The 72089-nt window shown below is 32.9% G+C and overlaps 4 protein-coding genes across 6 annotated transcripts in view; all 4 read left to right on the plus strand.

The window, feature by feature from the left end:
- The first annotated feature begins 17941 nt into the window (after positions 1-17941).
- On the plus strand, positions 17942-19296 carry LOC146720636 (uncharacterized). Its single transcript, XM_085488196.1, has one exon. The coding sequence runs from the start codon at positions 17949-17951 to the stop codon at positions 19254-19256; it is 1308 nt and encodes a 435-aa protein (XP_085344322.1). The 5' UTR covers positions 17942-17948; the 3' UTR covers positions 19257-19296.
- An 8981-nt stretch (positions 19297-28277) lies between these two features.
- On the plus strand, positions 28278-33513 carry LOC114930048 (uncharacterized). Of its 3 annotated transcripts, none has more exons than XM_085488189.1 (7): positions 28278-28400; positions 31085-31299; positions 31776-31847; positions 32061-32275; positions 32531-32690; positions 32840-32945; positions 33290-33513. In XM_085488189.1, exons 2-7 carry the CDS (start codon positions 31089-31091, stop codon positions 33309-33311), a joined length of 786 nt encoding a protein of 261 aa, XP_085344315.1. In that variant the 5' UTR covers positions 28278-28400; positions 31085-31088; the 3' UTR covers positions 33312-33513. The 3 variants fall into 3 exon arrangements, with proteins under 3 accessions (XP_085344315.1, XP_085344314.1, XP_085344313.1); XM_085488188.1 differs by lacking the exon at positions 28278-28400 and adding an exon at positions 31413-31708 and having other exon boundaries at positions 31237-31299; XM_085488187.1 differs by lacking the exons at positions 28278-28400; positions 31085-31299 and adding an exon at positions 31349-31708.
- Positions 28801-30646, plus strand: LOC146720637 (uncharacterized). Its single transcript, XM_085488200.1, has one exon. It carries the CDS (start codon positions 28922-28924, stop codon positions 30644-30646), a length of 1725 nt encoding a protein of 574 aa, XP_085344326.1. The 5' UTR covers positions 28801-28921.
- Positions 33514-67913: 34400 nt separating the features above from the next.
- The window catches only part of LOC114942521 (uncharacterized), a 4542-nt gene continuing 366 nt past the window's right edge, over positions 67914-72089 (plus strand). Inside the window, exon 1 of the mRNA XM_029317890.2 lies at positions 67914-72089. This exon is cut by the window's right edge and continues 366 nt beyond it. Within this exon, the coding sequence (XP_029173723.2) occupies positions 67914-72089 (4176 nt within the window).

The raw sequence follows: 72089 nt of genomic DNA on the forward strand, positions 1-72089 counted from the left end.
TTTATTTTCATGTTATTTGTTCATTGCCTTATTTTATTGATTCTAAGTTTTATTATTTTTATGGCCCAATAAACATTAAGTTCATGGGAACGAAGGGCCACAAGTATTTTGAGTTCGTAATTAATTTGGTTCACTTCAAAGATTAATTTTGAGTTTACATTACGAAAGGAAAAAATAGATTCTATTGATTGTATTTAATGATGAGTTGGTATATGAGATATACCTATAACTGAAAATACAATTAAATATTAGTAAAATTGTTTATTTTATGTTTGATTAAATAATAATCTAAAATATGTTAATGATTATTTATTTTAATGTATTAGCGTGTCGAGATATAAGGAAAATACACCTCTATCTCGAAAACTAATTTTCTATAAAGTTTTATTAAATAGGAACTCGTGTTGAATCGACCGCATCAAATTAAAATAGAAATAGGAACTCGCGGCGAGCTCGTTTTACACCAAGGCGCGCGGATTCACTGGGGCCTCCGCGGCGAGGCGTTGAGCGTCCATTGGCCAGCGGGTCAGCAGTGGGGCTTCAGCGACGACTGAGTATAAAAGCCGGTGGAAAATCGGACTCGAGGCTTTTTCGCATAAGTCTCCTTACAAGCGCGGACACGCGAATCAGTCAGACAGTCGGATGCATAGTCTAAAGTGACCTGTGCTGGGTCATATCGCGATTCCTTTATCGTGAGCGTTCGGCCCGTCAAAGACAATCGACCGCAGTTAATAATAAGTGTGACGCATGTGTCACATACGATTCGCATATTGTAGCGATTGATTTGTCATATCCGTTCGTGTGAAATCGCGAATCGACAAAAGACTGACAAGACTAATTTTCGCGACAGCGTGCGTTTTCCGTTCGTGTTGTAATCCGTGCGATAAAACTGTTTGTGAAAAGAGCGTGCGAACAAAGGTGTACAGTGACACGAGATCTGTTAAAAGAAAATAAACATTTCTTAATCTCCCTAAAAAGTGTTGAGATATACTTACCCACGTCTCCGTCTCCCACGTCGATCCTCCTGCGGGTGTTCGACAGCTTCTGGAAATCCCACGGCGACTTGCAAAAGAAAGGAGAGTACATCAATAAGTCGTAATCCGAAAAACGACGCATTCATTGCGTCAGACAATCAGGTTACATCCTGCGTAGCAGCGGCCATCTTTGATGTGTGGCGTGGCATGCCGACAAAAAGCGACGACGGACCCGAGCCGACGGCAACAAAAGGATTAGATACGACGACTACCCACCTTCTTGTTTGATTAGGTAAAAACAAGTGGCAACCACTTAAAGGTGAAAGCGGGGCATTCTGTGTCGGTAAGTCGTTAACAAGGGGATCTCCCCTACACGTTCGGTCATAAGCCAAGCGTACTTCCAAGTTCCGTTGGCCAAGGAAAGTCGCAAGATCACCGCGTTTAGCGTACCGAAAAAGGGGTTATATCACTTTACGCGCATGCCGTATGGATTGACTGGCGCTCCGGCTTCATTCCAGCGACTCCTTGATAGACTAATAGGGCCCGAGATGGAACCGCACGCGTTTGCCTATCTCGATGACATCGTGATAGTTACGCCGACTTTCAAAGAGCACCTTGAATAGCTAGATCGTGTTTTTCAGAAAATCTCCGGAGCGGGACTCACTATCAATACCGAAAAATGCGAATTCTGTAGGTCCCAAGTGAGATACATCGGCTTCATAGTACAACGGGATGGTCTAACGGTGGACCCCGAAAAAACACGTCCTATTTTAGAGTATCCCGATCCACGTAATTTAAAATAGTTACGCCGCTTCCTCGAAATGTCATCGTGGTATCGTCGGTTTCTACCACAATTCGCTACGATAAGCAAACCATTAACGCAATTACTGAAGAACGCTCGGTAGACCTGGGAGTCGGATCAGCAGGACGCGTTCGAGCAGATACGCGCTCGCTTAGTTACCGCGCCCACCTTGTCGTGTCCCGACTTTAGGGTTCCGTTCGTCTTGCATACAGACGCCAGTTCAGTAGGTTTAGGGGCCGTGTTGACTCAAACAGTCGACGGCGAGGAACGCGTCGTGGCGTTCGCGAGTCGCGCGCTGTCCGGTCCAGAAACACGGTATTCGGTCACCGAACAAAAGTGTTTGGCGGTAGTATAGGCCATCAAGAAGTTCCGCGCGTACTTAGAAGGGTATTGTTTCACAGTCGTCACAGACCATAGCAGCTTGAGATGGCTGCACAACTTGAAAGATCCGACGGGGCGACTCGCGAGATGGGCCCTCGAACTTCTTGAATATGACTTTGAGATCATGCATCAAAAAGGCGCATTGCATCACGTTCCGGATGCATTGTCCCGCATGTACGAAGTAGACACGGAAGCGAACGTTGTTATGATTGCGGACGCGGATTTCCCGGACGACATAGCAGATCCGTGGTATCAAAAACGCTTTGCGGAGGTGCGTGACAGGCAGAAACGTTTTACAGATTGGCGTATTGTGGACGGTCAGCTGTACTATTATCGCCCGCGAGCGATTGTATCAGACATCGTCGAGGACTTAGATCGGTGGAAATTAGTTTTGCCGACCAAATTGCGCGGAGAAGCCCTTCGAGATGCGCACAATGTTCCGCAATCCGGTCACCTCGGGATGGAGAAGACGTTCCATAGATTAGCGGTTTTTTATTACTGGCCGTCTATGTTCCGCGACGTCGTGAAATATGTTAGACAGTGCGACACGTGCCAGCGAACGAAAGTAGAGCAGGCAAGCCCACCCGATCTCATGGGGCATCGCGTAATAGAAGGCCCCTGGAACGTGGTGGCAGCAGATATCATGGGACCGTTTCCCAAGAGTAAAGCGGGATTCACGTACCTATTAGTGGTACAAGATCTCTTTACTAAGTGGGTAGAATGCTTCGCATTGAGAGCAGCGAACGGTCGGAAAATTAGCGAATCTTTAGCGGAGGTAGTCTCGCGATGGGGCACCCCAAAATTCTTTCTTTCAAATAACGGAACGGAGTTCGCGAACCAGACTATACGGGCTTTCGCGGAGGATCACGGGATCACGTGCACCACGGTACCCCCTTATTATCTCCAGGCGAACCCCGTTGATCTCTTCGCGCAATATTGATGCGGTTAAAATATTCTAAAATGCCGAGAGGACTCCGAGCCATATCAACCCCGGGGCCGATCCTGAAGAGAGACGACGGAGGGCCCGGCCAGCCTACCGCCTGTTCCCCCAGGAGAAATGCCAAAGGAGCAAACTCGGAGAAACATCCTCTCGCGCAGCTTTAAGATACCGGCGAGAAATTACCCCAGCTAGGGAGAGAGTCAGGGAGACCCTAGGACCCCCGCCATTGCCTGTCCGGCCTTAGGTGTCCGCTTTGCGTGGACTTCCGACGGCCGGCCAGGCACCGACTCGGGGGACCGGGGTGCCTTACGGCGCCTCCGGTGGGGTCGAAAGGAGGGGGCGTGCCGTCCCGCCCTCCTCCGTCGCTGGCTGTCGCGCCCACGGGTGCGGCTGGTTGCGGCGGTGGAAGTGGGGGGGCCCGCCACATACCGGCGTCAATAGTTGACGCCGGATGAGGGTGTCGGGGGGGACATGGGAGCGCTTAGGCGCTCTCCTCCCCCCCCCACACCCTCTGTGAAGGAGGGGCCCCACCGGTCGCGGGTGAACTCTGACCCCTAACGGGGCGGAGGAAGGTCGCGATCGTGGGGGCCAAGAATGAGGGGGGGCACGTGTTCTTGACGGGCGGGCATTGCCCTCCCGTCCGGGGCGCCTGGGCCCCTCTCAAGGACGGAGACGTGACGTGTGGGGCCCTCTCACCGGGAGCCATAAGGCACCGGTGGGAGGGCAACACCATCCACGGAAGGGGGTCCTTCTGAAAGGAACCTCCTGATGAGGGCCCCCTCAGTGAACCGCCGAACCGGACTACCTTTTTGGGAGTCCGGGGATTGCGACACTGGGGGGGGGGGCGAGGGGCGATGGCTCGAGCGGGAGTTCTCGAGCTATGGCTCCACCCCTCAAATTCTTTGAGAGGGCGCGGCGTGGGGTCGATGTCGCCCTGCGCCGCAACCGCGAGGAACCCTTACAATAACAGGGGGAGGATGTCGCCTTCCGCGGCATCCTCCCAAGGAGGGATATGACGGGGGGCGGCCAGTCGGCATGGGATACCAGCATCCTGGCCGTCCCCTGTATAACGCCCATGAAGGACATCCTCTGGGGTTTTAGTGCGGTAGGTTCTGTCCCGGCTCTCCGGCTCGCCGATCCCGACTCTCCGGTCCGCTACGGCGAACCGGCCAGGCGGAGGCGCGGGCCGGCCAGGCGGGGCAGGGAGTCCCACATAACCCTCACCTCTACCCGGAGGTGAATGGTACCATGAGGTTTCCCCAGAGTCAAAAAAAAAAAAAAAAAAGGACCCCCGCCATCGACCCTATCATCGATCAGAGAGGGTGCCTCCAGATCTCAAGTTGTGCGACCAGAGGACCAGCCTTCACGTCAAAAACTGTAAGCCGCCTCTCGGGTAGCCGTACGTAATTGTTGGTTGGTGCCGTGGGTATCGAGAACATAGAGTAATTACCGTGAGTACCGTGTCCTCTCGTATCGTATCGTTTTGTGTTAGAGAGAGCGGTCTTTCTCTCTGAGCATCGTACCGCGGGGCCAGCCGACTTCGAGTTTCGCGAGCCGAGCCCTCTCCGAGAAAAAGTGCCGCCGACAATCAATCGTTCTGTTTTTGATCGATTAGTAGTAATAATTAAACTCAGGATTTAATTATAGCTGGGATTTACTTGAATACCAAGCTTTATTTAAGTGACAAAATATACAGAAAATAAAGGAACTCAGAAAATTTACATTCGATTTCGGAGCACGTCTTAACGGTACGACGTTCGAAATTATACTGAATCTGAGATAATATAGCGTATTGGAAACGAAGTAAACAGATATAAGTCACCTCGTATTGTTCGCTTTATTCTCTATGTGTTTTGACGAGCAAGCTTCCAACACGCTATATCATCGTGATTTAAGTACGAAAGAAGAAAAAATAATATGTGTTATACAATTTTCACAACTCTTATTTCAATTATTTATTCTATCCATCGAAAGTTTTTTGAGAGCAGGCCGCCATGTTATTTTTCTGAGTCATTAACAAATTGGTACTCTGGAATTACGAGCAATTATTTTTTATTGTACGGGCTAGTATAAATTCAAATCAAATTTCTATAAACGACTAATATATTTTGTGCACTAAGAATAACGTATCGCACTTATTTTCAAGAATCAAATTGTAATCAGTTTTACTTATATGTATGTATGTTCAATGTGAACTTGCACCTTGAATAAAATATCACAGTTACTTTTCATAGTAATATATTATTACTAAATTTAGATAATATACACTTTACGTATGTTCACTTTGAACTGGCACCTTGAATAACATATCAGTTACTTTTCGTGATAATTTATTATTAGATCATTTAAATTTTGAAAGGTTTAAATTTTTGAGTACTTTCTTTTGAACATGGCCTGACCTTTTCATTTTTATGATTTTTTTAGAATATCAGTTACTTTTGAAAGTACAGATATATAGAGCAGCTTTCTAGTAATTCAAGTATCACAAATATATGTATTTTCGATTCTTATCACATAACTTTGTATAAGTAACAATTTATGCAATACAGTTCAGGATAATTGAAATATATGGTATATATGTACATATATAAAATATATAATTATATTATAGTATACATATATATTTTATTTAATCATATATGTAAATGTTTGTATAATTGTAATAACTTTTAACAATACATTGCACATTTATTTCAATTGCAACAGAATGAATTTATATTCTTGTATGAATATTGAAAATAAAGAATGGGCCCCTCCATCGCCCATTCTTGTGAGAATGCAACCATATATTTTTCTTCGTCTCTCCGATTTTAACACGACATACATATTTCTGTCTGATAATTTTTTTCTGGATGATACTTTTTGAAATGTCATGAAGCCTAGGTCAAATTAGAAACTTATTGCACTCGTTTTAACGCAGCGCTTACAGCAGCTTTTATAAAGCGCCAGAGCAGCCGATATTTTATTTTGGCACTTACGGCAACTTTTATACAGCGCTAGAACAGTTGATGTTTTAATGTAGCGTTTACGGCAGCCTTTATACAGCGCCAGAGCAGCCGATGTTTTATTTCGGCGCTTACGGCAGTCTTTATACAACGCCAGAACAGCCGATGTTTCATTTCGGCGCTTACGGCAGCCTTTATACAGCGCCATTATTTAATCTGTTCTAAGAACAATATGTATGCCCCTTGTACTCCTTTGGGCCATTTTTTCTTGAACACTTCCATATCATTAGAGTAATACCATTCCGATTTTGTGTCAGCTCTCAACATACACGTGTAGTGACCTACGATTCATTTCTTCACTTTCGTGAAATATAGCGCTTATTACCTTTTACTTTATTTCATTAATCGTGATATTACTCGTTGGCACGGCGTTAATCCGATTGTTGATAATTTTTTTAGAAGCACAGTTTACAAAAGTATATAAATTGAGCTGTATTACTACGACGGATAAAGTTGATTCGATTACGGTTTTCCTTTTCAACACGGTGCCCTTACATTCGTTACAATTGCCGTTTATCGTTTCCCATTTAGAAAATTCTACATTAATCAAACTTTGTAGAGTGACACCTTTTTTCCTTTTTAATGTCGAATGTATAGGTAATATTAGCAAACTACTGCTTTCCAGCTTAGTTACATTGTAATTACATTTGACATTCGAGCAACATGTTACGTGCTTTAATTCGAGTTCCAATACATCATTGATGTCGGAATACGTCGACATTAGAGCCGTGAAAAATTCCGAAACATCTTGTTGTGTTCGTTCTTCGAAGCGTTTTCCGACAGATCTTCTAACCGCTTGAATGTTACAATATTTACGTTCACCATACGCGCAGATAGCATCAGTCAATGCATTCGATGCTTTATTTTTCAGTATTTGTTGCCTAATACGTACGCAATGAAACGCACATTGTAATATTACATTAGCGTAACACGAAACAGCATCGTTATTGCAAAGGCCATATATTTTCCACGTAACTATACTTTCTGGTTCCTCACAATCATAATTCTGCACATCATCAATGATATTAGGGATAGCCCATCGACGATCGTACATTTTCACAACCTTTTTCTCGGACGGATTGATTTGTGGCAGTTCAGATTTGAATATAGATCTCAGTCGATTATATTCTACAATGGCTCTCGAGTTTGCTTTAACTGATGCTGGATTGAAATTTATCAAATGTAGACCTTCCAATTTACTTACTCGTGACAAATCTACATAGGCTTGACCATCACTGAATACAGTCGTACCTAAATCCATCATTGCATTGTTACATTTAATTTCTTGACTTTTGTGTATAGTTATTCCATAACTGAGAGACAATGGAAATTGTTTCCGATGTACCACTAATTTGTGGAATATTTCAAATTTAATATCTACTTTCGTTATTGCGATTTCTTTGTTATCCGAAATAACTATTTTGATGGAATCAATACAATTGCCGTCAGCAGAGCGATTAACTGCAACTACATTGCCTATCGTTCCATTGACATGTCTCAAAGTTACGTCAATGTTTCGTCGAATCATCACTTTAGCGCCAATTTTAATCGCTATTACTCTTTCAATGCCAGCTGTTTCAGACACTTTATCATCTTTGTCTTCCAAAATTTTATGCACCTTTTTTTTCATTGCTGGAGCACAGTCGACATCATCTTCTGCTATCAGTAGAATTTCATCGCTGTCGATTTTATCGAGGCATTGCTGTGTTCAAAACCTTGCACAAATAACACGTGGGCAATAAACAAATTGTATCAATCGGTAATTGATTCATATAAGTGCAAAGTTCATTCAATCTTTCGTCGCAACTACTTTCTTTAAAATTGATTTTTCTAGACTGAAGAACATTGATGTCAGAATCCGTTACTAAACCTATTCGTATTCTAGAAAGTATATCACGATATGTATTGTCGCATCTTTGTCGCATATTAATCAAAAGTTCGTCGTACTCGAACAATCTCCACAAATCATATCCACCCATGGTACCTAAATACTTCTGAATCTCTGATCGAGATATTTTAACAAACGAAAATTGTCCTTTTACAGGAGGAAGCTGCAACAAGTCCCCAAACAGGAGAATGTGTTTTCTGCCAAAGAAACCATCATCTGTATCTGTCGTATCAAAGATTTCACATAATCGTAGATTAATAAACATAAGTGTCACATTTGAAATCATGGATACCTCATCGATTATAAATAATTCGACATTCTTTAATTTGTCTCTCAAAGTTTTCAAGACCATGTCTGACAATTGCGTATATTTTGGTGTAGATTCATGACTAACGGGTAGTTGAAACATTCTATGGATTGTCAAGCCATCGATATTGAATGCTGCGATACCCGTGGGAGCAGATGTGGCAGTCGTTTTTTCCAAATTTATTCTGATCCAATGTTTAATCGTTTCAATTAGAAAACTTTTCTTTGTACCACCCTCGCCACGTACAGTCGCAGAATCTGATTCTTATCTTGTAAAACTTGGCATACTCCATCAAAGACTCTTTTCTGGTCTTTGTTCAATTGCGACATCATTTGCGATAAATCAATCGGGTCGTCAATCTTACCAAAATCTTCCAGATCTTTCATCGCGTCGTCAGCTTCTATCGAATTACAATCCAGTTCATCGTCATCGGATTTGTCTCTGTCTGCTGTTTTCAGATAATTTTCGCGCTTCTCGATTAATTCAGCAACGTTCTCGAAAGCTTTCTGTATTTCTTCGAGCTTTTCGTGATATTTCATTACCTTCGTTAAAACAGACTCTGAATTCTTAAAGGCCGTCCCACATAACGTACATTATTCGATATTAACAAATTGGAACTCTGGAATTACGAGTAATTATTTTTCATTGTACAGACTAGGTTTAAATTTTTGAGGACCTTCTTTTGAACATGGCTTGACCTTTTCATTTTTATGATTTTTTGGAGATAGGGTGAGAGAGGACGAATGAGGGTAAGAGAAGACGAGATAGGCGAAAGAGGGTGAAAGAGGACGAAATTGGGTGAAAGAGGGCGAAAGAGGACGAAAGAGGGTAAAAGAGGGCGAAAGAGGGTGAAAGAGGACGAAAGAGAATGAAAGAGGACGAAAGGGGGTGAGAGGGAATGAAAGAGGGTGAGAGAGAATGAAAGAGGGTGAGAGAGGACGAAAGAGGGTGAAAGAGGCGAAAGATGGTGAAAGAGAACGAAAGAGGGTTGAAAGAGGACGAAAGAGGACGAAAGAGGCAAAAGATGGTGAAAGAGGACAAAAGAGGGTAAAGAGGGTGAAAGAGGACAACAGAGGGTGAGAAAGAACGAAAAAACTGAAAAAATAGAACGAAAGAGGGTGAGTTAGGGCGAAAGAGGGGTGGGAGTGGGGGTAGGGGGTGGGGGGACGGGATGTGGGAGGGAAAGGGGTGGGTGGAAGTTGAGGGAGGTGAGTGAAAGGTGAGAAGAGATTTATATATATATTATATATTATATATAATCCTGATGACGTCAGTGGACGCGGACAGAGAAGAAGAAGAAGAAGACGACGTTACTTCATTTTTCATAAAAAACGTCACTTTTTGACCGCTTGTATCTCCAGAACGGCTTGACCGATTTTATTCCTTCTTGGCTCAAATTACTTGTGGCGATGCCGCCTTTCAGGTTATATTACGTGCAATTCAAAATTTTTTATATTTTAGTAGTTCTACACCCCCAAAAGATGGACTTTGATGGTGCAGGATAAGAGACTTGTAGTGTCTTTTTTAAGGTCTTTTAGGGTTTGAACATGGCCGGAGACACTACCGCGTCTCCTGATATTGTCCATTTATATTAATCATATGTAAAATTGTTAGTCCTAAGTGTTCGAAATATATATATATATATATATATATGTCTATTTATATCAACTTGTCTATGTCTCTCTAACTACCTCTCTCTCAACCATAGACCAAAAATTCTATAGACCCGCGACTCACTATCAAATTTTGAGAAGTTACCTTAAGTACCGTTTTTATTAGTATCGTGGCGCATTTATATGCGCCTGGCGCCCAACTTTACCGTAAGTTACCGAAAGTACTGAAGTACGAGTAATTAAATCTCTTGTTACCGATTTTTAACGTTTTATTGTTTGAACTTGTAGAATATTTAAATTGAACGCTCTCCTGTCCAAACTTGGCGTTTTGGAGCAGGAAAAGACGTTGCAATATATACGTGTGTTTTATACCATATTATATGTATATTTAAAAACTCAGAAATAAATATTTTTATCAGCTCTCAATATAAAGAATATAAATATGATGTTTTCTAAATCGGCCAACAGAGCCAAAGCACGAAAAATTAATTACTCGGAACTATACCTCTTGGTTTGAGATCACAAAGTTCCATATATAAATTAATCTCGAAACTTACATATGGAGAAATAGGCGCGAAAAACATAGGTCCAAAAAGTCGTTGAAGCGGGAATCGAACCCGCATCTTTCATTTTCCGGGCGACTGCTCTTACCACTAAGCTATTCAGACCCTTTCGATCCTATATTTTTCATTTGCCTTTTTAGTAGATGTTAGTAAATAACGCCGTGATTAGGCCAAGGCCAATTAATTTTTCGTGCTTTGGCTCTGTTGGCCGATTTAGAAAACATCATATTTATATTTAAAAACGTTATATGTGCAAACATATTTTTACTTGTACATATAACCATGTGAATTAATAAAAACAATCTTATTTAAGCTCACTTATCTTCATTTTTAATTATATATACAAGGTGTCTTGTAATTCGCGCCCACGGAGTACAAGACGTGATAGCTTATGCAAAAAGAAACAACTTTTTCCTTTAGCAAAATTGCGTCAGATGAATAGTTTTTGAATGAGAGCAAGTTGAAGTTAACGAATGAGCGCTCTGTCCTATGTGTCGCTCAAGGTCGGCGCGCGGCCGGCTCGCGGCGGGCGCGCGGTCGGCTCTCGGCGGGCGCGCGGTTCTGAACGCCGCATAGGACAGAGCGCTTCTTCGTTTACTAAAAATTCGTTTATCTAAAAATATTAATATGTTTGAAAACTCTTATGTTATTTTCACAGCAATACAAGAAATCAGTTCTCTAAAATTTTTATATTAAAATATTTGAATTTTAAAGCGCCAATTCTTTAGTTTACATTGAGATAATAACATAGGACTTTTCAAATATGTTTATTTTTTTAAATATTATACATACATGATTTAATCAACGCAGAATTGTGTTCGATGCGTAACATCTTAAAAAGTTATACTGACATCGATTAAAAATTCTTTACTTATTTTTAAAACAATTACAAGTACAAAGCATCAAAAGCATAATTTCAAAAAACTTATTTATTTCTAAGAGTATAAATGTTCTTTTTTCTTATACCGAAACAATATTTATCTTTCTACAATTCTTTTAAATTCTTCTGTTCTTATGCGTGCGTGCGTGCGTGTGTGTGCGTGTGTGTGTGTGTATGCGCGCGCGCGCGTCGTGTGCAGATAACTGTTTTAAAAATGTCTGCTAAATGTCGAGATATCAGTACAACTGAGATTTTATGCAAAATTATGTAATTATTATAATATTTTAACAGTTAATAATTTTGGACAAATCTTTTCTATTTATTTATTGTGACAAAAATGGAGAGAGAAAATTAGTTTTTATAATAACTTAACTCAAATATTTTACTTTATCCTTATAATCACTATTACAAAATAAATTAAATTAATATTATGATTAATTTTTCGGCATTTAAGAATTACGCGCTTATTTAATTAGTAAACTATTCTTGAAGTTTAGGAATACCTTTTAACTATCATACACAAAATTGTGCAAAAATTTAGTTTATGTCGTTAAAATGTGTTTTACAAAAATATTAATTATTGTGCCGCCGGCATTAGCATAACCCAAGGTACACCACGAGGAGGTTGCACGGTCGGACTTTGTACCTCGCGTGTGTGTGTGTGTGTGTGTGTGTGTGTGTGTGTGTGTGTGTGTGTGCGTGCGTGCGTGCGTGCGTGCGTGCGTGCGTGCGTGCGTGCATGCGTGTGTGCGTGCGTGTGCGTGTGCGTGTGTGTGTGTGTGTGTGTGTGTGTGTGTGTGTGTGTGTGTGTGTAGCCCTGAAAAGGGCTGATTTATGCCTCGAAAATTTTGTAGATGTAATTTAAAATTATAAGATATGTTCGAAATGCAAGCCTCCCATTTGTATACAAGCATTGGCTCTGTGGATCAAACTTTGTTGTGTTGTTTAATGCCTGAATATAGGTAAAACAATGTAGCGTCTAAAAATAGTTGCTTGAATATAACGTATTGCATTTTAACGCTATCTTCATAAATGTTTGTTACTGTTTATATTGATATATTCAGGCATTAAAATAACCATTAAAATGGAGTACACAAACGACGAATATTGCGATATGTTAATGGTTCTTGGTCAATGCAACAATCAAGCTGCCGTTGCTGCTAGACGATATTCTGAAATTTATCCACATAGACGTCACCCAGATGTAAAAGTAATTAGAAGAGTCGAGACTCGATTACGCGAAACAGGCAGCGTAATCATTCATCGCCCAGATGCTGGACGTGGCCAAAATAGGCGAATGATTCGCATTGAAGAAGAAGTTATACGAAGAATCGAAGAAGATCCGAGAAGAAGCGTTCGTTCGATTTCACGGCAAATGAATGTTTCAAGATACACGGTCCATCGCGTTTTAAAAAACGAAAATATGCATCCGTACCATTTTTCGTTGGTGCAAAATCTTCGAGAAGGTGACGCTGAACGTCGTCTCGAATTTTGTTGGTGGTTGTTATTCGAGAACAACAGGGATGATACATTCTGTACCCGAATTTTATTTTCCGACGAATCTCTATTTACTCGAGAGAGATTGTTCAACGCACACAATATGCATTACTGGACAGAAGAAAATCCTTTCTTAATCAGAGAAAGAAGTTTCCAAGTTCGATGGAAATTAAATATTTGGGCCGGAATTATGGGAAACGAAATATTTGGACCCTGTATTCTTCCAAACAGAGTAAGAGGCAACGATTACGCAGATTTTTTAAGAGATAATTTGCCAGATCTCTTGGAGGAGTTGCCGTTACATATACGTCAAAATATGTGGTTTCAACACGATGGAGCACCACCTCACTAGACGTGTGAGACAATATTTGGATGCACACTTTCAAAATTCTTGGATTGGAAGAGGTGGAGCTGTTGCATGGCCAGCAAGATCCCCTGATCTAAACCCATTAGATTTCTTTCTATGGGGTTACGTAAAAAGTTTTATTTACCAAGATCCTGTGGAAACATTGGAAGAATTAGAAGAAAAACTTCATTGTGCAGTAGGCAGCATTATACCGGAAATGCTTCAACTTACACAACAAAGTTTGATCCACAGAGCCAATGCTTGTATACAAATGGGAGGCTTGCATTTCGAACATATCTTATAATTTTAAATTACATCTACAAAATTTTCGAGGCATAAATCAGCCCTTTTCAGAGCTACACACACACACACACACACACACACACACACACACGTACACGCACGCACACACGCATGCACGCACGCACGCACGCACGCACGCACGCACGCACGCACGCACGCACGCACGCACGCACACACACACACACACACACACACACACACGCGAGGTACAAAGTCCGACCGTGCAACCTCCTCGTGGTGTACCTTGGGTTATGCTAATGCCGGCGGCACAATAATTAATATTGTTGTAAAACACATTTTAACGACATAAACTAAATTTTTGCACAATTTTGTGTATGATAGTTAAAAGGTATTCCTAAACTTCAAGAATAGTTTACTAATTAAATATGCGCGTAATTCTTAAATGCCGAAAAATTAATCATAATATTAATTTAATTTATTTTGTAATAGTGATTATAAGGATAAAGTAAAATATTTGAGTTAAGTTATTATAAAAACTAATTTTCTCTCTCCATTTTTGTCACAATAAATAGATAGAAAAGATTTGTCCAAAATTATTAACTGTTAAAATATTATAATAATTAAAAATAAAATCTCAACGGCAATCGGAGCCTGTGCGGACGACATGCACAAAATTAATAAATTAAAATGAGATCTCAAATCAAACTCATTTATTAAATTCTAAACGTTTCGACCCACTTCGGGTCTTCTTCAGTAGCTGCAAAATACAAAGAAACAAAAATAAAAGATAATCAGTACAAACAGAAAATTATAAAACTCATATACATACAATCCGCAAATAAATTAAATATCATTCCCCTCCCTATTAAAACCGTCGGAGCGTCTCCCTAACGGTGACCATCGTCAGGAAGGAAGCAGAGCAGTGACTCCCTTACCAACACTAATCAACATAGTATAGATTAAACGTAGAAAAATCCACAAAAATTAAAAATTAAAAACCGGGAAGTACACTCACCCCGACAGTAAAAACAGAGAGAAGACGATGCTACACGTGACACATCACTCTAACGACTGTGCGGTATTCTACCTCGACACAGTCGATACATATATACGCAAAAAACAAATATAAAAATATAAAAATAAAATATGAAAATAAAAATAAAAACAACTAAAACTTATCGGCACTCATGTCAAAGGTCTAATAAAAAAACCCGGCTATGTATAATCACAAAGCTAGATTTTGGTAAATTTTTCTATTAACAGATCAAAATTCTCGTTTAATTTATCAGTGTCGCTATGTAAATTTAAACTATTCCTCTGCCGTTTTATGTGGATCATTTCGGATATCAAACGTTTACCTAAAAAAGGCTCCTCGTCTAAGACTTTTACATCCTCCCAATTAAATTCATGGTTCAATAATCTATGTTCCGATATGACTGATAATTGTGACGCGTTTCTTTTTATGTTGTTGCGATGTTCTTTCATCCTAGTTTTCAACAATCTACCCGTCTGCCCTACGTACGACGCATCACAATCCATACAATCAATTTTATAAACTACATTGTTATGGAGTTCCCTTGGTAACTTATCCTTGTGTACTTTAATAATTTACGGAGACTGTTAATTGCTGTATAGGATGGAATGACATCCAAATCACGTGTAATGTCCTCAATTCTCTTCGATACATTATTAATATACGGAATATTAAAGTACGAAACTTTTTTCTGCGTAAGGATCTTGTCATTGCATATATTTGCTCTATTGTTATGCAACTTATTATTGCAGCGGAAGAACAACTTTTTTAACCGCGCTTGTAATGTTTGAAATATCAAATTGAGAGGATAATTGTTAGACAAAAGAACTCCAATCATATTATACATAGCCGGGTTTTTTTATTAGACCTTTGACATGAGTGCCGATAAGTTTTAGTTGTTTTTATTTTTATTTTCATATTTTATTTTTATATTTTTATATTTGTTTTTTGCGTATATATGTATCGACTGTGTCGAGGTAGAATACCGCACAGTCGTTAGAGTGATGTGTCACGTGTAGCATCGTCTTCTCTCTGTTTTTACTGTCGGGGTGAGTGTACTTCCCGGTTTTTAATTTTTAATTTTTGTGGATTTTTCTACGTTTAATCTATACTATGTTGATTAGTGTTGGTAAGGGAGTCACTGCTCTGCTTCCTTCCTGACGATGGTCACCGTTAGGGAGACGCTCCGACGGCCGGACGGTTTGAATAGGGAAGAGAATGATATTTAATTTATTTGCGGATTGTATGTATATGAGTTTTATAATTTTTTGTTTGTACCGATTATCTTTTATTTTTGTTTCTTTGTATTTTGCAGCTACTGAAGAAGACCCGAAGTGGGTCGAAACGTTTAGAATTTAATAAATGAGTTTGATTTGAGATCTCATTTTAATTTATTAATTTTGTGCATGTCGTCCGCACAGGCTCTGATTGCCGTTGAGATTTTATTTTTATTGTAACACAATAATTCGAGCCGAGATTAACTGTTTTTATATTATAATAATTACATAATTTTGTATAAAATCTCAGTTGTATTGATATCTCGACATTTAGCAGACCTTTTTAAAACAGTTATCTGCACACGACGCGCGCGCGCGCATACACACACACACACGCACGCACACACACACGCACGCACGCACGCATAAGAACAGAAGAATTTAAAAGAATTGTAGAAAGATAAATATTGTTTCGGTATAAGAAAAAAGAACATTTATACTCTTAGAAATAAATAAGTTTTTTGAAATTATGCTTTTGATGCTTTGTACTTGTAATTGTTTTAAAAATAAGTAAAGAATTTTTAATCGATGTCAGTAAAACTTTTTAAGATGTTACGCATCGAACACAATTCTGCGTTGATTAAATCATGTATGTATAATATTAAAAAAAATAAACATATTTGAAAAGTCCTATGTTATTATCTCAATGTAAACTAAAGAATTGGCGCTTTAAAATTCAAATATTTTAATATAAAAATTTTAGAGAACTGATTTCTTGTATTGCTGTGAAAATAACATAAGAGTTTTCAAACATATTAATATTTTTAGATAAACGAATTTTTAGTAAACGAAGAAGCGCTCTGTCCTATGCGGCGTTCAGAACCGCGCGCCCGCCGAGAGCCGACCGCGCGCCCGCCGCGAGCCGGCCGCGCGCCGACCTTGAGCGACACATAGGACAGAGCGCTCATTCGTTAACTTCAACTTGCTCTTATTCAAAAACTATTCATCTGACGCAATTTTGCTAAAGGAAAAAGTTGTTTCTTTTTGCATAAGCTATCACGTCTTGTACTCCGTGGGCGCGAATTACATGACACCCTGTATATATATATATATATATATATATATATACAATATATATATATATATATATATACAATATATATATAATTTCGAATATATACATATATTTATTTATGTAAAAAAATTTTATAAAAATTGAACCCCATAAATGTTGAATAAGAATGAGGGGGGTATCATTAGAATATCGCAAAAAATTTATAGATGAAAAAAATTTTTTAAATTTCAAAATCATGTTTATTTTTAGAATGATCTCAAGAATACAAATAAGTTTCACTGTAGACATCAGTTGCAGGACACCCTATACATACATACATATATACATACATACATTTATATATACATATATACAATATATATCAGGAGACGCGGTAGCGTCTCGCTAACAATAAGTTATATCTTTCATTCGTCAAATTAAAATACAATCTACAAAAAAACAAAAAAAAGTATCGAAAGATATCGAAAAGATAGCGAAAATATCGAAACAATAGCGAAAATTATCCGTAGGACGCTACTGTGTATCCTTTACCGGACGTAACACGATTTTCGTAATTTTAAAAACAAAAATTTTAAATATTTCATTTACGGGAACATATTTTTCAAAAGATGACCATATCAATCAAAAGCGCGATTTTTTCCGAGTAAAATGAGACATTAACGAACTTGATAACTCTATTGGTTGCGGAGATATGAATTTTTTAAGTTATTTTTTGGTCGAAAATGTGTCACTTTTTTGTCCGACTACGGCGTCGTACTTGTCCCGGTCACCCATCCCGACAAAGTGATTTTGTCCGCAGCTGCTTTACCTTATCTGCGGGCACCCATCCTAGTATAGTGACATTTTCCTCAGCTGCTTAACCTTTTAAGCAACCAAACGAAAAATAAATTCTCGCTCGCTCTCTCTCACTCTCTCTCTCTCTCTCTCTCTCTCTCCCCTCTCTCTTCCCCCTTTCTCCTTTTTTCTCTTGCTTTCTCACGTCTTCTTTCGCTCTCTCTCGCTCTCTCTCTCGTTCTCTCTCGCTCTGTTCCGCTCTCTCTTGCTCTCTCCCGCTATCTATCGCTCTCTCTTTTGCATTATACGTGGTCATTAGTGCTGACGTGTGTAAGTGGATCACAGGTCTGCGAACGCTTAGATAGCGATCTCGGCCGGCAATTATCGACATGGACGATGAATATGCAGAGTATAGATGCTCGGCCTGTAAAAAGGCAATAAAGAGTAAAGTTGTTAAATGTAATACTTGTTCAAAGCTTTTTTACCATCCAGGATGTGTAAATAAGCATAAAATTCTAGATAAAAATCAAGAATACGTGCTGTGTAAAGGACCATTTGTGGAGTTTTTGACCGATAGTGAGAAAGAAACAATCATGAAGAAAACACCGGCGGCGGGAGGAAAAGATAAAACATCATCTACAGGATCTACAGGATCTACAGGACCGTCCACAAGCGGTGGTATTCAAGGGTTAGGCATTGATGTAAAAGTAGACTGGATCATTAAAGCTGTAAAAGAAATAAAAAATGAAACGACCTGTAAAAATGAAATTAAAAGTATGATTAAAGAAGCACTTCATGAAGAACTAGGAAGTATTAGACAAGAAATAGAAAATTTGAAGAAGATGATGCAAGAAGTAGCAGGTGGCTCAAAGGAAGGATTACAGAGGAACTACAGTGAAGCGGTAAAAAATAAGAAGAAAGAAAACATTATAATTGTGCAACCGAAGAGGGAGCAGGAAAGTGAAACTACCAAAAAATTGGTGAAAGAGAAGATAGATATAAAGAAGCTGGAAGTGGGAATATCAAAGTTGAAGAAAGGAAATAAAGGATCGATTATCCTTGGATGTGAGAGCGAGGGAGAAATGGAAAAGCTGAGGGTTACAGTACGTGAGAAGCTAGGTGACGATTTCAAGGTCACAGAACCGAAAGGAGTAAAACCAAAAATAAAGGCTGTAAATGTTGGAGAAGAAGAAATGCAACTGGATGATGAAGTCTTAATTGACTCAATCAAAAAACAAAATAAAATTGACGAAGAACTCCACATAAAAATAGTAAAGAGAATGGCCAAAGGTAACGAAAATTCTCGTGGAAGTGGAAAAAAAGAAGACGGTTCCTTAATAATGGAGGTAGATGAAATTGCCCATGAGCTGATGCTGAAAAAAGAAAAAATAAATATCGGATGGAGGAAATGTCCTGTGTTTGAACATTACAGTGTTAAGAGATGCTTTAAATGTTGGGGTTACTATCATATTGCTAAAAATTGTAAGCGAGAAGAAACATGTCATAAATGTGCTGGAAATCATAAAGCAAGTGACTGTAGTGTAACGAAGATGAGGTGTGTAAATTGTATGTACAAAATTAAAACGTACAACTTAAAGATAAATGACGAACATGATGCGTTAAGCAGAAAATGTCCGACTTTCACCAGAGCACTGGAGGAGGAGAAAAAAAGAGCGGGCTGGGAGTCCACTAAGTAGCAATCATGGATGGAATCAATTGTATACACGAACTCGCAGAGTGTGATGGCGCACAAAGATAAAATTCAAGACTATATGAAGAGGATGAATCTTGCAGTCGTGGCGTTGTCGGAGACTAGGCTCATTGCAGAAATTGAAGACAGTGAAGTGAATGCGCCGGGATATAGTTTAGTTAGATGCGATGGGGAAAATAGAAACACAGGAGGCGTAATGATTTACATAAGAAATGATATCAAATATGAGGTAATAGTTAAAGAAAAAATAGTATCTAACTGTTGGTGTGTAGCGATAGAAATGCGAGATAAAATATATAAAGGAGTAATTACAGTAGTGTACCATTTACCGAGCGCGTCGGATGGTGATTTCTTAAGATTTATAGAGGAGATTTATAGAGAGATGTAGTGGACCGTTTAGTAGCGAAAGGGCAATGCGTCATGTTGGGTGATTTTAATATAAACTTAATGACGGAAGTGTTTTATGCTAAAAAGCTAGTAAATGAGATGTTGTGTTTGGGCATGAAACAATACGTAGACAAACCAACTAGGATTACAGAAAATAGTCAATCTTTGATAGATTTAGTTTTTGCAAATACTAAGGTAAACTGTATCGTATATGATAAGCCGAGGATAACAGATCATTTATGGATAAGCGTTGAACTTAATAGAAGTAATATTGAAGAAAAATATAGAGAATTCATTAGTAGAGATTACAGCAAATTTCAAATAGATGATTTTTTATATGCAATAGAGGAAGGATTAGAAAGTAGAATTAATTTAGGGGTAAATGAAAGAGCAGAGAAATTTGTGCAGAATATGGTAGTGGCGTTAGATAGGGTAGCACCAAAGAAAAAATTTAAAATTCCAAAGATATGGGAAGGAAAAAAATGGTATACGGATGATATAAGATTAGCTACAAATGCAAGGGATGAGGCGTATGCAAGAGCGGTATATGCGGGTGAAGAACAAGATTGGTTACAGTTTAAAACTGAGAGAAATACGGCAGTCAAAATAATTAAAAAGAAAAAGAAAGAATATTATGAGAACATGATAGATGATAATAAAAATGATCCTGTATTAATGTGGAAAACTCTAAAGGAAGTCATAAGAGGAGAGACTAGGGGTTCGAAAGAAATTAATAACATAGACTTCGAAATATTAAAGAATGTAGAAGAATGTACGTTAGTGAATAATTTTAATATATTTTATATACAGAGCATTAACGATATAATAGAATCTATAGAAAAAAGAGACAGTAAAAATACAAAAACCATTTATGTTATAAATAGTAGAGATAAAATGGAATATTTTAAGTTGATAAATTTAAAGAAACTTGAACAAATTGTTATGGCTTTGCCAAAGAAAAAAGGAACAGATGAGGGAATATCTAGTGATATATTAAAAATGAGCTTTCACGTAATAAAAAATGAACTATTGAAGATAATAAATGATTCATTATTAAAAGGAGTGTGTCCGGAGGGATGGAAAACATCTACTATTGTACCAATTCCTAAGGTAGAGAAACCAAAGAAAGCAAGTGAATTTAGACCAATTAATATATTACCAATTTATGAGAAAGTCTTAGAATTAGTCGTAAAGGAACAAATAGATGAATACTTACATAATAATGATATTATATCAGAGCATCAATCAGGATTTAGAAAATACCATTCGTGCGAAACAGCGATACAAAGCGTCATTGATGATTGGAAGTTAACAATTAGTGAAGGAGAAATAGTAGGAGTAATATTCATAGACTTAAAACGGGCATTTGAAACGGTGGATAGGACAAGATTGTTAGAAAAATTAGAGCAATATGGAATGAAAGGAATAGTGCTAGAATGGTTTAGAACATATCTAAACAACAGAACGCAACAAGTCAAATTTAACAATCAGTGGTCAGAACGTCTTAGAACGGAATACGGAGTGCCACAAGGTTCGGTACTAGGACCTCTACTATTTATAATATATATAAATGATATAATCGAAGTATGTCCGGAGGGATGCAATATAAAAATGTTTGCAGACGATACGCTTATATATGTAAGTGGAGAAAGTAGCGCAGATATAGAGATAAAAATGAATATGGTTTTTAATATAATTGAACGCTGGATGAATATAAATAAATTAAAAATGAATGCGGATAAAACGAAATATATGGTAGTTAGAAGTATTCGAAAAGAATTGAGAGGCAATACTATTTTGAAATGTTTGGATGGAACTAAAATAGAACGTGTTGAAACTATAAAATATTTAGGTATAATTATTGATGACAGACTACGATTTCAAGATCATTGCGATTATATGCTTAAGAAAATAGGGAAAAAGACTAGTTTTTTAAACAGAATAGGTAACTTCGTGTCAGCCTACACTAGATGTATTGTATATAAGTCCATAATAGCGCCTCATTTCGAGTATTGTGCCACTCTATTAGTCGGGATGGGAGAAACGCAGTTGAATAAACTGCAGGTAGCTCAAAACCGTGCCATGAGAATCATATTGCAATGTAATAGATATACCAAAGTTGAGGACATGCTGCAGGCGCTGCAGTTTATGTCCGTAAGGCAACGATTATATTATAATGTAGGTGTATTTATTTTTAAAATACTAAATAACATGGCATCGGTGGCGTTAAGTAATAAAATAGAAATAGTGGGAAAAGAATGTGATAGACAAACGAGGCAGGCCGGAAACATAGTACTAACATTGCGTAAAACGAGAAGTGCGCAAAAAAGCCTGTTTTACGAAGGAATAAAAATGTATAATGCGTTACCCACCGAGATAAAACAATGTGAAGAATTAATATTATATAAGAGACTGTTAAAAGAATATGTGTTAAATAATGTATAGTAATTATGTATATGTAATAGCTGTGAAAGCTAATAAAGATCAATCAATCAATCTCTCGCTCTCTCTCTCTCGCGTTCTTTCGCTCTCTCCCGCTCTCTTTAGCCCTCTCTCGCTCTTTCTCGCTCCCTCTCGCTCTTTCCCGTTCTCTCTCTCGGGTCCTCTCGCTCTCTCTCGGTTTTTTTCGCTCTCTCTCTCGCTTTCTTTCGCTGTTTCTCACTTTCTCTTGTCCTTTCCCGCTCTCTCTCGCTCTCTCTCTCGCCCTCTCTCGCTCTTTCTTGCTCTCCCTTGCTCCCTTCCGCTCTCTTTCGCTCTCTCTCGCCCTTTCTCGCTCTCTCTCGCTCTTTCTATCGGGTCCTCTCGCTCTCTCTCCGTTTTTTGCTCTTTCTCGTTCTCTTTCGCTCTCTCTCGTTCTCTCTCGCTCTTTCTTGTTCTCTCTCGCTCTCTCTATCGGGTCCTTTTGCTCTCTCTCGTCATCTCTCGCTCTCTCTCGGTTTTTTTTGCTCTCTCTCGCTTTCTCTCGCTGTTTCTCGCCTTCTCTCGTTCTCACCCGCTCTCTCTCTCGTTCTCTCTCGTTCTCTCTCGCTCTCTTCCGCTCTCTCTTGCTTTCTCCCGTTCTCTATTGCTCTCTCTCGCTCTCTCTCGCTCTTTCTATCGGGTCCTCTCGCTCTCTCTCGGTTTTTTTCGCTCTCTCTTGTTCTCTCTTGCTCTCTTCCGCTCTCTCTCTCTCTCTCTCGGATACGGAGTGCCACAAGGCTCGGTACTAGGACCTTTACTATTTATAATATATATAAATGATATAATCGAAGGCTGTCCAGAAGGGTGCAATATAAAAATGTTTGCAGACGACACGCTTATATACGTAAGTGGAGAAAGTAGCACGGATATAGAGATAAAATTGAACACGGCTTTTAATATAATCGAACGTTGGATGAATATAAATAAGTTAAAAATGAATGCAAGTAAAACGAAGTATATGATAGTTAGAAGTATTCGAAAAGAATTGAGAGGTAATACTATTTTGAAATGTCTGGACGGAATTGAAATAGAGCGTGTAGAGACTATGAAATATCTAGGTATAATTATCGATGACAGACTTCGATTTCAAGATCACTGTGATTATATGTTAAAGAAAATAGGTAAAAAAACGAGTTTCTTAAATAGAGTAGGTAATTACATATCAGTGTATACTAGATGCATTATATATAAGACAATCATAGCTCCTCATTTTGAGTATTGCGCGACGATATTAATAGGCATGGGGGAGACGCAGATAACCCAACTGCAGAAGGTACAAAACAGAGCTATAAGGATAATACTTCAATGTGATAGATACACCAAAGTGGAAGACATGCTAGAGGCGTTGCAATTTATGTCAGTAAGACAAAGATTACAATATAATATATGTATATTTATTTTCAAGATATTGAATAACCTGTTACCAATTCAGTTAAGAGATAAGTTACAAATAGTAGGGAACAAATGCGATAGGGAAACAAGACAAGCGGGTAATATCGAAATTCAATTTCGAAAAACAAGGAGTGCACAGAAAAGTTTGTTTTATGAAGGAAGTATATTGTATAACGTCCTGCCAGTAGAAATTAAAACTTGCGATAGGCTCGAATTATTTAAAAGAAGATTAAAAGCGCATATCTTACATATGTAAATGTTAAATATAAATGTTAAACTGTATAAGAAAATAGCTGAGAAAGCTAAATAAAAGCTCATCAATCTCGCTCTCTCCCGCTCTCTATCGCTCTCTTTCGCTTTCTCTCGCTTTCTCTCGCTCTCTCCCGCTCTCTCTCTCTCTCGCGTTCTCTCGCTCTCTCTCGTCTTCTCTCGCTCTCTCTCGATTTTTTTCGCTCTCTCTCTCGCTTTTCTCTCGCTGTTTCTCGCCTTCTCTCGTTTTCTTACGCTCTCTCTCTCGCTCTCTCCCGCTCTCTATCGCTCTCTTTCGCTCTCTATCGCCCTCTCTCGCTCTCTCTCGCTTTTTCTCGCTCTCTTTCGTTCTTTCTTGGCTTTTCTCGTTCTCTCTCGGCATCTCTCGTTCTCTCACGTTCTTTCTCGCCTTCTTTCGTCCATTCTCGCTTTTTCTTGGCTTCTCTCGCTCTCTCTCTCTCTCTTTCTCTCTATCTCGCTCTTTCGCTGTCTCACACCTTCTTTCGCTCTCTCACGCTCTTTTACGTTCTCTCTCGCTTTCTTTCAATCTCTCTTGACTTCTCTCGCCTTCTCTGGCTCTCTCTCGCCTTCTCTGGCTCTCTCACGCTCCCTTACGCTCTTTCTCGGTTTCTCTCGCTTTCTCTTACTCTCTCACGCTCTCTCTCGTCTTTTCTTACTCTCTCTCGCTTTCTCTCGCCTTCTTTTGCTTTTACTCGTTTTTTCACGCTCTCTCTCAGTTTATCTCGCTCTCTCTCATTCTCTCACGCTCTTTTACGTTCTCTCTCGCTTTCTCTCATCCACTCTCGTTTTCTCTCATCCACTCTTGCTTTCTCTCGGCTTCTCTCGCTTTCTTTCGTTTTTTCTTCTTCTCTCATGCTCTCTCTCGCCCTCACTCGCTCTCTTTCCCTCTTCCTCGCCTTCTCGCATCCTCTCGCTCTCTCTCTCTTTCTCTTGCTCTCTCTCGCACTCTCACGCTCTTTTACGCCCTTTCTTTTGCCCCCCTCTCGTTCGCGCTCTTTCACGCTTTTTCACGCTCTCTATCGTTTTCTTTCGCTTTTTTTCGTTTTTTTATGCTCTCTTTCGTCTTTACTCGCTCGCTCTCGCTCTTCCTCGCGTCCTCTCGCTACCTCTCATACTCTCACGCTCTCTTTTGCTTTCTCTCTCCCTTTCTTTCTTTCACCTTTTCTCGCTATCTCTCACGCTCTCTCTCTTTCTTTTTCTCTCTCTCTCTCTCATGCTCTCTCTCGTCTTCTCTCACTCTCTTTTGCCTTTTTTTTGCTTTTTCTCGCTTTTTTTCGCTCTCTCTCGTTTTCTCTTGCCTTTCCTCGCTCTCTCTTATCTTTTCTCGCTTTCTCTCATTCTCTTACGCTCTTTCACGTTCTCTCTCGCTTTCTCTCATCCTCTCTCGCCTTCTTTCGTTTTTTCTTGTCTTCTATTGCTTTCTCTCGTTTTTTCTCGTGTCCTCTTGTTCTCTCTCTCTTTCTCTCTCTCTCTCTCGCCTTTCCTTGCTCTCTCTCGCTCTCTTTCGCTTTCTGTCGCTTTTTCTCGTTCTCTCTTGCTCTCTCGTGTGTGAAGACGAGAAAGAGCAAGAAGGATAGAAAAAAGCGAGAGAAGACGAGACAGAGAGTGGGAAGGAGAAATAGCGAGAGAGAGCGAAAGAGAGCAAAATGGGACAAGAAAGAACGAGAAAAGGCGAGAAAGGAGGAGAGCAAGAGAGAGAGAGAGAGCAAGAGAGAGAGGGAGCGTAAGAGGGCAAGAGAAAGCGTAAGAGAGCGTGAGAGTAGACGATAGAATGCGAGAGAAAACGTGAAAGAGCGAGAGAGAGCAAGGGAGAGCAAAAAAAACCGAGAGAGAACGAGAGAGAGCGAGAGAAAAGCGATAGAAGGCGAGAGAGAGTGAGAGAAAACGAGAGAAGGCGTGAGAAAGCGAGAGAAAGCGAAAGAGAGCGAGAGAAAGCGATAGAAGGCGAGAGAGAGAGAGAGAGTGAGAGAAAACGAGAAAAAGCGAGAGAAGGCAAAAGAGATTGAGAGAAGACGAGAGAGAGCGAGAGATGGCGAGGGAGAGCAAAAGGAAGAGAGAGAGGAAAAGAGAGGGAGAGAGAGAGAGAGAGAGAAGGGAGAGGAGGGTGAGAAAAGGCGTGGAGTGCGTGAGAGAGCAAGAGAAGACCAAAGTGAGTGAAAGAGAGCGAATGAAGGCGAGAAAGAGCGAGAGAGAACGACAGAAAGCGAGAGAGAGCAAGAGATGGCAAGGGAGAGCGAGAAAGAGAGAGTGGGAGAGGAAGAGGGGGAGAGAGAGAGCGAGAGAGAGCGTGAGAGGACGAAAGAAAACGAGAGAGAGCGTAAGAGGACGATAGAAAACAAGAGAAATCGTGAGAGAGCGATAGAGAGCAAGAGAAAGAAAAAGAGTAGGTTTGAAAAAATTTTACATATGTAAACTTCGATATATATTATATACATATATGTATTATTTATGTATTTCGTGTGTATACACACACATATACGTATGTAATATAGACACACATACATATTTTCACGGGTACACAATGCATTTTATATACAATATATATGCTTTGTTGTACTAAACAATCAAAAACAAAAAGATTTTTATATGTATAAACGTGCGTATGTACAATGCATTCCATACATGTTGTACTAAACAGTACAAAAACGTAAAGAGTTTATGTTTGTATATACGCATATACAACGCATTCCATACATGTTATATGTACTCACTAATCAAAACAAAAACATAAAGAATTTAAGAACAAGAGAAATAGTTTTATCATTTTTACACAGATTGTGCGATAACAGTGTGACTCATCTCCACAGTTTCTGTGTTTGTTAATGATAGTGAAGTATTGGAGCTATAAATATTGGTGAAGTGGCAATATTTAAAGGTAATTTTTATCTCTGTATTATTTTTTAAATTTCATATATGCATATACGTAAAATATAATTTAATAATTTTAAAGATTATTTAATAGGGAGTATAGGAATATATATATACAGGGTGTCCCATAATTCGCGAACCACCGCGAATGGGCAGATAGAGCGTGTTAAACTGAATAGAAAAGTCCTGTATCATTTTGCGATATTCACAATAATTATTGAGTTATTTATTAAAATATCTAAACAAATAAGCAGGTAGAAAGCATTATTTGATCGAGAGGTGGCGTCATGCAGCGAGCGGCGACCAATGTAGTGGCGCCGAAAAGTAAGATGATACTTTTGATACTAAGCGGTACATGCATACCGAGTCCGGCCTACCGCTTTCTACCCGCTCATTCGTTTAGATATTTTAGTTAATAACTCAATAATTATTGCGAATATCGCAAAATGATACAGGACTTTTCTATTCAGTTTAACACGCTCGTTTAGATATTTTAGTTAATAACTCAATAATTATTGCGAATATCGCAAAATGATACAGGACTTTTCTATTCAGTTTAACACTCTCTATCTGCCCATTCGCGGTGGTTCGCGAATTATGGGACACCCTGTATATATAAATATATATACAATATATATATATATATATACTTTGACACAAATTTGTATGTATATCGAGACATATTTAATTTAATATATGTTTAGATTTATTCAAAAAATCAATAATTTAAAAGAATATCCGGGAAAAAATATTTTATATATAAGCATATATAAATATATATGTATATAAAACGGCAGTTTTCGGTCTATTTTCAATGATAAATTGGCAGTTTCCAGGACTTTTGGCAGTTTTCGGTTCAGTTCTGAAAGTTTTGTCCTCGTAATGACAGTTTTCAAGACGGTCTTGAATAATGCCTATCAACCTGTTTCATATAGAAGGTCCTTGATATAACCTTTATGTTGAATAGTTTTATTTACTATTTATATAAATACTTTAATTTAATAATAAATGTATAGATATAAATGAAACATGTATAGATATCTTTGGAAATATTTTCTTAATGTATGTACCTACATGTAGTTACTATGTATACAGTAGCACAGGACCTTGCAGCAATATTGCAGCAATATTGCAATCTTGCATATTGCAATGTAATATTGCAGCAATATTGCAATCTGAAATATTGCAATGCAATACTTTAGCAACATTGCTGAAATATGAATATAAAACATTGCTGTAATAATGTGGTAATAATGTTGCAGCAATATATATTGAAAATATACTGTTATAATTTTATAAATAGTAAAAATAATATAATATATTAATTTAATTGGTGTACGCATTTGCATATTTTTTTATTATAATTTAGCAATCTTAAAATTGTTATCATTATTATGTAAAACACGAATGAGTTTATAATATTAATTATTATAATTATAATATAAAAATTATTAATAATATTATTAATTATTAATAATTATATTTATATTTAAATATTTTGTTGCTTTCGCGAGCTGAGACTGAAACGTTTATCCTATAGACATATCATATATATGTATATATATGTGTGTGTGGGTGTGTGTGTGCTATGGTTCAGCTGTTTTGAGATTTTGCACCGGGCGCCGGGTGTAGTTCGGAAAGTGAGAAGTGCGAGGTTCGTTCACGGGTGATATAAGTGATTATTAGCGACAAGTGCAATAAACATAATCAATCAATTAATTTTATTTTAAGTGCACAACGAAGCAAGGAACACGTATGTAAAATGGCATTATTATACATTTCCAGCAGAATATGGTTGTTTAATAATTACAATTTAATTTAACTTAACCTAACCTAAATTGAAACTTATTGTTTTAGTGAGAAATAAAATCCATCGAGCTGAGTTTTTACTTTAAATTCTTTCGACCGGCGTAATCGAAAAATTATCGCCAATCTTTTTGAAATCCGTATCTAGTTAATAAAATATTTGGCTGCTTGTTATTCACTTACATTTCCTTCTATATATATTTCTATATTTTTCTATATACATATTCTTTTATACATTTTATTTCTTATATTTATTCTATAATTGTATATATTTTTATATATTTTTACAAATATATACTTATTATAATTATATATATTTTAATTTCATTAGTTTATATTTCAGATACGTTTACATGTACATATATAAATACGTATATTTGTTTTATTTTCTTGTAATTATTTTCTAAATGTTTTCTTCTTAAATTTTTTGCAATACAATTTGTATAGTTTACTTATTGTAGAAGAAATATGAACACACGTAAAAGAAAACTTATTTCAAAACGCCACAGTAGACGGATTGTTGCAAATCAAACAACTATAGATATTGCAGGATCTTCTAGAGAAATTTTGGAATGGCATACTATCAATACTTCTTCTAAACAGACTTCAAATGTAAAATTGTGTAAAGTCACTGATGAAGAAGTTTCTTTATGTAATACAAACAGTGTTAATGATATGATTAATAATGTGCATGTCAAAATTACATCTTCAGATGTTAATAATGATAATAATAATAATAATAATGATAACTTTGTTATAAATGATGAAATACATAAACCTAATAATGATGATGAATTAAATAAAGCATTAGCTACATGGGCTGTATCACACAATATTTCTCGCACTGCTTGTAATGAATTGTTGAAAATTTTTAAGCAATATACTTCGCATAATCTACCTACAGATGCACGAACACTATTAAAAACTCCAAGAAAAACTCAGCATATTTCAAAAATATGTGAAGGAGAATATTTATATTTTGGTTTGAATGATATTATTCAGAAAATGCTATTAAAAGATAATAATACATATGTTAATTTACTAATTAATATTGATGGTTTGCCATTATCAAAATCTTCTCAAGCGTCATTATGGACCATTTTATGTTCAAATACTGTCAATAAGACAGTATATCTCGTTGGTGCATATTTTGGTTATAAGAAACCTACAGATTCTAATATTTTTCTAGAAGCCTTAGTCGATGATTTAATTAATTTCACTAATAATGGTTATATTTATAATGAAAGCATAATCAAAATTAGATTGTTTGGTTTAATTTGTGACGCACCTGCCAAATCTTTTGTGTTATGTGTAAAAGGCCATACCGGATTTTACAGTTGTACGAAATGTGTGATTAAGGGGAAATATATTAATGGTAGAGTTTGCTTTCCATATAAAAAAACATTTCCTTCTAGAAAAGATGAATTATTTTCCGCTAATACTTATCAAGATTTTCAGATTGGATTTTCTATTTTAAATAATATTCCTGGATTTTTGCCTATAAGTAACACACCACTAGATTATATGCATCTTATATGTTTAGGCGTCGTCAAAAAAATTATCCTTCTTTGGATAAAGGGTCCACGTAATGTACGCTTAAGTATCAGATCTATTAATAAAATATCACACTTGTTAATTTTGCTGAAAAATTCAACACCAAACGATTTTGTTAGAAAACCCAGATCATTAAAAGATGTTAAACAATGGAAAGCAATAGAGTTTAGAAATTTTTTATTATACACAGGACCCATTGTATTAAGACATATATTAAAGCCAGACATATATCTTCATTTTCTCACTCTACATATAGCTGTCACAATTCTTATACGTTCAAATTTAAATGAAGAACTAATAAATTTTGCGGAATCTTTACTAAATCATTTTGTCATATCATTTGAAATTTTATATGGTAAACAATACATGTCGCATAATATACATAATATATTACATATATGTTCCGATGTAAGAACATATGGTCCATTAGACAATTTTAGTGCTTTTCGTTTTGAAAATTATATGGCATCGATCAAAAAACGATTACGTAAAAATAAAAAACCGCTTCAACAATTATATAAAAGATATAATGAAATTGAAAATTGTAATTCTTTTCTGTCAAGTATTAATAATGAAACATTAAATTCATATAAATATTTACATAACAATGGTCCAGTACTAGATAATTATGTCTTTTGAAAAGCGGTCAATATGTTTTAATTTTGAATATAGTGCAAAAAAATAAAGATTTTTTGCTTATTGGTAAGAAACTTAAGTACATAAAAGATGTATATGAATTACCATACAAATCCAATAATTTTAATATAAAAGTAATGACAGTAAATAATGATAGCATATTTTCATGGCCAATTACAGATTTATTAGGTAAAGCATGGAAAATTCCTTTCGGAAATTATGCAAATACATTCGCAATATTTCCTCTTAATCATACAATATAATTATATATATTAATTTTTATGTGTTGTAGATAATAATTTTTATGTGTGTTATATAATAATTTTTGTGTGTGTTATATAATAATTTTTTTTTCAATAATGTATTTTTGTGTTAATTAATATCTTTTTTTAATAATGTAAACTACACATGTGATGTTATACGGAATATTTCACATCACAGAAAAATGGATAAGTACCAATTTCTCATTGCGGAATTTCATGACGGGTTACAAGTTATACCCTCAGAATGGTGCAATGCCGATAAATTATCATGTATATGGCCTAATCATATGAAAACTAAATATCGCATTAACAAGGCCATATTGGCAAGAGAGATGCCTCGAGAAAAATCTGATTGGGAAGAGTTACCAATAAAAAGAATTTTTGGTGGAGCAAGTAAGAGAACTTTTTTTATATAAATTATCATTTAATATATATAAATATTGTATACATTTTTCTTTTGTTTTTAATAATTTATATACTTATGAAGAAAGTTTACAAAAATTAAGTCTAGCACAAGACACGTCAAATATAGATGACACTGGGATGTCTTCAAATGATTTAAAAGAACAAAATAAAAAGCAAAGACGTATGAAAGCAAAGAAAAAAATATTATCATCTTCTTCTTCAGAAGAAGAAGATATCTATTTAAAAAATAAAGAAAATAAAATAAATGTAATACAACATAAAATCTTGCCTCCTTTTCCTGACAGAGGCAATTTTGTTAATAAAGTCATTGAGCCTATACAAAACATTACAAATATTTTACGTGAAAAAAATATTATTAATCCTATAAACAGTAATGGTAAGTTATAATTAAAATTTATAAATACATGATTTATAACAAAAATCATTAATTTTTTATTTTTTAGATAAAAATAATAAGGAAATTGCTACGAATAATATAAAGATTCTTCAAGATTCTTCTGAAAATACTGAGAAAGGTTTGTCTGCTTATGATATTTATTATAAAAGTTAATTATTGTTATATTTATTACTTTTTTTTACTAAAAGGCCCTGTAGTTAAAAATAAAGTATATATGTATAATTATTGTATGATATTTAGCAGCAAATAATAGCATTAATTAAATTATATATATATATATATATATATATATATATATATGTATATGTGTGTGTATATATATTTGTTCCAGAGTTCAAGAAACAGATTATAGGAAAATTGAACAAAATATTATATAAATTAGACGGTATAGAAATCAAAATTAATATGCTAGAGGAGAAAATGCAATTTTCCTGCCATTCTTATGATAGTCAAGATGAATGTGATATTCATTTCCCGATTTCTACACTTACTGAATTAATATCCTTTGAAGATCAATTACAGGAAATCGAATTTAAAGACAAAGTTGTATGTGATAAAGATTTCTTATTTTTATATTATAGATGTTAATTTTTTTCTATAGAGTTAGTTATATCACAATTTAATGTTTAATAATTTTTGATTACATTTCTTATCACTAATTCCATGAATGACATATTTTTTGTTACTAATTGTAAAATAAAGAAAGCTCAATTTATATTAACGTATTTACAAGTCATTTAATTATTTATTAAACAAAAGTATTTAATATAATATTATTTTTAACATTGTTTATTTTTTTAGCTTAATGTTTTAAAACTTGTTGGTGGAGTTGATGCACATGCCATGATACGAAATATTATGAAAAAAGTAATAACAGACACTTTAGCTCAAAATTTCAATTGGACAGGAAAAAAAAATAAGCGTAGCTTCAAAGATTTAAATCTTTCTAAAATAATTATACGTAAGTTCTCTTTAATATAATTTTTGATTAACTTGCTTGATTCATGTATCTATTTAGAAATTCCTTTAAAATTTGTCTAAAATATACACATGTTTATAAGAAAATATTTACAATTTATATTAAAAAATATTTATGTATGTGCATTACAGAAGCTGTTCGTGTAAAACATAATAATCTGACAGATAATGACATTGCAGAATACACATCTAAATGGCTGTCTCAAGCTACTGTAAGAGTTCAAAGAGATGAAAAAAAGTATGTACATTTTATTTGTTAGGAACGTCATAATTGCTTACAGATTAATGAGATTATTTGATTTAATTAGTTTTTTTTATTTTTATTTTTAATCAGTTTATTTTAATCGATAACTAAGCTTGAACAAATAGATATGTTATTTTTTCTGTTTAATATGTTGAGAAAATGCTGTATATTATCTGAATATTATTTTCTTATAAAATTTTTAGGCTTTATAGTTATAATTTCGTATTACACTTTGACAAAAAAATGTAAAACATGTTGAATTAAAATATAAATATTTGATATAATTATATAATTTGAAATTAAGTTATAATTTTTAAGTTTTCTATTAAATGTTTTAGACATATTCAGGAAGAAAAATAAAAACTAGAAGAACAGGAAGAACTAAAAAACAGGAAGAAAAAAATTAGAAGAGAACGACATTACCAAAAAATAATACTAAAATTTTATTATAAATATTATGTAATAGCAATATATTACATAGCTAAGATATTATATAATTTTATATATCATATAGTTTATATCATAGTTTATAGAATATATTAAAGATATATAGAATTTAAGACGATTAAATATTTTATTATTTTTATATTTTTATGTATATCTTTATATTTTTATTATTCAAAACTATAACCGATTATTAATTACATACATGTAATGTTTGTTTCATATAAAACTGCTTATTACATTTTCGCAAATGTATTTTTTGTTCTTACATGATTAATATATAATAAGAATAAATTTAAATGTTGCGTATATTTTATTTCATGTAACTCATATATATACATAAATATTAATTTCTGAAATATTCTCTTTTATACTGCATGTAATATATATTTACAAACACGCACATTCTAACAATCTATGAGAAATATATATCTCAGATTTAATTAGAATGTAAAAATACCACTTATTCTGTCTGTTCGCGTTGACTGAACTCGCTGCATTAGTTCAGAAGTTGTCTTTTTTGCTCGACATTGTTCGAAGGAAAAAGATAACTTCTGAACTAGTGCAGCAAGTTCAGTCAACGCGATCTTACGTCAATACAAAGCATTATAATACATATATATACATATATTATATTGCAATATTGTTGCACTATTGCATTGTAATATTGCTGCAGTATTGTATTGTAATATTGCTACAAGCGGACATTTTACCGTTGCTGCAATATTGCTGCAATGTTGCAGCAACATTTTGCAACATTGCTGCAATGTTGCAATTTTGCAAATAAATATTGCTGCAATGTTGCTGCAATATTTCTGTGCCGTATGGGTATATATATATAATATGTATATATATATGTATATATATGTATATATATGTATATATATGTATATATATGTATATATATAACGGTAAAAAAAGCAATACAAATAAAAAATAAAAATAAATTGTAAAATTTAAAATAATGCAGCTGATATTTATAATATTAAAGTGTTTCAAACACAAAAATAAATCTTGAAGTTTGTAGTTTGAAAAATGTATAGTGTTGATTGCATGGAATGATTAGACTTGCAATGGCGGATGACAGTGAGAACCAGTACCTGATTAATAAAAGTCCACTTTTTTGAATTGCGCGAAATAAATTAGTCAATCGGATAAAAAGTGTGTAAAATATAGAACTTTTCTTTTTAAAATGCGCTTTGGCAAAACTTGATACAATAATTTTTCATTTAGTTAATTATGTCAATCTGAAAAAAGTTAGTTTTTAGCAATAAATTGTGTGATTTAAAATGTGTGTCCGTCATCTTTCATCAATTTAAGCTGCTATAATTCTGTTCAAGAATGTCGCATTGATGTTTGAAACCACATATATATGTGTGTGCGCGCGCGGGTGTGTGTGTGTCGCGCGTGCGCACACACGCGTGCGTCGTGCGTCTATAGGACAGGAGTGAGACCCCTACGGTTCGTCACGTCTGTAGTATTTATTGACCCCAAACCTTCCCTACCATGTGTTTATAAGAATGTTGATGATAATATGTTAATGAATGTAACTTCTGTATATCCGAACGAGTCATAAGATCCTTATCCTTGTCCCGTATACATCTACGTTATATGCATATGTAAAGCGTAAAATGTGTAGCTGTTATAGTTGCAATTTATTTTGCTTGAAAACAATTCTATGTATTTTTAGAATTGGTTTTCGGATTTGAACCGCGTAGATTTATTATTTGATTTCAACGTTTCGTTAACATTTCAGCTCATTTTATCAGGGAAGAACAATCTGATACCAATTTTCAAATACCAGCTAGGTGTTTTCTTTATATCCATTGATTTCTTTCATTAATTTGTACATTAAAGTATTGAGGTAAGATCGGAAAATAAATATTTCATGAAATATTTCATGGTTTATATAAAATTATGTCAAACAAAAGTATAAAATATTTTGTAAACTATTTATTTTTTGGACATCTTACTCTTATGACTTATTGTATCGAATATTACGAGGAATTCACTTAAGAACGAAGTAGTTTTGTTTAAAAAAATTGTACTGATCTCTAAATGACTTTGAGAAACGCTACTCAGAGATACTGTAGATCACGATCTTATATTCCCCTCGAAACTCTATAAAATATTTTAGAATTGGTTTTCGGATTTGAACCGCGTAGATTTATTATTTGATTTCAACGTTTCGTGAACATTTCAGCTCATTTTATCAGGGAAGAACAATCTAATACCAATTTTCAAATGCCAGCTAGGTGTTTTCTTTATATCCATTGAATATTATTTACGTAATATTTTATGTAAATAATACAATATTATATAAAATTAAAGTATAAATATCTCGTAAACTATCACTTTCTAGAATCATCTTATCCTGATAACTTTATATACCAAATATTATCTTTCTTAAATTTTATTAATATTTGAAAGAAAAGTGTGAAATCTTGTAATTTTAATAAATAAGACAATAAGATTAAATTACTTATATTTTTGTCATAATGTTTATTCTATTTTTATCTTATTTTTCAAATTTCTTAAAACAACAAATGTATTCACAAAGGCCAACTTATCGAGCAATATTCAAGATGTATCCAATCAAATTCATTTCATAAACAATATATTGAAATCACAAAAAACCTTCCATATAAACAATATATTGAAATTACAAAAAACCTTCCATATATAAACGTGTCAACCGCACGCGGTCTTCCTCAGTATAACAGTGTTACGTAATTTATAATTCTTACAAAAAAATCATCCTATTCTTAAAATTTACTAATAGTCCGTTAATTCGAGTCGAGAATATATTAGAACTTTATGCGTGTTACAATTTGTCATGTTTTAAAAGTATTCGCCGTAATAAAATCTTATGATGTTGGATCTCGTAAGTTATTTCGTTTTTAAGCGAGAAATTTTTAATATCCATAGGCGCTGTGATTGATAAATGAATAACGTTAACGTATATCTACTAATATATAAAAGGCCTTACATAAATTTATTATGCTTACTTTGTGTTGCTTCTTCTCACAGTTTAACACAATTTTTTTAACAAAATTTTTTAAATTATTATAAATAGATGAAACCAACCGTCTAACAAGACACCTCATTTTGAACTATATTTAGTCGCAAATTATGTGTGTTTATATACTATCGGAAAGATGTGCCTAAACTGTTGATGTCCTATTTGTCTTATTATTGTTTAATTTTTGCTAATTTGTCTAAAATATTATAATAGGACTCGCTAAGAAGCTCAGTGTCTTTATTTAAATTTAATCCATTTTTTTGTTCTTTAATGTGTAACATCTCTAAGATGAGTCTTTTATGGTAATTGATTTCCTTATCCATAATCAATACATTATCCCAATTAAACGTATGGTGTTCATCTTTAATATGTTCAGAAATTACCGAGTCTCTCATCGAATCCAACTTGATATTATTTTTGTGTTCTTTCAATCTCGTCTGTAACTGTCTCTTCGTTTGGCCCACATAAGATGCATTACAAAAAAAAAAAATTTTAATTGATATTTCAAATTTCTATTTAAATTGCATTTTTGTATTTATAAACATTATATATTTCCATTTTTTTAAGATGTAAAAATTTAGAAAAAGAGAAAATTTAGAAAGTAATTAATTAATTCTCACATAAGTACTTTCTCTATTTCTTAAAACTAAAATAAGCATTGTTTAATATTTTAACATTAATATACATATATTAAACTAAATAATTAAGTTTAAATAAAGTAATCGATAAGGTACTCAAGTTTTTTTGAAAATAAGAAATTATTTAATTCTTATTAAATAATCTTTTCATTAAATTATTTAATCTTTAATAAATAATTATTTAATTTTTTATTTTGATAAAAGTTTAAGAGCTTTTGTAATTAATTTTCCTATTTAATAATTTTTAGATATATTTATTTAAAATCTATATGTAGATAATGCTTATTTTGATTTTAAAAAGAATAAAAAAGTTTAAGTATATAAAGACTAATTTATTATCATTATTTTCTAAATCCTTACATCATAAAAATAAAACTGGTTCAAGTTAATTAATAACTAAACTAATATGAATAAATGTGTAATGTTAATAAAAAGCAATAGAATTTTTAAAAAGTGCATTTTAAATAAAATTGGGAATCATCAAACAATAAAAATTAAAGTAAATAGAAGTAATTCTACTTAATTTTAAAACAATTTTTTTAGCATTACTCATTACTTTAAAAAAAAAAAATTATTTGTTAAAAATAAAATTGCAAACAAGTGTTAAATGTGATAATTTGAGTTTTACTGAACATTAATTTTACAATGTTTATTTGCATGTTTAATATCAAATAAAATGTAGATTCAGATTTCTATATATGCAATATTGCCATGTGTACAATGTGTATGTGCGCAAAGATGTCATGAACATGTGTGTAATGCGTTTTAATTATTATATGTGTGCAATATATAATGCTTGTAGGCAATCGTGCTGTAGGCAATCGGGAATGTTGGCAAACGAAGGCTATCGGCAAAATGTTGTGCGCAAAGGAAGCTGTTGACAATTGAGAAAGCAAGTAATCAAAGTGCCTTCAAATATGACTGTCAACATAATAAGTGTTTTATTTATTATAACATTATCTTGAGATAATTATATAAAATTATTTGTACTTTATAACAAAAATATAATTATTTTTGTATATTATATATTGTGTTTTACATATTTAATAAAATATCTGGTCACATTTATAATCGTTTTTTATTGATAACCATAACATTATTTTTAAGTATTATAGCAGTATCAAATTATTATATTTTCCATTTTTAATTGACTTTATAGAGTTTTTATTGATGCATACATATAGTCTTATTAAATTTTTACAAATTATTTAAAAATATATCTTGAAATCTGTATAATATATTGTTTACAATATTTTGTTTTAAATATCGCAATTTTCAATATCATATAATAATCAATATCAAAAAGACTGGTATAAACAACAAACAATAAAGTAACATTTTTTATAACACATTTTGTGACAAACAAATGCATTTCTTCTTAGTTTTTTATAAAAATATAATTTTTTATATAATGTAAAATTCGGTGAAATAGTTTCTCCTAAATCAATAATTTCACAGATATTAAATTATAAAAGTAATTCTATAAATAATTATAGAATTATAACATACATAATTGTTACAATAAAAGCAAGTTTGTGTTATACTATTGAGATTTTGTAACAACTTACTATACTCTATCTTCACATATTAATACAATGCATTTAATGTACGAGAATTCTCATTTACGCACTCCGTTACAATTGTACTAATTAGTTGCAGAATATTGCAAAATCCAAAATTCAATTTGCGATAGTCAAACTCACTATGATATAAAATGATTAATATTTTATGCAATATTTAATCGTAAAAGTTAAATTGTATGTTGCAATTATCTATGGAATGAAAATTGATGCGTTTAGAAATGGATATCTAAAACTATATTTAATAAACTATTAAATACATTATGCATGTGCCTATTTTTATCTTATTATCTTTAATTTTATTATTATTTAATCTTATTTTTAGCTTAATTTTAATAGTATCAATAAATAAAAAACGTATTATATTCTTTTTTAAATACCATTTATGATCCATTTATTTTCATCATAAAAAAGCCTTGTTTAATTTTACAGACCTTCTTTTATGAATTTTAACATTTCTTTGCCTCTTTGTAGTATTCTTACCTGTTGTTAACTGTATTATTTTCTTTAGTCAAATCTTGAAGTATATCTTCAAACAAAATTGGCAATTCTGTGTAAACTTCTTTGTTTATGATTTATAAATGCAGTAAAATACATCCATTACATAAACCTATAAATTCATAATTTATTGACAGCCAAAGCCTTCATCAGCCTTATTGAAGTCATACGTATAACTGGCGAAAATATTTAATAAAAAAATCGGGTTTTTTGAGGAAAATGTCGAGCAACTAAATGTGCTTTCTTTTTTTCAAGTAATCTTTAAGACCAAGTCTATTTTTTAGGACAATTCTGCAACCTATGATGTTTCAACTATCTCAAGTATTGTTTATTATCTGTACTCTATATTTCTTCCATGTACCATCTTTTTATATAACATTTATATAGATATATTTACCGTTATATTTACTGCAATCTTTGCCAAATTAGCATCCTTACAATTATCATCACTGTCTCACAATCAGTGATCATTCTCATTTTCTATTTGTTCTATATTTTCAGAATTTTGTCGAGCTAGCTGATACATTTTTCTAGGTCTTTCTCTTAAACCAATCTTCTGTATTTTCGGTCTGGTATTCTCATGATCAAATCTGCTTTTTACTCTTGTTTTTCACGAGGCTCTGTTATTTCTTCATGAGTTTCTATCATAAAATCCTTCTTAATTAAAATATCAACATATTTCTTAGAACAAGTTTCTTTATGTATATTTACATTCTTATCTGATACTACTTCTTTAGCTAACTTAAATTCATTAAGGAAATGCAAATCTCAAGTTATATCTCAATCTATTCTTTAGAAATTCATCCTCGATATGCTTTATTAGTTTCAGAATAGCCAATAAATATATTTTTCTTTGATCCCTGAATTCAAATTTCAAATGTTCCTTTCGTGAGAGACAACATATACTTTTCGTTACAAATATCAGGTCTGTCTTTAGATCAAAAACATGCAATATGTTCTTCGATAGTTATGTGTCTTTCTTATCAATTAAAGTCATAAGTTTGACTGTATCGTTTGCTTCAATTTTTGTAGTAGCATTATTCATATTTAAAAATCGACCCTCAATAGAGCTAGTATTTAAACTTTTTATTATCAAAACACAAATATAATATATGTATAGTGTCTATTTAAACACTATACTTTGTAAAAATCATGTCTCTAAAATTAAATTGTTTATTATCAACGGATAAAAATAAATGATCAGTTTGTGAGTTAATCTTTACTTTTAATGAGTTGTTAATATTTACTTTTTCTACTGCAATCTGCAATTTTAAGACCAATCTTCTTTTAGTGGTAACATTAAATTTTATTTTTCTTTTGATCATCGCTCCTATTATCTTTTCTATTATCATATTTATAATTAGATTAATAACTTTTTTCACTGGCATTACACTACTATTTGATTCTTATCTCACTTAATCATTTTCTTCCATTATTTTCGTTTTTAAATATTTCAGGATTTGGAAAATCATTTCTTATCTCAATTACTGCCTATATATTAAAATAGGATGGTAAACTAACAGAAGCAAAATTGAGATTAATTCTTTATTAATACCTACTCCCATCTGACGCAATTTATCAACTGCGTCAGAAAACCAGATGTGCTTGCCCACTTTTTTATCTTCTGTCATATTAGGAAGGATAAAATATTTAAACAAGTGTTGTCTTTCTGATCAGTTCTTTCAATTAATAAATCGCTTCTAATTTTTGTTACATTTTATGCGATATCTTACTTTCCGAAATTTGCTTTTTATTTCTGAGACTTATCATTAATAGAATAGGTAAGATATTGCTTTATATCTTATCTCATGGATCCGCAAGTCTTTCTGAATAACAAGCTTTTTGTACTTATGAGTTGCACATTTTCAGCCACCGGTTTACAAGAACAGATCCCGCTTGCAATTTTCTAACATTGTAATAAACAGCAGCAAGCATCTACATTCTGTATTCCATTTTAATAACATCTTGTTTTGATACGTGTTTGGTCATTGCTTTATCACTTTTTTTTATTTCTTTATTTCTCTTTTAGTGTGTATGTCAAAGAAAATAAACAAGTAATTTATTGTATCAAATAATAATAAACATAAAATCACTTAATCCATACAGCTGAGTACATTGTAATTATATTGCGGTAATGTTACAATCTTGTAATGTAATAATGCAGAGACATTACAGGAATGTATAACTGTAATATTTTATGAAAAATGTTCAGTAACATTGCAAAAATATTATAAAAAGTAGTGTTCAGTAATCATTAATTCTTTTATTTATCGCTATGCGACGCGTGATTCGCTATCTATCTCATATTTAAATTTTAGTCAGAAAAATGTATGAAGAGTTGGTAAAATTGATTCTAAAATTAAAAGTACATTTTTTATATACACATTTCTCTCTTCAAATGTATGGATCATACATTTTTTCATACATTAGAAGAGAAAAATATCGAACTCGTGATCTTAAACCACGTTCACGTAAACGTCTTCTAATTTTTTGATCACTGATTCTGTGAGAGAGATCTTTATTAGCAAATTGTCGCGCAATCAACGTTGGTGCGCGTCGGATATCGCTAATGTTGGTGATAATTGCACAAAAATGCACAGATAACTTTGATATGCCGTAACTCTACCAAAAAGAATCGTGTGAACTTTGCTTTTTTTTTATTTGTAGGAAAAAGCTTATAATTTACGCAAATTTGAATAAAATTTGCAAAAAAAATTTTATTTTACCCCGTAGAGTTTATCAAATTTTGCAATTAAAAAAAACACCTTACTTTTTAAAGAGGTGAAGAGGATGAAATCAAAATCGAACAAAAGTTTCTTAAAGTAGAGACTTCACCTTTTAAAACAAAAACAAATTTTCAAATACGATAATTTTTTGCGGAGATACGCTTATTTGAATTTACGCGAAATTTTGATATTAATTGCGTGTTACAATAATTTTTTTGACCAGTGTACATAAATGCAAATACACAATGCTAATTCAATTAATAAAAAGGAAAACTTGAAAAAATATTTGCATATAACAAAAAAATAGCAGCGACTAAAATCGACTGTAGACTATAACGACAAAAGTGATATTTCGTCAATGTCTCGACTTGTAGTTGAAACGCTACTTATAGTTTTTTTACTTTACCGTCAGAGTGCAGGGAAGTCACCTTATACAATTTTTTCAAAGTTTTAAGTTTATTTTAAAAGCTTATTTTCTACCATTTCATAGAAAAGAAAAATGATACCAAATGTAAAAATGTTGATATCCATGGAGTGACACAAAACGACGACGCAGTCACATACAGCATTTTAGCTGTGTACAATTGTATCGACTTGTGTCATAGTTGGAAAGCACTAGGTCGTATACTGTGTTACATAGTGCCGTCTGTATACGATGCTGGAAAATACCCTATATTAGCTCGGGGAGTGTTTGTAAATACTTCAAAAACAAAGAATATATCAAGGTTGTAGAATGGAAAAATAAATTATTATGTAAAAAAAATTATTATACAAAATATTCCAGAAATTATTTGAAAGAATAAATTTATTTTTCTTACATTTTTTTACAGTTGTATAAAAATATTTGCATTAGAAGAAAACTTAAAGATAACTCAATAATGCAAATTATTTTTATGTAAAAGTTACATATTGTAATTAACGCATATTTCTTTTACAGAATTTATTATTAATTAAAAGTTTAACAAGGTTCTGTAATATAAATATAAATATAAATTTAAAGTGTCAAACAGGCAATAGGAGCCAAATCGCGGATGACAGTGCGCTATCCCAACGAAACTAAATTTTTTTCCATTAGAATTAAAAACCTGTGCACAGGCACCAAATTTTACTTGGTCACGGCCAAGATTTAAAATTGAAATAATCTCTACTTAGAGATTTTAATTCCATACATCCCCTGTTTCCCCCTAAGGAAATAAATGCGAGAGAAAAATATAGATCCGAAAGTTCGATTCCCGATTCAGCGACTTTCGGATCTGTAGGGGATGTATGGAATTAAAATCTCTAGTAGAAATTATTCCAATTTTAAATCTTGGCCGTGACCAAGTAAAATTTGGTGCCTGTGTACAGGTTTTTAATCCTAATGGAAAAAAAAATTTAGTTTCGTTGGGATAACGCACTGTCATCCGCGATTTGGCTCTTATTGCCTGTTTGACACTTTAAATTTATATTTATTATTAATGTGTAGTAAAACTTATACATATACTTCTTGTTCAGCAAATATGTCTGAAGATGAAATTGCGTGTCGTAAAATATTTGAAAATACTTATATTTTTCATAATAATAGAGACAAGTATTGCAAAACAAGTATAGATTAAAAAAAAGAGAAAGCAGATTAGAGACCCGATAGATCACTTGTACATTTGAACAAAATGCTGTCATACTATAATACTATTTAATATATCAAATTAAATAAAGGTGTATGGAAGGTGTTATTTTGAATAAAAAAAAATAATTTGAACCTCTATAAAAAAATGTAACTCAAAATTTTCCTTAATAACTGAAAATTAAAGATTTTGAATATATTTTAAATAATTTAATATTTGCACTTTTTTATATTTATTTTATTGTGATGGCAATGGCTATTATAATATATGTAAATGTTATATTATAATAATAATATATGAAATAAATGCAACTACTCTATCTTTTTATATAAATTTTTCATAATTTTTATTACTAAAAAGTTATAAGAGTAAGACAACCAAAAAATAAACAGTATATAATATAAGATATTGTATACTTCAAAATTTGACATAATTTTACATAAACCATGAAATATCTCGAAATATTCATTTTTCATCAATTTTACCTTAATACTTATATATGTATATGTAATTTACAATTAGTAGTTACATACTTTTTCTCACAAACAATTATGTATTTTCTTTATATTAATTCCTTTCATTTTATTGATAAAGTATTGAGGTAAGACAAGAATGCTTTGTTTATGTAATTGTAAATTTTACTATGTAAGTAGTAAAAATTGAACATTTTATATTTTATTCTGATAGATATTAATGTTTTATTATGATAAATATTAATCAGAGAAACTTTTTAAAATTAAAATTCTTTCAATACCATATATTATATATTGTCCCATGACTATAATTTTTAGAGTAAATGCTAAGAGAAAATTTTTCCTGTGTAATATTTTGCTAAAAAAATGTATACAAAAAGATGTATACAACATTTATCAGATATATTATGTATACAACACATATTCATCCAATAAATTTTATTGTTTTCTTTTTTATAATGATAATTGTAATACACATAAAACAAGTCACGTAATTCTCTTTGACGCAAACATATGTGAACATTTTAGTAATTAGTAATTCAATAATTGTGCAAATTATATATACACATATATATGTATATGTATATATATTTCAATAATTAATAATTCAATAATTTTGTCTTTTAATTATCAAATATATTACAATTTGCAAATACACACACACGTACATATATGTCCAATAATTAATCCACCGTCGTGTGTAAGTAGAGCGGGTTAAATCAAGCAGGAAAGTCGCCTCTACCATTTTGCGATCTTCGCAATAATTAATGAGAAATTAATTAAAATATCGGATAATTCGCGCGCCTACAAGCGCGCGACGAGAGAAGATAGCCCAGTGTTACGTGGTCACTAAACACGTGGCGAGAAGAGAGCTCAATGTATTTAGCTCTAAAGCTGCGTTCCGAAATTCACTGCCAGTGCTGAAAATTTATAGTGTACGTGACGTAAACTATAATATTTCAGTGTCAGCAGTGAATTTTGCACCCTAAGTTAACCTCTTTCTCCCCATCAACGTTAAATAAGCTTAAAATTAGGTGCTAATTAAACAATGAAAACTCTAAAACACTGTAGAGAATATTTGATGGTTAATGACAATGGGTGTAAAAAGTTTAATACGAGATCATTGTTACCGATACCTTATATAAAAAACTTGAGCGAAAATCTGAGTATTGCGTTAAAAAAATGTGGCCTCGACATTGTTTATACTATCCCGAAAAAATTAAATAGATTAATTAAGAAAGGTAAAGATAAGATCAACCATATGAAAAAAACTGACGTTGTGTATCTGATAGAATGTAACGATTGCAATGCAACATATACAGGGCAAACAAAAAGACAATTAGCTACACGCGTAAACGAACATTGTAGAAATATTAAACAACATTATGGCAATTTTAACGTAATTAGCAAACATCGAAAAAAATATGACCATGATTTTAAGTGGATAAAACCTAGGATTTTGCATTGCAAAAAACATAGAAGGAAAAGAGAATTAGCGGAGATGTTTTTTTATTAAAAAATATAAGAATAACATTAATTTGCAAAAGGACACAGAAAATCTAAATCGGATTTATGATAAGTTGATCCACAGTATATGATTGTCTATTTATTTATTTGTTTATTTTGTTGTATTGTCGAACTTTGATATTATTGTGTTTTTAACGTTTGACTTAAATTGATTTACTTCTCTCCGGTTTAACATTAGTAATTTTACTGCTGTCGAATCAACACCTTGAAAGATACATTACATTATTTTTATATTATTTTAAATTTCTTTGTTAACAACTTTGTAAATTATTGTTTCATATCTTAATCATTGTATATTTTTATTGTGCAGTTACACTTGAAAAGGACCCGTACTTAAGGGTCGAAACATAGTGTTTCTAATTAAATTGTACTGGCCAGTCAGGACGAAATTTCAATAAATTTGAATGTATCATTTTTTTAAAGCATATAACAGAAAAAAAATTTTACCCTAACCACCGCTGGCACGTTAATTAAAATTATAAGCTTCAAAATGCTTGTTTAATTTTTCTACGATAATTTTTCGCCAAATTTCAGGAATTTAAAGCCTAATTTTCAGCGCACAAAAAGTGTTGCTACTTTTTTTTAGTAATATATATCAATTAAGAGACACGGTAGTGTATTGCGTAAAGTTTAAGCAAGACGCGCCGTGTATACCATACATATATGTACGTATATGTAAACAGCCCATTTGCGAATCCCTTATATTATCAGATCCCATATAACGATCGAATTCTTAATAGTATTAATGGCTAGATTGGGTCTTAATTATAATTAAAAAAATAACTTTATTTTTACTCTACGTGGTTTATAATTAGAAATATTATGCAAAGTCCGAAACAGAAAATTTATGATTAAGAAACATCTTCTTCTTCTTGGTCATCTCGGAGAAATTCTACATTTCATAATTCTGTTACATAGTGGTTATGACAGATATCAATTTTTATTGTGAAAGTTATATATTTTGACAGTTTATGTATCATGATGTGTGTAATAAAGGTTAATACTTACGCGTCAAAAGAAGTATTTTATATGTATTTTAAATATTATTAAATTTATTTTATTATTTTATTATTTCATCGTTTTTCTGTCCCATTTCCTATTTGTTTCACTTTTTCATCGTCTTTCCGTCTCATTCCATTTTTCTGTATTTCTTCCTGTCTCATTGTGATATATGTGTAATGATGAGGGTTAATGTAGGTACGTGCTCATGCATCAAAAGAGTTATGTATTTTATATATTAAATTTTTTAATTTTTATGTTATCATTTCTCCGTCTCATTTTATGTCTGTTTCACTGTTTCATCCTTTCCGACTCATTGTTTCTTTATGTCTCACTGTCTTATAATTCATTCTAGTTGCGTTTTTGACAGACATTAATTTTGATTTTAGCAGTTATGTGTTTTGACAGATTTTGTGTGCAATTATGATATACGTAATGAGGGTTAATATTGCAAAATTTACACTACATTCAATCCATTCAAAATACATGTACAAAAGATAAACTTTAATAATTATTAAGAATTTTTAAAAGTTACTTGCGTGTCACAAAAGATATGTATTTTAAATATTAAATTTATAAAAATAACAATGTGTGTGTGTGTGTGTGTGTGTAAGGCTCTTTATATTAGGTAATTTCAAAGTTAAATTTATGAAATTTATTGATTAATGTTGCTTGGGTAAATATAAAATATAATGTCTTTACCTCCGATTTTGCCTAAAATTTTATAAATTTTTTCATTTTTATTTGTTGCTGTATTACATTTGCTTGTATGTATTTAGATCTTTAAAATAAATTATTATTGATATTTTAGGTAAATAATAATTTTATCTGTTTACTTTGCTCCACATGTTTAAAGTTAATTTTTTTTATAAATGTATTTGTGAGTGTATATTCCTATATAATAATTAATAAACTTATCTAATATTTATACATTCTTTAAATGATATTTTTTTATATTTCTAATAATATTTTTTTTCATAGATATTTTATTTGATATTATTCAAATTTGTATTATCTTGTTCCTGTTTGATCTTTTTCTTATTCTTGATTACTTTCTGTTCCTTTTGATTTAAAGAAAATTGATTTTATTTATAAGATAAATAATAATTTATTTAAAACTTTAATAAAGTTGAATATAAACTTGAAATAAACGCAGACTATAAAACCAGACACGGATGTTTGTGCATCAGATAGCAAAAATTAATTTTTTTGTTATGACTTATAATTATACATGAGACACGAAATTTGTTTGGTACATTGCCAACAATTTATTTTAGAAATAAATTTCAAATCGAGATTCTTTCTCTCTCTCCAAGTTTAAACACATTTAATATAAAAAAACTTTTAAAAATTCTTAATAATTATTAAAGTTTATCTTTTGTACATGTATTTTGAATGGATTGAATGTAGTGTAAATTTTGCAATATTAATATTTTTATATTAAAAATATAGAAATTAATTTTATAATATTAAAATTTTATTACTAAAAATAATTAATAATTATTATTATTAATTATTATTATTAATAATTATAAATATTAATAATAATTAATAATTATAGTTAATATTATATGGGCTCTGTGGCCGAGAAAAAGGAGGTGTATATCGTGTTTTAAATTAAAAGAGCCGACCTAAAAATTCTTATTATTGTTAATATATTATATATTATTATTATAAATAATTATTACTAATAATTTTACCTAAAATGTAAACAGGTTCAATAGTACTATGATTTGCACACAAATGAAGTTTACAAAAATTACATCTATTAAATGAAACATCTTCACAATTATAAAGTTTACACGTATGTTTCTCAAATTTTAAACAAAATTGTGAAAATGTTTTATTGAATTTGTTCACATTTGTGAAAATTATATTGAATAATATTATTATATTTGTTGCAATTATTAGATTTAAAAAATTAGTTATATAATTGTAAGAAAAAAAGAAAAAAAGTATATAAAACGAAGAACATACAAAAAATATAAAAATATTTTTAAGAAATTGTTTAGAAAATACTTAAAAACAACTCAAAACTGCTTAATGCGGTAAAAAAATTAATAAACTATTATTTAATGTTCTATTTATGTGCCGAGTTTCATCGAAATCGGATAGATTTATTCATAAAAACTTGTTTAAACACATGAAAAATCGTATATTTGCACAAAATTAAAAATTAAAAAAAAATCAATTTAAGCTAAAAACAACGACAGATTTCTTCATACTTTGACATCAGAAACAACTGTAAAAAATATCAAAAAAATAGGAGTCTGACGTTCCCCGAAGTTTACTTGTAAGTGAAGGTATTACATGAAAACAGTGTTTTTACAATAAATTATTGAAAAAAACTGTTTTACAAAATAATGTTAGTTAAAATATTTTATATTTGAAAAGTTTAAAATGATGAACAAGAAAAAATTAAATTTTACATGCAACAAATTGTAATATACATATATTAGCAAATTTATGTATATAATAAATAAAATTATCTTGAATTATCTATATATAAATAAAATTTGTCAAAACTTTTTACGAGAATAAATTATAAAATAATTAAAATATTTTAAAATTTTACATGCAATAAATTGTATATGCATTAGTTTTATGTATGTAATAAATAAATATATATTTAATTATTTGTAAATAAGTAAAATATACATATATATTTAATTAAAAATATGTATTACCATAATATAGCAAAATATAGCATAAAATGTGAAATATTACAAAATTAATTAAAATTCTAAAATAAATTTTAAAAATATTTCAAGTTAAATCAGTGTTACATAAAGATTAAAATATAACAATATAAGAGAAGAATAACATAATTACATCGTTCAATATAAAATATTTTTAAACACAAAACAAAAGGCTTACTAATTACATTACAAATAATCTTTATATATTAATTTTTAAACAGTCTTATTAAAAAAATTATGTCATTCTATTGCCCGACCTGGACACGTCAAGTTTTTGTTCGTCCTTTTACTCCTTTCAATGCTGGGTCTAAATTGTTTTAACTATGTAGATGATAACATTATTCTAAAAAATACAAAGGTGATTCTGTCATAAATTTTATATGGGATCAGGTAATAATCTACACTTAATACACATTTATATTTGGCTGAGTAATTTTTTTAAATATTTAAAATAATAAAAACGATTCTTTTTAACATAAATTTATATTGATTTGGTACAATTTTTTAATGTCATAATTATTTTATGGAATATTTTAACTAACATTATTTTGTAGAACAGTGTTTTTACAATAATTTAAAGACAACACCGTTTTTTATGTAACATCTTCACTTGGCTTTCTTTTTTTATCTTTTATCTTAAAGAGGTAAATTTTTTTATAGACATAATACTTAAACAAAATACATTCTAAATTTAAAAAGAAACTCTAAAGGTATATGAAATAATTTATAAAAGTATAATATATAATACATATATTTTTTCGAATTTATAGAAAGTACTTACAATATATATAAATAAATATTATATATATGTATGTCTTTTACATATACAGAATATATAAACATATATATATATATATATATATATATGTATATATACATATATATATAGTATACAATATACATATATACATATGCCTACAATAACCTACTAATTTATAAATAAACTATCAAAGTATATGGCAAACAAAGGCAGTATAACGCATACAAAGATTCAAACGTTTCGAGAAATATTAGATACTGTATAAAGATCCAGTTTTCAGATATTTTCAGAGAGTAACTGATTTTTTTAAATAAAACGATGTATACTTTTTAACATAAATCAATTCTTTTTATTTTCAGAATAAAAGTATTAGATAAAATGTTATAATTAAATATTTTAATATAATTATTAAAATAATCAAATATTTTAAATAAGTAAAATATAAAAGTAAATTATATATTAAGTGAATTAAAAAATAAATTGTTTCACAAATTCTTCGAATTTTTCTTACTACATACTTTCTAACATACTTCTTTTATGCTATTAAATTGAAGTAACTGAAATTTAGCTAAATTTAGATAAAAATCATTTAAGAAATTAAACAAGATAAAAAGTCGTAAACAGCATAATGATAAGTAAATACAAACGCCGACATAATGATAATAGTTAATCCCTTATTATAATGCCAATATTATTTTAATGGTTAGGAAAATAGCTGATAATAACATATGTATATTTAACAATACTCATTATGATAGGCTAACAATAATTTTTATGTAGCAGCAAAATTGTATACGAAAAATTATTCAGAGATAAGAAACACCCGTAATGTCAGTTGCAATAAAATAATTAATCATAGACTTTAACAAGGACATATCTAAGATATAAAAACTTCCATATCTAAACAGAAATAAAACAAATTATTTTTAGTCGTCTAATCTAGGAACCACACACATAATTACAAATCCATATATCCAAAAATATATGCCTGCATGTTGCATACTTTTCCTTAAAATAATTATTTTCGTTTTCTTTACACTAATTAATTCAATAATTATTTACACTTGATTCAATAATTATACTATGTATAAAAGTATTGAGATTATTGAATTCAAGATTACTGAAGACGTAAAATGTTACGTCCACGGATCCGATTTTGCGACATATTGCTATCAATCGCGACACGTAACGTCGTTCACTCGCGAACCGTTAAAGAAATCGTACTCGTATTTGGGGGGGACGAAAGACCTTTATTAAAAGGTATGAAATAGAAGAAATACAATAAAGGGAAAATGGGAAATTATCGAACAAAAGCCGAATACGTCCGCTCGTGACAGTTGCGGAATTCGAACTCAGAAGACGACAGCTGTTGATCAACAACCCTTGACGACGCCTTGACAACGCGATGTTCGTAGATCTCATAGAAGACTCGATGACTCGATGTTCGTAGACAAATTCAGAGATCGTAGTATAATACGGACGTAACACTTCAAGTGTTACTATGAGATTTACGAACATCGCGTTGTCAAGGCGTCGACAAGGGTTGTTGATCAACAGCTATCGTCTTCTGAGTAATTGAATTCAAGATTATTGAAAATTAAATATTTTATAAAATATTTTGTATTTTATATATAAAAATATATCAGATTAAGATATAAAATATCTCCGTAAACTGTTAAATCTTTTACAGTTTTTTCAATCTTTTACATTTAAATTTTTTAAAATTTATTTGTAAATCTTTTTGGTTATTTTATTGTTGTATTTTTTATGCAGAATTTTACAAGGAATCCATTTATATATGTATAAAACACTTAGGGTAATTTTAAAAAAGTTGAATTGACATTAAAATGACTTTAAAAAAACGCCACCCAATGTCAACCTGATAAATAAATAAACTACTAAAAATAAATAAACTTTTTTAAACTCTACAATTTGTATTTTAAAACGTTTTTATAAAATTTTTATTTTTCGAAATATTAATCCTGTGTACGCACGCGCGTGTACGTGTGTGCATGCGCGCGTGCGTGCGTGTGCGTGTGTGATAATTATACATATATTGCATACATTTATTTTTAAGATAAAATTGTTTTAGAAAGGAGAATGTCCAAAAAGTGCGATTTTTTGATCTCGAGCGGAAAGTAAAATTCGAGTTGTTTTAGGTCTCATACATCTAAAACGATGTAAAAATCATAGTGGTTTTTCCTAGAAATGCAGGAAACATTTAAATATCATCATATGTTTAGAGAAAACACGTAAATCAATATCTCGCAATAAATCGAGATTGCTTGATGTTTCAATCAAATATTTTGGTAAATATTTTGGTAACACCAATTTTTCAAGATCGTTTAGACTGATTTTAATGTCAGTCAATAATAAATTAAATAATATATGTATGTATATACAGAGTGTCTAACGTTTGACCCGGGCTCTTTATCTTGGAAACGACTTGAGATACGAAAAAATGTTTCAAACAAAAGTTGTAGGATTTCGAGGGGAACATAAGATCTTGCCATTGATTTGACCTTGAATAGTTATGTGAAGGTCACCTTCAATTTCTTAAATGGAACTACCTATTTTTTATTACATATTCTTGTATGTTATTTTAAAAGCTTTACAAACCCTATACTAAAATATGTTTTCATGGAATTCTTGTTGAGTTATAAAGGTCTGAAGTTAACAATTTTTGACATAAAATGTAAAATATCTTGTAAAATATTCGGTTTTTGATAATCGTATTTTAATACTGTTTTGCATAGAATAATGAAACCAATCAGTTGGTGTAAAAAGAACATAATTGGTTATAAAAAAAAGTATGCAGCTGCATGTTGAATATTACATATATTTTTTTAAACAATTATCTATTTTCTTTATACCAGTTGATTGGTCTCATTATTCCGTGCAAAAAAAGTATTAAGGTATGATTATCAAAAACTGAATATTTTATAAGATATTTTACATTTTATGTCAAAAAATTGTTAACTTTAAACCTTTATAACTCAACAAGAACTCTAAAAAAATATATTTTAGTATAGGGTTTTGTAAAGCTTTTGAAATAACATACAAAAATATGTAATAAAAAATAGGTAGTTTCATTTAAGAAATTGAAGATGACCTTTACGTGACCTTCACATAACTATTCAATGTCAAATCAATGGCACGATCTTATGTTTCCCTCGAAATCCTACAACTTTTGTTTGAAACATTTTTTCGTATCTCAAGTCGTTTCCAAGATAAAGAGCCCGGGTCAAACGTTAGACACTCTGTATATACATATATTATTCAATTTATTATTGAGTGACATTAAAATCGGTCTAAATGATCTTGGAAAGTTGGTGTTAGCAAAATATTTACCAAAATATTCGACTAAAACATCAAGCAATCTCGATTTATTGCAAGATATTGATTTACGTGTTTTCTCTAAACATATGATGATATTTAAATGTTTCCTGCATTTCTAGGAAAAACCACTATGATTTTTACATTGTTCTAGATGTATAAGACCTAAAACAACTCGAATTTTACTTTCCGCTCGAGGTCAAAAAATCGCAATTTTTGGACATTATCATTTAATATAAATATATTTTTTTGAAATTAAATTATGTGCTTTTAATATAAAAATTAAACATATAAATTAAATGAATGAATAAGCTCGTTAATTTATAAATTAGAGATAATAAAACAACATGAGCCTATTACGAGCTATGTGAATTGATGTCAAACATATATATTTCCAATTTTTACATCAAATCGTATAAATCTACTTTACAATGATACAATGAAACGTTTCGACGCTTACTTGCGTCTCTTCAGTCATAATTAGTTAAAACATAGCGAAACGTTGGTTAATGACTCGTATCACTTTTGTATTTACAACATGAGTATCACGATGTTCTATCTTTCTGTGTAGTGTTAATCTATGGTTTTTTAATTTGGAAGTTAAGGTGAGAGTTATATTATAAGTTACTTGAATTTCGGTTATATTGTCTGAAGAAGTGTTATATGTAATAAAAAATTTTAATAATAGAAATCGCGAGACCTTGGACATATTAGAGAAGAATTGACTTAATACGGATCACACCGTACTGGGTTAACCAACGTTTCACTGTGTTTTAACTAATTATGACTGAAGAGACGCAAGTAAGCGTCGAAACGTCTCATTGTATGATTGTAAAGTAGATTTATACGATTTGATGTAAAGTTTGGAAATATATATGTTTGACATCAATTCACATAGCTCGTAATAGGCTCATGTTGTTTTATTATCTCTAATTTATAAAAATTAAATTTTATCATTATTTTATATATTGTAAAAGTTGATATTAAATATTTGAAAAGATAACAGTTTAACAAAAATATTTCGATTTTTTAGAGTAAATTATGTATTGTAATATTCTTTGAAATCATTGACAAAATTTTATGAGATTATTCTCCTTTAATTGGTGCGCCGAATAAATCACACACATTACTTAAAAGCGTGTCACAATATACATCTGCCTAAAAAATAGACGGCTCAAATCATGATACACTTTGCATATATACAGAGTATTCCGAAATTCGAGAGTAATAACGTTATAGCGTAAAAGTTTGCAAAATTTTAAATAATGAAATTATGCGCAACACTTTATTCTAAGCAATAGTTTTCGAAATATAAACATTTAAAGCTAGTTATGTGTTTGGTTATGTTCAAACCATTGCCTTTTCGGGAATCGTAAGTCTCTATTATTATTTACTACCAAACACGCATTTCACAAATAGATTTCTATCCAAACAAAATTACTTGATTAACTTTAAATTCTTATATCTTGAAAACTATTTCATAAACTATTACATTTAGGTATACATTGGAATAAAAAATCGCACATATTTTTATTTTTAATCTTCCACAAATTTCTACATTGTAATCTCATTATTTTCGCATTTTATGGCATCTTGCGTGTGTGTAAGTGTGTAAACATATATTCTTTTCAAATGTCATATGTTATGTTATTTTGCTATTATTAAATAATATCATTGGATTATACATATTCACATGTATTTAATATTAATACGACATATTGTAGAGATTATACATATACAGTAGACGATTTTTTATAGTAAATGTAATTAGAAATAAAGTAAAAATTATATACGAGTAATCAATATTACTCGTCGTGCAATTTAATCAGTAATTTATTTTTCACAAACCCAGTGAGAAATCACTAGAATCCACATCTTTTTAACTAGTAATTTCCCACTGGGAATATGCATACCTATTATATATAAATAGTTTTCGCAATCTGTAATTTGTATATGATTAGAAAATTAATGGAGATTTATTCTAAGAAATTTTTGCTATTCTTTTTCCTTAATTTGTTTTTAAATTATATTAATAATAATAAATTTATTATTTTAACTAGCAAAAACTTAAATATAAATCAATAGTTTAACATTTAGTTTAATGCATAAATTTATTGCTGTATAAATACTAAAATAGCTGATTTATCTGATCAGAAAAAATACTTTTATATTTAATACAATAAAATAAAACTTGTACTTATCTAATCTTACTGACATAAATATTGGAAAACTTTTCTGCAAATAATAAGTTGTTTATAATTCAAAATTAAAATGTATTTTTTGTTTGAAGATACACAATTATTTAAACTTATTCTTAAATAAATAAAAAGAGAAAGTAAATAGTAAGCTTTAAAAATTAAACTATTTATTTCTGTACATATTTTTACTTCAAATATTTCATTGCTGTTAAATATAATTACAGTTTAAAATATGTGTTAATTAATTTAACAATGTTATAACATTCAAATCTATACATTCACTATTACAATATTAGTTTAATCAAATTACAATATTAAGTCAATATAAATAAAGATATAATTATATAGTGATATAATTAGATATAATTATATTCTAAATAAATTTATATTTAGTTACAAAATTTGCAAAAAAAATCAAATGCTAATTTATAAATTTATAAATTTTTGTTGCAAAAAATTTATTAAATATGCGCAAAATGTGTCACAATAGAACCATTGATTAAAAACTGTTTATTATGTAATCACAAAAACAATTATTTTATTTTTAGTTTCTTTCTCTCTCTCTCTCTTTCTCCCTCCTCCCCCCCTCTCTCTCTCTCTCTTATTCAACATTACTGTAGACACTTTAGAATTGTTATGTTTGTAAGCTTTTTTATTTTATATATAATTTTAATAATATTTATATTTCTGCAAAACTATATTTTAGAAGTAATATTTTGCTGTATATTACGTTTAATAATATATATTGTAATGCATATGCAATATTGCAATGTATATGCAAATGCTTTCTTTCAATTTTTTTCTTTCAAAATATTACAAATTTTACTTATTACGTATAAAACATGTCATAAACCATATTTAACCACATTTATCCTTGACAAAATCAAGTTTTTATATAACTGCTCAAACGTTTTTGATAGTACTTTAAATATTCTACGAGGCTGCATCCGCATACTGCACATCCTATGAATTCGTGAATACCTCGTAACTGTGCAAAAATGGATAAAGGTATGCATACATTTGTGAAACTCACCAACTCTTAATATATAGTTAGATGAAAACTCAAATCTTACGTGTAAGATATCTTCAAAAGTTTTAATTTAAAAAATGTTATGTTTTTACGTTTTAAATTATTTTCTCTGTATTATCTTTCTAAAATGTATAAAATAAAAAAGCAGTTTTTGAAATTCATATACGTCGTCAATAGAAAATATTTGTGATTGTACTTTTTATTTTAATTATAATCTTTTTTCACTGCTATTTTTTCTAATGTTATTTCAAAAAAACGTTTTTTTGTTTTTTTTTATGTTATATTATTTATATTATAAGTAACTTATAAAACAAATATATTTAAAATATAAGAATAATTGTAGAACTTTTTCTGAAAAATTATAATAATTTTAATATAAGTAATAAGTTATATAATTTTTCAGAAAAACATTATACATATATAATTTTATAGAGAGAAAATGCATTTCTCTTTATACTGTCCACATGTGCTAAAATACATTAATAACAATTAATATCATATTGTATACGTATTGGTCTTTTCGTAATTCTGACACATTCTAGAATTATTATGCGAACTCTATGTATTTTCGGGAGATATATTAAATTAAACCGAGTGCCAAAGGATTATCCGCTTTTAAACGAGCATATGAAATCCTTTATAAACGAATTATTCGCATGTAACAATTAATACAGATAAAATTACATGAAAAATATTTTTTTGTAAAAATTGAATGTGAGTGTATACATTGTATCAACATAAAAGATATTATTGTTAATTACATACCTTGAATGAATCCAAACGCAAGCAATGAAGACATGAGGAAGCAGTAGTGTCTTCTCGTCGACATGATTTTGTATCCACGATCACGCGCGAAGTTTATCTCGAAAGCAGATGAAGCACTTCATACACACACTCAGAATACGAGACACTTCGTACACGTACACACATACACATACACACACCCACACAGACACACACTTATAAGCACATCCTGTAAAGATGTATGTACATCGTGTGTGGATGATTCCGTTATACACTTTAAGATTGAGGGTTACAACGAAAAGGGATGAATTCCTCTTTCGAACGGATCAACAGCGTGCAGAACAACCACTTCACTGGAGAAAGTGCGCACAACAAACCTCGCGCAACGCCGAACGGAAGCAAACTGAGCCATGGGCTAGCTGTCCAAAGTCCGTATCAAACCTCTTCCCTTCCGCCACCTCATCGAGTCTCTCTCCCTTCCCCACCAGTCGCCAGTTATAACCTCCCACCTCCCGTCCTCTGCTCACGCGCTCACCTCGCATTTCGCGTTCTACCGTTCGCACCATCAGACAAACCTCCCTCTTTACGTTCGGAACCCCTCCTGACACTTCCGGCAACGCGTTTGCATCACGCTTCTCGCTCATTTTTCCATCCTCACGGATCGTTCTGTCCCTTTTCCACTTCTCTCGACGTCCACTCCTTCCCCCGATGGATGCATCCTCCTCACCCTTGATGTCGTGACGCTACTCCAACATGCTTATTTCTATATGTCAATTTATCGCGTCTCCAGTTTATCGAACGTAGGATTATCGCGTTGCGACGCTACATCGGGCACACGTTTTGTCATTCGCTCGAGTATCTCTCGTGGATAATGTATGTTTTACCGTGCGCGCTGCTATATTGATCGCACCCCCTCAGGATTGTAATGAATCGTGACATTTACCAGAACTGCGAGATACAATTTTTCTTTTATTTGATTTTCTCTCGTCTTAAATATATGACTCTGCCGTGCACTTTGTCACTATGTTGAAATGCATTTTATGATTTTTATATGATAACTTTATATAAAATTGTAAACGAAATCATCACACAAACACACATCCAATTTTAATTATTTTTACTATATAAAATATTATTTTTGTTTATTAATGCAAAAGTAAATAATAGAAATAATTTATTTTTGTAACATTAAAATATTATGTATACAATACAAAATAGTTTGCAATTTTTTAGAATGTTAATATTTGTACGTAAAAATTTTATATCGACTTATATTGGACGTTATAAATATGAGATTTATAAACATATTAGATAAAACTTTTCTTTATCAAATAAATAATTGAAGATTTTTTTTATTTAAAATATGTACAATAATCTTTAAATAATTTTTAATAAAATTATTTTTTCAAAAAAAATTAAAAAACCGTGCAGTTATTCAAAAATTATTATACATAAAAATGTTTATTTAATACATTAAAAAATGTACCATATAAAGAAATGTTATTTTGTTATTTATTGTTTAAGCTATCTCATCTTTCTTATATAAAAAATTTTTTTTTTAATTTTATATATAAAAAAATGTAAAAGGGAAAAATGCGTCATAAATTAAGAATAAAGAGTTATTTAAATTTATGTATCTTATACATTTTTTTGCAAGTTATACATATTGCAAAATATATAAAAAGAATATAAAAATTATACAAATTTAAAATAAAACTGACGCATATGTAATGATTTATTTATATTATATTATAATGTACTATAATATAATATTCAATCGTCAATAAAATAACTTTATTATAACGATAAAAATATATTTTAATATCATAAATGATAACTTATACAAATTGCAACAATTTTCATGTATTTAATATCTTTTTAAGATATTTTATGTTAATAAAATATTTTATTATTTTATATATACTATATATATATATAATTGAAATAATTGAACAAAGGCCTTTTTTTGAGCAAATTTTTTGACAATTAATTTATTATTGAAAAATCATACACTGCGGAACGTTTCGAACATTTACTTATGTCATCTTCAGCCGCTAATCCTTAAAAAATACTACAAATTTAATTATGAACAATTATTGTTATAATTTCGACGATACATTACTTTATAAAAAAAAAATTTACATATATTACCTTTAAAAATAACATGAAAATGTGTGTAATAACTCCATAAATACGTACAATATCGACAAGTCAATTATTAGTCATGACAATTAAAAACACAATTGGTGTACATGTCATTCGATATATAAAAATATTATTCACTTATGTCAAAGCATGGGCATAATGACCCTATCGAGGTATTACTTAAAATAAAGTTCATTTGTCAGCTAGGTCACATTTATATAACTATATGTAAACTGTCTAAGAACTGATATCAACATTACATTTAACATTCGCGTATACAATTAATCAAGGAGATATACGAAGAATCTAGATATTCACTGTCCTCTGTAGCGTTTAACTCATTTTTCTATAACTTAATATGTATTGTTTTTGAAATTAATCTCTTATAGTAATTTTTCTCAAAATCTAGAATCTGCGCACCCTCCCAATCCATATCATGTTTCTCATCTACAATATGTTGAGAAATGACTGAATGTATAGACGGATGCCGCTTCTTATTCATTAAATGTCCGTGGATTCTCGTTTTCAACTGTATCCCCGTCTGACCCACATATGACCCAGTACATCCCTTACATTTGATCTTGTAAATTACATTGTTATTACACACATTTTCATGTTATTTTTAAAGGTAATATATATAAATTTTTTTTCTTTTTTTTTATAAAGTAATGTATTGTCGAAATTATAACAATAATGTTCATAATTAAATTTGTATATTTTGTAAGAATTAGCGGCTGAAGCTGACATAAGTAAATGTTCGAAACGTTCCGCAGTGTATGATTTTTCAATAATAAATTAATTGTCAAAAAATTTGCTCAAAAAAGGCCTTTGTTCAATTATTTCGATTATATATATTATTAGCATTCGAGCCGATCTTTTTTTGTATTATATAATTGTTATTACAATATATATATATATATATATACATATATATATATATATATATATATATGTCGTAGGCTAATGGTTATTTTCAGCAAATAGATTTTGACTAGTCAAATGCTATCTGCTATGTCAAATGGTTTTCGCCTCTTTTCAAATGCTACTTTCTTCAAGAAAACGATCAGAAGTGTCCCTCACCGATTTTAATGAGCTTTGAATATGTTGTAGAGAATTGAAAAATATTAGACCCGTATTTTTGTAGCGGCGTACCTCGACGTTTAGGGGATAAACACTCTCTCAAAAAAATGGGTTTTTTAATTTCTGAACTAATACCGTAGAAACGGTAAAAGATATTTAAAAGTTTCAAGTAAAAATTTTATAGTTTTTAATGTTTTTTGGAACAGTGCAAAAGAATTTTTTAAAAATTTCAAAGTTTCCGAAATTCCCCCCCTCCCTTCACAATTTTTTAAAATTTTTATTTTTTTTATAAAAATTCTGAAAGCTTATTTAATTTCAAATCTAACCATATATAAGAAAGTTTTATTCCGACAATGCATTTTTGAGAAATAAACTAGAAATACCACCTGTGCACGCTATGGAGCGCGATACAAATGGTCGTATCTGCCAGATGCTTGCTACTCTTAATGACCGTCTTTCCTTCATAATCTCATAGAAAGAAGAAAATATCGATACAAAAAATATATATAAATATATATATAGTATACATATATATGGTAATCTTTACTTAGATACAGAAAATATTTAATCTAGGGCGATATTTACTTAATTACGAAAAGTTTATAGAAATCAAGATGAGGAATTTTCAGGTATCTTTTCTCGATTTTATTTTATCTTTTTTTATCTTTTTTCTCATAGCCGTGTATTTTTACCCATGTTTTATATACATATATATCTATATATATATATATATATACTATATATATATATATATGGTAATATTTACTTAGATACAGAAAATATTTAATCTAGGACGTTATTTACTTAGTTACAAAAAGTTTATAGAAATCAAGATGAGGAATTTTCAAGTATCTTTTCTCGATAGCGATAGGAATTTTATATTTTCTCTGAAGTCAGATTTAAAATTATATCATTTATATTGTTTAAAAAATTCCCCTTCCACATTAATAATTATATCGTTTATATTGTTTAAAAAATTCCCCTCCCACATAATTTTTATTATACTACGCATGCATTTTCTCCCTATCGCTTTATTGTTTTAAAAAATTCCCCTTCCACATTAAAAATTATATTATTTATATTGTTTAAAAAATCCCTTCCTCATAATTTTTATTTATCTACGCATACATTTTCTACCTACCACTTTTCTATTTTATCTTCCTTCTTATAAATTTTCTTGAAAATCTTCGCTCACTCGTCTTTCATCGTCCGGACTTTCAAGTTTGTTAGTAAAAAAGTTTGTTAGTAAAAAGTTCTCGATTTTTCGATTTTTCCGTGTCTTTGATTATTATATCTTTGATTTTCTACGCGGTAGCAACTACCATGAACAATCTTAAGAAAATCGAGCAACAACCACGTATTTTGCTGTCAACAACATACGGATTGAATTCATCCTACACGAAGAAAATTCAAGTGGGTCTTATGACGGAAGACAACGTCGAACTGGATTTTCTGCCTGCTGTTAAATTAACATCTCACGGAGCTGTAGGGATTTGCTTCGACATGGAATCGTGGCAAAAATTTCAAGAAAACATGGAAACGATGTCGAGCTACTTAAACAGTTATAAAATTAATTTGAGCTCGATCATCTTTAACAAGATAATTGTAAATTTCACTACCGCATATGGTGCTAGAGCCATACTAATAACATATCGTGAAAACGAGCAAGAAGATCTTTCTTCCGAGACTGTGGAAGATACGAACGAAAACGGACCGAAGGCGAAGAAACGTAAAACTTACAACATTGCGATAGTCATGCAGAGAACGACTTTTCATGGTGTAGAAAATATAGTTGATTGTGTGAACGCTAATTTAAATCGTCTAAATTTTATTTCAACTAATGTCAACGAATGTGCTCGATATTTAATTAACGAAATACAGTTAAATCTTCCTGTCAACGGTAGCATTAATAACAGTATCGTGAAACTCACGATCAGAGGTAACAGTAAGGAAATAGAACGTAATGTACATACCCAACTGAAAGATTTAACATTTCTTGATGTATACTTTGAGATAACATTTTTAGAAATAATTTCACTTTATTTCGAACAAATTGTACATACAATTATATCAAAACGTAAATTTTAATAATTATTCGACGAATATTTTCTTGAAATGTTTGTGAATAATTTTGTTCTGTAAAAATATTTTAAATATAAATCATATTTGTACTTTTAAAACCATTGTTCAATTTTCTTTCACTTCCTCTTTCCAGAAATTTTCTCAACATCCATGTTTCTGTTTACCTTCATTAAGCAGCGAGTTATTTTAAAATAAAATTTTATCTGACATCTTTTCAACAATAAGCATTCTTTCTAATCTACGATGATGCATTATTTTTTTATCGTGACACGAGTGCTCGCCAGTACAAATATTTGCGTGTTCTTTTTTTATTACCCTGCGGCATTGTCAGTTACTACCTGCCACCGATCCCCGGTCGACCGCATGACGCTTTTCTTGGTCAAAATGTTTTTACTCCACCCCGTCTAATATCGACCATTTAATTCGACGAGCTATCCTTGCCATACGTATACCCGAACTGTTTTTACCCCACCCCGTCCAATATCGACCATTTGATTCGACGAGCTATCCTTGCCATACGTATACCCGAACCCCCATACCGTACCCTACGCAACTTTAGCTTAAATACCTCATCTAATCCTTAGACTAGTAAGATCTCGTTTAGCTCAATATACTAGGACCCTGCTCGGAAACACGAAGGCCCCAGGTTCAAATCCAGAGGAAATCAGAAAAATAAAAAAAATAAAAAAAATTCTCATCCCCACCTTTCGGGGCCAGTCGACATTTTTTTTTCCCCAACACCCTCTCCCCCTACACCCACACTCGGAAAAACCAGACGCCGGTGGTGGGGGAAAGATAAGATAAGACACGGCGCCAGACGGGTCGGTGGTGGGGGTTTGTTTTGACGGGCCATAGTGCCCACTATACTACTTTAGTGATATCTAGACTTCGGATTATATGCAAATTGCATATTTATTATCTTTTGTACGACAGCATTGGTAATGTGAAAAAATTATAATAATTTCAACTAATTAACCTTTATTAATTAAAAAAATTATCATTTATTTACATTACTAATGTTCTTGTAGAATATGCGAAAACAACAAATATGCAATTTGCACATAATACGAAATCTAGTGATATCCAATTTATTTTCTAAATTCACGAAGCTATCATTTTTCTTATTACTCTCGAAAAAAATATCGATTTGACATGATGATTGAATTCCAGAATTGTACTTTCCATCTCTTTCTACAAGTTTCGTGAAATTAGTATCAAGCGTTTTATAAACTTCTTTCGGAATATAACTGTCTTCAGTATTAATATTATTGCACATAGCGTTATTGTGTTTGTATCAATCATTATTTCTATATTATTATTTAAATTTGCAATCATCTTCAAAATCTTGTTGTCAGTATTGCAGTTATCGATTTCCTTTGTTGTTATATTTAACATAGATAATACATCTGTAATATTAGTAAATATTGATTTCAAATTTGGTATTATATCTTATAATGGAAATATATAACATGATCTACATAATTTAAAAATCTAAATTAACTAAATTTCTATATATACATAATTTTAATTTACCGAAGTTCTATTTCTTTTTCTAAAAAACTGAGAAACTATAATCGAAACCACTCAATCACAAAATTAATAAACACTTATGTATCAGATTTTAATTATTAAATACCAAATCCTTTAATATACATTATATACTGTCACTACACTATAACTCCTCGATACGTGTACAACTGTCAAAATATGCAATGACAGTCGCTCACGAAGTAAACGCTGTGACAGAACCAATCAGCATCGCGGAAAAGGGGCAACACAATATTTAGAAATGGACTAGCACGCAGCGCGCGCTTTCCTCGATAGTCTATTCATATAAAAGTATTTATTCCAATATCTTAGAATTTACGAAAGAAACAACCACAAACTTTTGTCAAGATATTCAAAATTTTATAAAAAATAAACCTTTAAAAATTTATTCTAATATCTTAAGGAAGTTAGAGTAACCACATTTTTTAAAATTAAAATTGCGTTTAAATTTAAAACACAACTTAAATTATTATAAAAATGATATTAAATAAAAATGTACTACTTTACACCTACTTTACACCTTGTCTCCTTCATTATCTCCTCTATTCTTCTCCTTAATCCTTTCCTCATCCCTCTTTCCCTTATCGTCTCTCTCAATTTTCCTCTGTCCAATGAATCAAACGCTACCTTCAAATCCACGAACATTGCCACCATTCTCCCTCTCTTTCTTTCCAATTGCCTAATTACTAAATAATTTAAAACATATATAAAAGAACCGATCTAATATTTTTATCATTGTTAAAACATATATGTTATCTATTGTTCCCATTCCTCTTCTAAAGCCTGTTTGGTCCAGTGTTACTATCCCTTTTTCCTCTATCTCCCTCTTCAGCCTTTTCGCTAATACTATTGTGTATATTTTGTATGGCGTCGACATCAACATCATTCCTCTATAGTCCTTCATCTCTTTTCCCTCCCCTTTCTTCACGATCACTCTCTCTCTTCACTTCTCTGGCTATATCCTTCCCCTCTCCATACCTTGTTGCAAAAGTCTAGTATCCATTCCTCTACACTCTCCCCTCCAAATTTCCATATTTTATTTGAGACTTTATCTATTCCTGCCGCCTTTGCTTCCTTGAATTTCTTTATTGCCTTTCTTACCTCTTCTTCTCCTATTTCCTTCTCCTCTTCATTCTCTTTCTTCTCCTTTCTTTTTTTTCTTCCTTTCCCCTCCTCTCTCCTCTCCATTCTTCTTTTAACTTCTCCTAGTAGCCTCATGAAATATCCTCACTATTTTCTCTTCTCAATCTCCTTATTTACCTTTTTCCTCCTCATCCTTTCCCTGTTTACTATTTCCCATACCTCTTTCTCCCTTTTCATCTCCGCTGCCTTCCTTTCCTATTTTTCATTTTTCTCCATCTTCTTCCTATCGCACAGCTTCCTATATTCTGTTCTCTTTCTTTTATATTCCTCTCCTTCTCTTCCTTCCTTCTCCCTTACTGCTTTTTCCTCCTCCTTATCCTTTTTCTTTCCATTTCTATTTCTATTTCTATAGGATGGTAATCCGAGTCTACTTTGTCCCCTATTCTCAGTCCTCTCATCTTTTCCCTGCTTTCTTCGATCCCTATCACATAATCTATCACTGTGTTCCCCCTCTCTCTTGTAAATGTCTACTCTCCTTCCTCATCTCCTCTCGCATTCTCATTCATTGTACTCCACTCTTTCTTCTCCAGAAAATTTATCAATCTTCTTCCTTCTGTATTAATTACTTCGTCCTTTGAAGGAATGTGCAAATAAAAATAAGGATTTCTATTTAAAAATTCAAAGTATAATTTCTTCATGATCTTGATTTTGGTGCTATTCAAAATTACATTAATATTACTATATAATGCACCATTTAAGGGGATGCTACCGTAGTTTTGTTTTACTGACTTTAAGTTAGGTTAGGTTCACTTCTTATTGAATATACAAATTGAAAAATTTTTCACAATAAAAGTACTGATAATAATGGGGAGCGCTGTCCTGCAACTAATTTTTGCTTTTTTATGCCATCAATTCCGCATGTATATATACATACATAATTAATTCAATTACAAATCTTTTGATACAGACTTTGAATCTCATTTTTATTACTTCTGTATTATTCTTTCATATCTCTATCGGGAGCGCCATATTTTTTGCAATAAATAAACTGCAGAACTTTTGTATTAAATAACTATTGTTATGAGCTGATGCAAGAGGCCGATAAAAAAACTGTAATTTTTTAACTTTTATTTTTTTATGCAAAATTACAGTAGTCCCCGTTTATTATTATCAATAAATTAATTGTGGAGAAAGATTTTATAACCTAGCCAATAAAATCAAAAGCTCTTGAATTCAATGTCGGTAAAACAGACAGAGTCAGCATTCCCTTAAAACCCTATAAGTTATATGTTTGAAAGATTTTTTATAACATGTATATATTAAGTTTATGAAATATTTGACTGTTTTCAGACTTGAGACATCCTGTGTATATAAATATATTGTGTGTACACACACGCACACACGCGCGCACACACACGTGCGCGCGCGCGCACCCGCGCACACACAATAATGATTCATATACTGGGTTCTATAATTTGGAAAAATTAATTATCGCTTTAAATTACTAAAATTAGTTAAAAAATGAAAGACCGGGCTTCAAAATATGGGAATACGTCCTTGAAATTGTCCTCACTTTGATAATAAAAAATGTTGAAAAATGACGTGTCAATATACTTGACATATTAATTCGTACACATTGAGTCATAAATGTTGGAAAAAATTAATTATCGCTTTAAATGACTGAAACAAATTAATAAATGAAAGAGCGGGTTTCAAAATATGGGAATACGTCCTTGAAATGGTCCTCAAATTGATAATGAAATATAGAAATATGACGCGTCGATACCTAACATTTTGATTCGTACACATTGAGTCCTAAAATTTGGAAAAAATTAATTATAGATTTAAATGATTAAAACTAATTAAAAAAGGAAAAATTAGGTTTCAAAATATTGGAATACTTCATCGAAGTGGTCCTCAAATTGATAGAAAAAATATTGAAATATAACGTGTCAATACCTAACATAATGATTCGTACATTGTATTCTAAAATTTTATAATTTAATTATCCCTTTCAATGACTGAAACTTATAAAAAAAATGAAAGAACTGGCTTCAAAATATGGGAATACATCTTTTAAATAGTACTTAGTTGAATAATAAACAATATTAAAATATGACATGGTAATACCAAACATACATTCGTACATTGGGTCCTAAAATTTGGAAAAACTAATTGTTTTGGAAGCGTTTTTGCGACTATCGCTCGCCTCGACTTATTGTCTGCGCGAGCGAGCACACAGCTGATCAACCAAAACAAAACTATATACATAAACACGGCTTGTTATTGCCCGCGCTCTGATTTCGTGTTATTTCCCTCTTTTTTCTCCGAAACCGGCGGGTTCCTGCGATCCGACGGTCGATTCCGAGTAAGTCTGCGTTCAGCCGTCTAAGCGATCACAAGTCAGTGATACTCCATCGAAACAGTTTTCGCTCTGTATTCTGCGAAAAGTGCGTTCACCGAATACCTCCGAGTTTGTGGATCTTTGCGCTGTAGCGATTTTAACCCGCTCCCGTTGCAAGAAGGACGAGCGAAAGACTACCAGACCAGAGGAACGACACCATAATTATTATTTAATTAATAAAATTGAAGGGAGCCTTCGAAAACCAACCCGGTTATCGTCAATCGTCCTTAATATTCCTTGCCCACCGATCGTTCAATAAACGATTAAAACCACACATAATTTTGGTCCTTCGAGCCGGATTGGTGGCAAGACGAAACCAAGCATTGACGATCTGTCGGCATCATGTCGAACGTGGAGGAGATAATCAGCGATCAGACACAGCTGATGTACTCTGTCGCACGAGTTCTGCCAAATTTCAAGAAACTTGGCCAAGCACGGATGACTCGTGCCGTTACCAAGGAGCGCCTCGCCAACCTGAAGGTCATCTTTTCGAAGTGCCAGGAACTCCATTCGAAAATCACTCGTCTGGCCAGTGATACTCAGAAGCAGCAGCTGCCTTACTTCAAGGAGCAGCAGTTTTTCGCCTGCGAGGACGTCTTCAACGAAACATCCGACTACATGGCAGAAATTCTCGAGGCCTTCGAACCAGGACCGCGGCATCAGTCAACAACCTTGGACGTAAGCAACCCTTCCGAATTCTCTCGCCGGTCGTCACATTTGCCCAAGCTACACTTACCGACGTTCGAGGGAGGCTTTGACAAATGGGAAAATTTCCGCGACCGATTCACCTCGTTAATCGCTAACGATACCTCGCTGTCAAATGTCGATCGTTTGCATTATCTTTGTTCGTGTGTAAAGGGTGAAGCTAGTAAGGCGTTGAGCCACCTCGCGATTACAGACGCGAATTACGTTGTCGCGTGGAACCTCTTAATTTCACGTTACGAAAATAAGCGACGCTTGATTACCGGGCATTTGCAAACATTAGTTGATTTACCCGCGGTTCCGAGTAAAAACTCCAAAGACCTTCGGTACCTTTGTGATCAGACCAACGCCGCGATACATGCGTTAAAGAATCTCGGGCGTCCGGTCGAGCACTGGGATGATCTATTGGTCTTCCTCGTTTCGCAGAAACTCGATAAATCAACTCGGGAGGCGTGGGAAATAAAGCTTGGCGAAACCAGCGAGTATCCTCGCTTTAAAGATCTTACGCAATTTATCGATACTCGAATTCGCGCATTCGACGCGATCGCTCCCGCGAATCCGAAAGAGAAAGCATCCGAGTCGAATAAATCGGCGAAACGCCACGTACTCGCCTCCAATTCCGGCGTTCCCGCGAACGTCACGTGCCCTGTCTGTAAAGCCAAACATTTATTATACCAGTGCTCGACCTTCGCTAGCAAAACACCGTCCGAACGATTCGAGTTAATCCGTCTCAACCGACGGTGTATCAATTGCTTCAGCGCGAAACACGTTGTGAAGGAATGCACGAGCCCGCGCACATGCAAACAGTGTCAGAAAAAGCACCACTCGCTCTTGCATTTTGACACATCCGCCAATCAAGGAGATACCATCGAATCCGCGGTCGCGACGACGTCGAGCGACTCGAGTAATAGCGACGTCACAACGCATCTCTCCACAAACATGGTGTCACCGCAGGCCGCGATTCTCCTCGCAACTGCCCGCGTTCGCGTGCATTCGCCACAAGGACGAGTAGTTACTGTTCGCGCATTGATTGATCAAGGTTCCGCAGTTACGCTTATCACCGAATCAATCGCCCAATGCCTACGGTTACCGCGCGTCAAGCAAGCCGTTCGGATTGCCGGCATCGGCGATAAACAATCCGTATCGCATCACGCAGTTACCGTCATCGTAACTCCTGCGTTCGGCGATGAACCTGCGTACTCGACGACCGCTCTTGTTCTCCCCTGCTTAACAAAATATACGCCAAATCGTACAAATTCCGCGTGTCGCTGGTCGCATATATCTGGATTGCGTTTAGCCGACGGAGATCTCATGAGTCGCGATCCGATCGACGTCATTATCGGCGCCGACCTGTATGGCCTGATCCTCCTCGACGGTATTCGAAAAGGATCCGTTAACGAGCCTACGGCTCAAAAAACCACTCTTGGCTGGATCCTCTCCGGACCCGTCACTCCCATCTCCACTGATCCACGCGCATCTGTGCAGGTGCATCATGGAACCGTCCTTGAATCTCTCGACTCCATTCTCCGTAAATTTTGGGAAATTGAGGATATTCCCCTTTCATCTTTTCCAAATCCCGAAGATCTCGAATGTGAGGAACATTTTTCGTCCACTCACTACCGCACGCCTCAAGGGCGTTACGTCGTTCGGTTACCCTTTAAAGGTCACACCGCAGTCTCGTTAGGCGAATCGCGCGCCGTCGCCTTCGCCAGCCTTCAACGCCTCGAACGGCGTTTCCTTCGTCAGCCGGAAACGGCTTCCGCCTATCGCGAATTCCTTACCGAGTATCGTCAACTCGGTCATATGACCATCGCGCCAGCGGATAATCGCCGTGGGAATGCACTCCACCGCTATTATATCCCGCATCATGCTCTCGTACGAGACAGCAGTGCCACGACGCGCTTACGCGTCGTTTTCAACGCGTCGTGTCGAACCTCGGACGGCACATCCTTGAACGATCACTTGATGGTCGGGCCTAAGCTCCAGCTCGATCTCGCCACGGTGCTAATGCGATGGCGTCAACATCGCTATGTCTACACTGCCGACATCGCAAAGATGTATCGGCAAATTCTAGTTGACCAACGCGATGTTGACTACCAGAGGATTCTGTGGCGAGAGTCTCCGGAACAACCAGTCGAGGAGTATCAACTACTCACAGTTACCTACGGCACCGCTTCCGCTCCTTACCTCGCTCTCCGTGTTTTGCGACAGTTAGCGCAAGATGAAGGCGCCTCATTTCCGCTCGCGGTTCCGGTTCTCCTTTCGCAACTTTACGTCGACGACAGCGTGTTCGGCGCCGACGATAAAATTCTCGCGCGCCAGACTCGCGACCAACTTGTCGCTTTATTAGAAAAGGGCGGTTTTCGCTTGAGAAAATGGGCAAGCAATTGCGCAGATCTTCTATCGGATATTGATCCGTCCGATCACGGTCTTGCCTGCTCAAAGGAGCTATATGATGATGAGCGATTGAGCGTGCTAGGTCTCACGTGGGACCCGTGTCGCGATGTCTTTCGGGTTAAAGTTTCTCTCCCGACACATATTTCGAAAACGAAACGCGAGATCTTATCGACCATCGCCAAACTATTTGATCCGCTCGGTTGGATCACCCCCGTCGTGATTACCGCAAAAATATTTCTGCAAACATTGTGGCAATTAAAATGCGATTGGGACGACGACATTCCCGGCGATTACGCAACCGACTGGGAACGCTATTATTCGCACTTATCGTGCCTTCATCAACTCGAAATCGCGCGCTGGACGCGATCCGGCTCTCATACCTTGAAAACGGAGTTACACGGTTTCTCAGACGCCTCTACGAAAGCCTATGCGGCGGTAGTCTACCTCCGTAACATTAACATCGACGGATCGGTCGACGTTTTCTTGCTCGCCGCGAAGTCCAAGGTCGCCCCTCTCAAAACATTAAGCGTTCCGCGTCTCGAGTTAGCCGCTGCACATCTTCTTTCGCGCCTCGTGCAGTTCGTTCGAACGACGCTTCAACTGCCGAACATCGAAATACATTGTTGGACGGATTCCACCATAACGCTAGCCTGGCTAAGTAAATCGCCGTCTTGCTGGCGAACGTTCGTAGCAAATCGCGTCGCGGCCATTCAAACGACCTTACCGGACATACCGTGGCGCCATGTTCCGACTTACGACAACGCCGCCGATGCCGCGTCCCGTGGTCTTGCTCCGGAGGAACTAGCTCCACATCCGTTATGGTGGCACGGACCCCCGTGGCTGTCTTTGCCTCCAACCTCTTGGCCGAACGGCAATCTCATACAAGATGAGATCACATCCACCGATCTTTTGGAGAAACGAAACGTACACGTCACGGATTCCCCGGCGCCTCCGGAATTATGGGATCTCGCTTTTCGCTTCTCATCATGGCCGAAATTGCTTCGCGTGACCTCGTATCTAATTCGATTCGGGAATCTCGCGCGACGGCAAAATCAATCACTCGAACGCAGTTCGCGCGTCGACGAAATCGCCGCAGCCAAAGCGTACTGGCTCCGCTGTATACAGGCAGCTATGTTTCCCGCTGAATTAGTCTGTCTCGCTGCGAAGAGATCCGTGTCCAAATCCAGTCCGCTTTCATCTCTCAATCCTTCGCTGAGCGACGACGGACTCATCCGCGTCCGCGGACGTCTACGTCACGCTCGCCTGCCAGATTCGACGAAGTACCCGATCGTCCTTCGGTCGCATCCTCTCCTTTCCCTCATCATCGATCATCACCATCATCGCATGCTACACGGCGGTTCACAACTCACTCTCGCATCCTTACGTTCCGAATTCTGGATTCTTCGCGCTCGCACTTGT

The sequence above is a fragment of the Nylanderia fulva genome, unplaced genomic scaffold (genome assembly GCF_048542155.1).
Source record: "Nylanderia fulva isolate GAGA-0341 unplaced genomic scaffold, ASM4854215v1 Scaffold65, whole genome shotgun sequence".
Lineage (NCBI taxonomy): Eukaryota > Metazoa > Arthropoda > Insecta > Hymenoptera > Formicidae > Nylanderia > Nylanderia fulva.

Excerpts from the sequence above, each read along its gene's own strand:
- LOC146720637 (XM_085488200.1), top strand. The coding sequence starts at position 28,922 with ATGAACACACGTAAAAGAAAACTTATTTCAAAACGCCACAGTAGACGG.
- LOC114930048 (XM_085488188.1), top strand. The coding sequence starts at position 31,450 with ATGTCTTCAAATGATTTAAAAGAACAAAATAAAAAGCAAAGACGTATG. Across the intron at positions 32,276-32,530 it reads TCGAATTTAAAGACAAAGTT|CTTAATGTTTTAAAACTTGT; the intron begins GTATGTGATAAA and ends TTATTTTTTTAG. Across the intron at positions 32,691-32,839 it reads TCTTTCTAAAATAATTATAC|AAGCTGTTCGTGTAAAACAT; the intron begins GTAAGTTCTCTT and ends TGTGCATTACAG.
- LOC146720636 (XM_085488196.1), top strand. The coding sequence starts at position 17,949 with ATGGACGATGAATATGCAGAGTATAGATGCTCGGCCTGTAAAAAGGCA.